Raw genomic sequence first — 71,799 nt, forward strand, 5'->3', positions numbered from 1 at the left:
CTAATCACACATGCTTACCACCTGGGATGGGGGCAGGGAGGCAAAGAGCGGCTCTGGGAACAAGCAGAAGCCGGCAGCCAGGAAGGCCCATGTGGGAGGCGCCTGGCTGGAGGAGCCATGGGCCACCTGTTAGCGGGGCACGGCCCACACTTGGCCTGACCCTGGAACTGTGGCCACACTGATTCAGACTAATCAGGAAAATCTGAAAAAGCTTGGGTAGAAAGGTCTAGAACTCCCCTTGGGTGCTTGGGAGCCCAGAGAAACAGCAAAGAGGCTCTGCTCAGTCTCCATGTCCCCAGAATGTCATCTGTCTCTGCCCCCCTGTCTCCAGGGACTGAAAATAACCCTGGCTTCTAGGTATCAGCAGGGCCGATATTCATACAACTAGTACAGAAAGGGCCCCCACCAAGCAGAGCACACACCAGCTGGGAACAGCTGGAACAGCTGGACGGGGACACGACAGCCCCAGCCTCTGGAAGGAAGGTGACCCCTAAAGGCAGGATGCTGTCTCCAGATGAACCTTGTGTTGTCAGTGAGGGATGCTAGCGGTGTCTCCTGCCCCAGCTGTTCAAGACAAACGCCATTCCAGATTGGCTTACTGTTGCTGAAACTGGGCTTTCTTGCATCCTAACCACAGATCAACTCAGAGATAAAGGAGCTTGTTTCTCAGGCAGCAGAACTGGGAGGAAGTGGCTCCCTGAGCTGTGTGGGAAACGAGAAGGTATCCTAGATAACGAGACTGTGGACCCGAGTGGACCACTGGAAGTCAGCCTTGCTTGCTGTGTACTGGATCACAGAGAAGAACTGTTGATCAGCCTGTGGGGTCCCAGCAGCAGAGGATGGTGAAACCCCTGGGAGGGCCCAGCCCAAAGAGAGTTCCTGAGAGGGGCTCAGAGGGTCCTATATGTGCCGTTAGCCAAGCTTGATGGCAGTGCTGTGACGTTGGCTAAGTGGAGGTCGGCCCACTCTGGGAAGGTGCCCAGCTGGAAGATGGTCTGTGCCCAAGTATTCATGGCCAAGCTGAGCAGCAGGACACCCATCAGGTTCATCAGGAGTCCCGTCCGCACCTGCAAGGGAGCCCAGAGTGAGGCAGGGTTCTACTCGAGGCCCATTATACAGATGGGGAAACTGAGAGTCATAAAGTCTTTCACCCCAGATGGCACACCTGGGGAGAGATGGAGGGAGAGCACAAACCCAGGACGGTTGATACCCAAGACCCTTCCATCTTTACACACCTAGGCTGACCCTCAAGGAGCTGAAAAGTCCCCTTCCGTCCAGTGGTTTCTAGGAGCCAGGCCTCGTGCCATGCTGTTGTCACAGAGCTATGTCATTTACCCCGAAAGCAACCCTTTTAGGGTTGTTCTTATTATTCCCATTTTATAGAAGGGGAAAATGAGGCTCAGAGCAGTTGGCTCACCCAGCATCACACAACTTGAAAACAACCTGCTTTGATCGTTAAACATCCCCCCTGCTTTGCATTTCCTGTCTCCTTGGAGGCAGGCGTGTGTCTCCCCTACCCGGCACCACCCCCGCGCCTGGAACACGGAACGTGCTCAGCGAACTTGTACAGTGAAGGAACCGGCGAAGGAATGGATGTCTGTCTCCCCGGGTCCCTGCTGCCTCTCTGCTCTGTCTTCCTGCCGCTCACTCTTGTTTTCTCTCCCTTTGTCCTGCTGGGGTCTCCGTGCCTGGAGACCCTACATGAGCTAAGAACTAGTCGGGCAGATCCCTCTTCTCTGTAGAACCAGTTTAGGGTCTGCAGCCCCTGAACTGCTCGGTGCGATCATCCGAGGCGGCCAGTGGAGGGGGAAGGGCAGTAGGAAGCAGGCCGAGGAAGAGGCTCAGCTTGGAGGAGAGCCTTGCTAAAAGCTGGGATCCCCCACCACCGTCCTCGGCTTCTGTCTCCTCTCCAGGTGACCGGGCACTGACGTGCACCCATATGTCCCTGGTGTGGTCCGCTGCTCCATCTCCCCTAGAAACGCTGCCCGGCCCAGAGCACTTGGCCAAACAAGTCAGAAGACAAGGTGGGGGGCAGAGAGAGTGGAAGGCCCTCATCTCCAAGGCAAACTTTGGAAAGCAGTGGCCAAGTCAGCGCTTCCTGAAATCACCTAAGCAATCATCCCAGAGTGTTTGCTAGAAGTATCAATTCTGGTCCCACTCAGAATGACCTGTTCAGGAATTGGGGCGAGGGGAGAGCGGGAGTCCTGCCCCGGTTCCTTGCCCGCCCCTGGTCCGCCCACTCCTTGGGGCCTCTGCTGGAATACGCCTGCACTCACCATGTCTTTGACCAGCAAGTGTCCAGAGGCGAAGGCGATTGAGTTGGGGGGCGTCGAGACTGGGAGCATGAAGGCGTAGGAGCAGCCGACGGTGCCAGGGATCATCAAGTACAGGGGGTGCACCCGCAGACGGATGGCCTGGGCCCAGCAGTCAGGGGCGAGACCGAAACAGAGAAAGAGAGAAACCACACGCGAGGTGGAGACAGGAGGAAAGTGAGGGACACGGCGACAGATGGAGAGACGGGACAGAGCCAGAGATGTCCGGAGAGAGATGTGCGGAGTGACAGAGAACAAGAGAAACAAGCGAGAAGATGAATTTAAAGACGCATGGACAGAAATGCAGCCAGAAATACAGACACACAGGCCGAAGGAGAGACACACAGCCAAGAAGAGAACCATAGAGAGGGAGACAAGAGAGCAGGTTCCCAGGTTAGCAACGTTCCAAGGTCACGTGTGGGTTTATCAGGGAGGGCGGGCAGGGAAAATTATTCTAGAACACTCCCTCTCCAACTTGAGTGCATATCAAAGTCACCTGGAGGTCTGGTGGCCCCATCTCTCTCAGAGTTGCTGAGTCAGCATGTGTGGGGTTTGTTGCGGAGGGGGGCGGGTGGGGGGGTGGTAGCAGCAAGAATTTGCATTTCTGACAAGATCCCAGATGATGCTGATGCTGCTGGTCCACATTTTGAGAATTTTGAAAATGTGCTGGGACCACATATTGAGAATCACAGTTCTAAAACCTCATGCCCTCTGCCTGGTCCTTCTCAAATGGTCCAAACAAGTAGGTAGAGAGCAGGGATGCTGCTAAACATCCTACAATGCAGAGCTTCACATAACAGGATTCTCCGGCCCCAAATGTCCGTAGTGCTGAGAAAGTCTGCTTTAAAGGGAAGCTAGAGCTTTGCCTACCGCTAGAATTCCTGGTATTGTTATCTGTCTATTCAGATTTTCTACTTCTTCTTAGTCCATATTTGGTCATTTCTGTTTTCCTAGAAAACTCTTTATGTCACCACGGGTTGCTTTTCCCAAAGGAGGCCCTCTGGTGTGCTTTGAAAATATTTACTGTTTATGCATTTCTTAGAGAAAAAAAAAAAAAGACAGTATTAAAAAAATCATGGTTCTGACACTTTTATGCATTTTGGACAAGAATGATGACAATTCTGGCCCCCGTGGAGCTCCCGGGATCAAGGAAGAGACTGGTGAACCTGTATTGGGGAGGGATGTTGCTCTCCCATCCCAGGACCGTGTAAGAACCCTCACCAGCTCCGCCAGGACGGGCAGAAAGATGATGATGGTGGCCGTGTTGCTGGCGAACTCGGTGAAGAAGGCGACCACCACGGTGATGAGCAGTACGGCCAGCACCGGGGGCACGCTCTCCAGGGGGTGCAGCTGCCCGCCGATCCATGCCGACAGCCCCGACTCCTGCAGAGGGAGGAAGCAAGAGCACCTCTTTACACCAGCCCACCGCCGCCTGCCACACCGAGCCTGGGCCGAGTGGGAGGGGTTAGGATTGGCTACGGCGATGACGACTACACTCTTTCACATACAGGTTGACTGAGGTTCAGAGAGGGTAGGTGAGCTGCCCAAGGTCACATATTCATTCAGCCTCTGCTTCCCGAGCTGCTGTCTACTCCATACTCCACAGGCCCAGGGCCCAAACCCCTGGATCCTTCAAATAATCCATATGGTTCTCCCAATAGTTCATTTAGTTTGGGTAGCCCTAATTTAAGTGGGAGAGGGGCAGTGGAACCTCCATGTTAAATCTTCTCATTCCTCCAATGATAGCGATCACTTCCAAAAATATTAACGTACTTATACAAAATATTCATTATTAATTTTTATAATTATGTATCAGTACATATTAAATATATAATATATATATCATATATAATAGAAAACATGCATCAGCTAGAGTTCAAATACAACACAATGAATGTGTGAGCGCTCAGTTGCTAAGTCATGTCTGACTCTTTGCAACCCCAGACTGTAGCCCACCAGGCTCCTCTGTCCATGGGATTCTCCAGGCAAGAAAACCGGAGTGGATTGCCATTTCCTTCTCCAGGGGATCTCCCCAACTCAGGGATTGAACCCATGTCTCCTGCATTGCACCACATTCTTTACCACCAAGCCACCAGGGAAGCCCAGCACAATGAATAGGATTACCACCAATAAAGATATTTATGATGATTATTACAATGATGTACACAAACACTGCCATTATTATTTGTATCATTTATTAGCATAAGAATCACCAACCTTTCGGCAAAGTAAACATTCCTTCGCGTGTTACAGAGAAGGAATCCTAACTTGGCGAAGTTTTTGTGACTTGCTCAGTGTCCCCCAAATACTGGCTAAGATGTGTTTTGCACTCAGGGCCACGGAGTCAGTATACTAACATTCTCCTGCAAAGCGCCCTGTCACCACGTACTCTCCAGTGGACACACCAGACTGTCACTGCACCTCTTAATGAAGGGCAGTGCCCAGAGCTGACCGCAGCTCTCCAGGGCAGTGAAGACAAGGTCGATGTCCTCTCTCTGACTCCAGACTCCACCTGCCATCAGTGCTGCAGAATTATCTCCAAGCTCTCTGCTGACTTCCCCAGGAATTACTCTACTTGCGGGTATTTCATAATGACACTCTCCCGCTTCTGCCCTCCAGGCTTCAAATGTATCCTTAATAACCCAGAATCCAATGCACCTTCGTTAAGGCCCCAAAGCGGGAAAACGGATGTAAAATTGTGCTCGATGCTGCCCCCTGGTGGTACCACGCGGCAATATAGCAATAAGGCTACAGGGGCGCCACCTGTAGGCCGTTTTGTTGACAAAGATAAAGCAGTTGTAGGCTTAGGAGCGGATCAAGGCCGGGGTTGGGTTAGACCCCGAACACTTAGCCAAGTGTACGTCTACCACAGCCCTTTTATCAGTGCAAAATCTTTTGGTACTAACACACTTTGGTTTATCAGAGAACAGGTATGCATTTCTTTTCTGTTGAATAGAAAATTTGCTGTTTATCCAAAACTAAGGTTTCATCGTGGATTCTAGAATATAGTATACTGTTTTGACACAAATAAAATAAATTATTTTATTTGTCCCTACAGCATGACTTAAAAGTTACCTTCAAGGAATGAATAATAAATGCTTAAAGATAATTCCCTAGAAGAGACCTTGTAAAAAGTAAGGTTCTTCTTTCACATCCGCACTGTTTGATAACCTAGAAATTATAGTGTATGGCAGAGTCCAGACCCCGGCCCCTTCTCTGGCGCAGGGAACCCTGCAGGGAAAAATGGGGCCACTAGTTTTTCTCAGAGGCCACGGCTCTGGCAAAGAGACCGACGGCAGTGTGTGTAATTAAATGGAGAAGGGCTGGAGAGAGGGAATATTAATGACTTGGATGAATGAGGAGCCAAGAGCTTCCCTGTAGCTGGGCCTCTGGGTGCCAGGCTTCCAGCCAACCTCCCCAAGGCCACTCAGGGCCTTGGCTCAGTTTCCGTAGCCGAAGGGAGGTCTGGCCGCTTCAAGAGAGAGGAGACTGCCCCCCCCCCCCCCGGCCAGGTGCTCTCGGGGGGACTCAAGGGGCTTCACCTGCTCTTTCCTGTTCCCTTAGGAATCAGAAGCTCTGTTTCCATGGAAACACACAGCCACAAGGTTTTCCCAGGGACTCCAGGACCAGCAACTTGCAAGGGCAGAGGCAGCATGCCCAGGAGGTGAGGAGAAAGGGCTCTGGAATCAGATTAGGCTTGTTCCCCCACCTTCATCCATTCTGCTGTGTCTTCCTTGGCAAGTAACTAAACCTTTCTGTGCCTCAGGTCCTTATCTGTAAACTGAGATGCGATAGCGCTTGTCCTCGGGGTTACAGACCCGCCCGGCTAGTTCAGCTGGTAGAGCGTGGGACTCCTGATCCCAGCATTGTGGGTTCGAGCCCCACACCGGGCAGCTGTTCTTCAACATTTGGGCTTCCCTTGTGGCTCAGTTGGTAAAGAATCCACCTGCAATAAATCCACCTCCCTCTCTCTGCGGGAGACCTGGGTTTGATTCCTGGGTTGGGAAAGATCCCCTGGAGAAGGGAAAGGCTACCCACTCCGGTATTCTGGCCTGGAGAATTCCATGAACTGTACAGTCCATGGGGTCACAAAGAGTCGGACACCACTGAACAACTTTCACTTTAGGGGGTTATGGTTGGGAGAAAAGGAACTAATCTCTAAAGCTCTTATAAAAATGCTTGGGTACCAGGTAAATGCCCCAAACCTGCCATTGCCTATTAGTGGCATCAAGTCACGAGATCCCAGCAGTGGTGGGACACTCAAGAAACTGCCTTGAGTAGTGGTCGTCAAACTGTTCCTTACAGCCCCCAGGGGTGCCAAGAGGTGCCTGAGGCCACTGACGCAGCATGAGAGGGGAAGACAGGGCTGGCAGGATGGTGACCCCTCTTTCTCCTCCTTTCTCACTTTTATGAGGTCCTTTCTTCCTGATTTCGCTGATATACAGAAAATGTTTCAGGTTGAAATCTCCATAGAAAACCCTTGAAAAATCTCTTTAAAGGCCTCATAAAGACAGTAGGCTCAGCCGTGTGTGCACAACGCGACGTAAGAATTCTTAGGTAGGGACTTCCCCGCTGGTCCTGCAGTTAAGACGCAACTAAAGACCCTGCATGCCACAACCAAAATCCAGTGCAGCCAAATTAAATAAATAAGTAAAGTAATAAAATAAATATTTTACAAAAGACTGATACTAAAAAAATAGAATTCTTAAGTGGAGAGAGCCAGTGAACTTGATTAGAGGAAAAGAAGAAAAGACTTCATGCACATGCGTGAGCATTCAAACCACTGTACTGCTTACAAGTTGTGCGGCACTGGGCAAGGTAATGGACATCTCTGCTCCTTGCTTTCTTCAAAGTACAGGTAAAAACAATTCCTATATATAATAAGTACCAAACAGGGCTTACTATTACTTATTTAATTTAACAAACACTTAACACATTGCTTATTCTATGCTGAGAACTCGCCTCAGTACTTTGCTAACATTAACTTATTAATCCTCAGGACAGTTCCACAAAGGAGTGGTGATGTGGGTGCATGTGCCCCCAGCCGTTCCAATTGTTTGTGACCCCATGGACTGTAGCCCACCAGCCTCTTCTGTCCATGGGATTCTCCAGGCAAGAATACTGGAGTGGGTTGCCATGCCCTTCTCCAGGAACAAACCTGTGTTTTCTGCATCTCCTACATTGGTAGGCAGATTCTTTACCACTGTGCCACGTGGCAGGGATGAAGTAGTACAGTTATCCATATTTTATGGTTGATGAAACCGAGGCACAAAGAGGTTGTAATATGCTCAAATAAGTGAAATGAGTTTGGAATTTTGCGCTCAGAATCTGGCTCTTACTTCATAATGCTACCTCTCCAATAAAATGATAAGAACAGTAAGAACAGCAATAATAACAACTCTCCAGCAGAAAATGAGGGATTCACGAGAATACACATGCTTCTACTTGCCTATAGGGTCTAACTCAGCAGTGGCCACAGGACTGGAAAAGGTCAGTTTTCATTCCAATCCCAAAGAAAGGCAATGCCAGAGAATGCTCAAACTACCACACAATTGCATTCATCTCACACGCTAGTAAAGCGATGGTTAAAATTCTCCAAGCCAGGCTTCAGCAATACATGAACCGTGAACTTCCAGATGTTCAAGCTGGTTTTAGAAAAGGCAGAGGAGGAACCAGAGATCAAATTGCCAACATCCACTGGATCATGGAAAAAGCAAGAGAATTCCAGAAAAACATCTATTTCTGCTTTACTGACTATACCAAAGCCTTTGACTGTGTGGATCACAATAAACTGTGGAAAATTCTGAAAGAGATGGGGATACCAGACCACCTGACCTGCCTCTTGAGAAACCTCTACGCAGGTCAGGAAGCAACAGTTAGAACTGGACATGGAACAACAGACTGGTTCCAAATAGGAAAAGGAGTACATCAAGGCTGTATATTGTCACCCTGCTTATTTAATTTATATGCAGAGTACATCATGAGAAACGCTGGGCTGGAGGAAGCACAAGCTGGAATCAAGATTGCCGGGAGAAATATCAATAACCTCAGATATGCAAATGACACCACCCTTATGGTAGAAAGTGAAGAAGAACTAAAGAGCCTCTTGATGAAAGTGAAAGAGGAGAGTGAAAAAGTTGGCTTAAAGCTCAACATTCAGAAAACGAAAATCATGGCATCCAGTCCCATCACTTCATGGCAAATAGATGGGGAAACAGTGGCTGACTTTATTTTTCTGGGCTCCAAAATCACTGCAGATGGTGATTGCAGCCATGAAATTAGAAGATGCTTACTCCTTGGAAGGAAAGTTATGACCAACCTAGACAGCATATTAAAAAGCAGAGACATTACTTTGTCAACAAAGGTCCATCTAGTCAAGGCTATGGTTTTTCCAGGGGTCATGTATGGATGTGAGAGTTGGACTGTGAAGAAAGCTGAGCACCGAAGAATTGATGCTTTTGAACTGTGGTGTTGGAGAAGACTCTTGAGAGTCCCTTGGACTTCAGGGAGATCCAACCAGTCCATCCTAAAGGAGATTATTCCTGCGTGTTCATTGGAAGAACTGATGTTGAAGCTGAAACTCCAATACTTTGGCCACCTAATGAGAAGAGCTGACTCATTTGAAAAGACCCTGATGCTGGGAAAGATTGAGGGCAGGAGGAGAAGGGGACGACAGAGTGAGATGGTTGGATGGCATCACCGACACAATGGACATGGATTTGGGTGGACTCCGGGAGTTGGTGATGGACAGGGAGGCCTGGCGTGTTGCGGTTCATGGGGTCTCAAAGAGTTGGACACGACTGAGCGACTGAACTGAACTGATAGGGTCTGTTCCACCCTGATTTAATATCAACTTGTATCACCTGAATATATTTGTAGATTGTTGTGGATAGAGATTAAATGAGATATGCATGAAGGTGCCAGAATTAGACCAGTTTTTAATTCATGAGACAGTAAAACTATAACAACAGTAAACATGGCGAGCCCTCTGCATTAGCCGCCATCCATCATGTCATCAGTCCTCAGAACATCCCATTTTACAGGTCCTGTCCAACAAATACTTACTGAGAGAGCATGTTAAGTACCAGGACTTTTCTAGATGCCTAGAAGAGCGATGAAGAAGACAGATATGGTCCTTGCCCTCATGGAGTGTACATTCTAGTAAGAGAGACACCAATAAACAAATGATCAGGGTGTCCCATGGGGGGTGGGCCTCATGGAGCATACATTGTAGTAAGAGAGACACCAATAAACAAATGATCAGGATGTCCCGCGAGGGGTGGGCCTCATGGAGCGTACATTCTAGTAAGAGAGACACCAATAAACAAATGAACAGGATGTCCCGTGGGGGGTGGGCGCGGGTGGTTGTTTGCTGTTTAGTTGCTAAGTTGTGTCTGACTCTTTTGTGACCCCTGTGAACTGTAGTTTGCCAGGCTCCACTGTCAGTGGGATTTCCCAGGCGAGAATCCTGGAGTAGGTTGCCACTTCTTTCTCCGGGGTGGGGGGTGGTCTTCCCAACCCAGGGATTCAACCTGCACCTCCTACATTGGCAGCCAGATCATTTACCACTGAGCCACCAGGGAAGCCCACAACCTGAGGGGTAGATATGGCTACAGGAAGTAATCAGGGTGATCAGAGAGAGAGATGGGGTCTGTGTGTGGGGGGGAGGCTACCTTAGATATGGTGCCAGAGAGGGTTTCTCTGAGGATGTGACCTTGAAGCCGAGACCTGAGGGTAAAGACTCAGAGATCTCAGGGAGGAGCATTCGGCAGAGAGGAAGCAGGTGCAAAGGTCCTGGGGGTGCAAATGAGTTTAGTGTGGCCGAGGAGCAGGCCAGTGGGGCTGGAGAGGAGCCCTGAGGGGACAGAGATAAGAGCTGATGTCGGGGTGATGGGTGGGGGCTGTTCTCTGGAGGTCCAGGCAAACCTTCAGACTAGAGTCTAACTACGTGGGGGAGGCATGGACAGCTTTGCAGCAGGAGGAGACTGCGGAGAGCATCAGGCAGGTTTAAGCAAGTTACTCAAGCTCAGCGCAAGCACTGGGGTCTGCTTCCAGCCCCTCAGAACCAGCAGGTGGGCATCTACACATCCAGGCTCCCTGTGGGCCCAGTCTGAGGGCCTCCAAGCCCCGGGAGGCCTGGCAGTGGCCTGGTGAGGGTATTGGGCTGGGGCTGGGAAATAGGACGTGCCATGAGCACTCTGGTCCCTCCTGGGACAGGCCGCCTGGGGAGGGGATGGTGTGAGCAGGGGTTGGGGGAGGGGGCCACTGTCACACAAAGTCTTTATTGCACAGAAACCCCGGCCGGCTGCCCAAGGCTGGGCCGGGAGCCAGACTGGCCTCCTCAGTATGCTCAGCGGTCCTGCAGCCCAGCCCCCACTGCGAGCTGGGCTTTGTCCACCACTCTGACCGCATAGAAGCCTCTGGGGTGCGGGTCAGGCTCAGGGTGAGGCAAGGGCCATGTCCTCTCATTAAATGGCACCATTTCCACCGAGTTGCTCAGGGCAAGAACCTCCAGTTTTCCAATCCACTTAGTAATTGTAACAACTCTATGCGATGGGCACCATTACTGTGCCATTTTACAGATTAGGAAATGGAGGCACACAGCTCAGAGGTGGAGGACTGACTCCAACCCAGATGGTCTGGGTCCACCGCCCATGCTTTCCACCTTTGCCCTGCACAGCCTCCTAATTTACCTGGCTAACATGCCACTTCCTACTGGAAGCCTTCCCCGATATGTCCCAAGCAAGAGGCAGTAGTGAGAGGAGTCCGACGAGTTCAAATCCCAGCTCTGCCTGCTGTGTTCCCTCATGCTCTGGAGCGTGTGTGCCACATTTAGAGAATTGGTGTGCTGCCATGGAAGATCCTGTGTGACACAGCTTAGACCGGTGGCTCAGATGGTAAAGCGTCTGCCTGCAATGCGGGAGACCTAAATTCGATCCCTGGGTTGGGAATATCCCCTGGAGAAGGAAATAGCAACCCACTCAAGTACCCTCGCCTGGAAAATCCAATGGACAGAGGAGCCTGGTAGGCTACAGTCCATGTGCTCGCAAAGAGTCGGACACGACTCAATGGCTTAAAAAAGACCCAACACAGCCAAATAAAAATAAATAAATAATATTTTTAAAATCCTGAATTTTAAAAAGTAAGCAATCTGAGAAGTAATTTCAGCTTTCTTTTACCTTAATTTCCAATTGACTCTTAACCGTCTGTGGTTTTGAAATCTGGGGGTAGGGTGGAGCCCAGCTTCATGAGCTGTGGGTTCAAATACCACTCTGCCGGCTTTTGGCTGCACAAACATCGCCAACTTATTAAGCCTTGAGTTGCCTCTATTTCATCTTTGAAAGGAGGATGACCACACATCTACTTCAGCGGTGCCTTTGAAGATTAGCGGAGTCAATATTTGCATAGCGCTTCCCATGATGCCTGGCACTTGGGAAGTTCTCAAGAGTGAGTGTTAGGAGGTTGGACTCTGAAATCAGATGGACTGGAGTTCAAACCTCAACGCCTAAGCAGAGGGCAACTGCATGACATTAAGAGAGCTGCTTAATTTTTCCAGGCCTCAGTTTTCCTACCTGTAAAATGGGGATAAAAATATTCCCTAGCCCTGAGGGTCAGTGTGGAGATTTCATGAGCTAATAGGTTACTACATGTGGGACACTGAGGCTGCACTTCCACTGAGCAGGTCTGGCTGTGCTGAGAACGTGTGCCTCCCAAAATTCTTCTCTGTCAGTGCCTCGCTCACCTCAGTCTAGTCCTGGCTCTGCCTCTGTGCTCACAGAGCCCTTTCAGTTCAGTTCAGTCGCTCAGTCGTGTCCAACTCTTTGCGGCCCCATGAACTGCAGCACACCAGGCCTCCCTGTCCATCACCAGCTCCCAGAATTTACCTAATCTCATGTCTATCGAGTCGGTGATGCCATCCAGCCATCACATCCTCTGTTGTCCCCTTCTCCTCCTGCCCCCAATCCCTCCCAGCATCAGGGTCTTTTCCAGTGAGTCAACTCTTCGCATGAGGGAGTCAAAGTATTGGAGTTTCACACAGCCCTTTAGAACCGCATTAATAGTAACACCAGGTAGTTAATATTCATAATATCTGGGCTCTAGAGCCAAACTACCTGGCCTCTAATCCTGAGGACATAGCTGTGTGGCCTTAGGCAAGTTACTTTACCTCTCTGTGCCTCAGTTTCCTAATCTACAGAATGGGGATGATGGTGGCATCTACCTCATAGGCTTGCTGGGAGGTTTAAACACACTAATATGCGTACAGCACGTTGAACAGTGCCTGTGGCAGGGTCAGCCTGCTAGGGTGAGTCCTCTGTTCGCACAGGCCCCTCAGGTCATGATATTAGTATTAGCAGTTCTGGCACAATGCTCACCGCCAGCTCCTCGAGGTCCCACACTGTACCATTTTCCTCTCTCTCTGGGCAGCACCAGGCACGGCACGGAGCTGTGATGACCCCCACATGGGAGATGGGGCGTCTGTGTGGCTGGTGGGGCTCACTCAGCCCCACGCTTGCAGCTGCCCCAGGATGGGCGCTCACCTCCCCGAGCTGCCTGCTGCCTGCCCCTCTTACCTCGCAGCCTTTGGCCATGGCAAAGCCCCCTCCCAGGAGAAGGATGATGTTCCAGGGCACCGTGTCCTGAGCCCTCTTCCACGTCAGCAAGGGCACTGTCTCTGTGTTGGGAGCTGGGCGGAGAGAAGACACTCAGCTTGGGAGGGGATACCCAGCTCCTCCCACTACCCCCTACCCCAGGCAGGGAAGGGACCCAACACATTCTCAGGACCCTCAACCGGAGGAGGGAACATCAGCCCCTGGAGCTCCATCTCCGTGGGGACACGCAGGGGTCTCCGGGAAGCCACAATCTGGCTTCAGCATCCCATTTAGGAGTTTCAGGGAAAAAAGACACAAGCATCATGACAGAGCATTTGCTGTACTCAGAATCTTCTGAAATTGCACAATTCACATGCAGAGCATCCTTTCAGTTCCTAAAATCCCTTCTGGGTAAGTGTTACTTTCACCCTTGTTTACACGAGAAAAGTTCCTCTTTTGTAACTGAACGTGTACAGAAAAAAAGAGGAAGAAAATTCAGGGCAGTAGAAACCAAGGGAATGTCTGGTCCGTGGAATCATGAGGCAAATTGTATTTCTTCAAAAGCAGGGATGTCTGCAGTGGATAGAACAAGGGGCTGGCGAACGTCTGCTGTAAAGGGCTGGAGAGGCACTAATTCAGGCTCTGCAGGTCTCTGTTGTGGTCAGGCTGCCATGGAAGCATGGAAGCAGCCACAGAGACAGCAGACACACGTGGACGGGGCAGCGTTTCCACGAAATTCTGTTTTCAAAACAGGGGGCAGCCGGATTTGGCCCACGGGTGCTAGTTTGTCATCCCTGCACTGAGAGCATCCTCCTGGACCTTGGTTCGCTGTGGGTCCCTGGAACATGACCTTGCCTCTCAGAGCCCCCATGTCCTCAGCTGACCCCTGACACAATAATGGAAGCTGGTAGGTCCTTGTGGGCACTGAAGGGGCAGTGATGGAGCTGTGGGCGGAGGGACATTTCGGTTCAGTTCACAGCTGCCTGGCACCTGGAAGTCACTCCATAAACACTTGTCAGATGATATATACAACACATGGAGCCCAGCGCCTGGCACCGAGTAAGCTCCCTGGAACCGGGCCTTCTCACTGCAGGCTGCCAGCAGCCTCCCTGGAGGAGGATGGGTCTGACCCATTCAAGGTTCCCCCGCTGCCAGGACAGTCCCTGGTTAAACACTCTTTGATATTTTTGTTTCCCCTTTTTGGTGTTTTTCAAAATTTTATAGCATGGTTATCTAAAACAAAAGTTTATAACTGGATAATAAAGACAATCCAATGCTACTTAATAAAGCCCCTCTACTAAACAGTCCATGGGGTCATAAAGAGTTGGACATGACTGAAGCGACTTAGCACACACGAGATGCACACAGCCCATGGGTGTATACATGTGGTTCTGATGTCACACACCGCCAGCGGATTCGTGGGCCAAACCCAAGTATGAGGAAGACATCAGGTGGCCCAACCCTTGGCCTTTAAGTGATAAAACAGTATTTCACTAAAGAGGCACCCAAGGTCTGAAAAAGTGACCCACCAGAGAAGTCAATTAATGTTAGCTGTTAATGCCTTTATTATCTTTCCACTCTTGGCACTATTTCTTATAAACACAGCCTCTGACTAAATTTCTCACTTCTGGCTCTACATTATATTCTGCCATCTAGAGCAGGAGCTGAAGGCATAGACTTTGAGGTTGAACTAGAATTCAGTCCTGGCTCTGCCATTCAGCTGTGTGACTTGAGCCAAGTGCCCCTACCTCTCTGAGCTTCAAAGTTCTCATCTGCCCAAGGAAGCAATAGCACCTCCCTGGAGACCAATTCTGACGATGACCTGGGCGGTGTGTGCAATGGGCTCAGCACGGGGTGTGGCCCGGAGCGAGTCCTTGGTCATTTCATTAGCGAGTGTATACTGGGGACCTACCCTAGGCCCTGAGGATATGGAAGTGGCCAAAACAGGAAAGGAAAAAAAACAAAACCCTCCTGGTGGAAAGCTTACATCCCAGTAAGTAAGGCAGGTGATAAATCAGTAAATGTGTCATGTTGGGAAATTTTATGTGCTATGGAAAAAAAAAAAAAAAAGAAAATAAAGGAAAGAGACTGAGAGTGCAAGGGAGGAGCGCTTTTCTAGATGGTGTAGTCAGAGAAGGCTTCTCTGGAGAGGTGACCTCAGGACAGTCTGAAGAGAGTGATGGGGTGAGCCATTCGGATGTCTGGGAGAAGAGCCTGCTGGGCAGAGAGGAAGTGGAAGTGATCTTCATCACCCACATCACGGGCATCCTCTTTCTCCACTTCAACAACGTCATCCACAGCAGCCTCCTCCTCGCCTTCCTCCCCCTCTTCATCATCACCCACGTCGCCATCACCAACCTCAAGCACAGTGCACAGCACCCAGGAGGCGGAGCCTCAGTGCTTGGGCAGCGATCATAAAGGGAGCTGCAAGTACCGCTCAGACCCGCAGAGGAATGGGAGACAGTGGGTAAGATGAAGAAAATCAAGTTTGGCTTGGATGTCTGGGGTCTACCTCCTGTCTCTTTTTAACTGGCAGTGTGACCTTGATCAAGTCACTTTCTCTCCATGAGCACTGATGGACCACTCTCTAAGCCTGCGTGGAAGGCATGGGTGTTGAGTACTGGAGTCAACGCTTTAGGAGAGTAGCAGAAAGTGTGTGGAACTCGATGCTTTGAGGGACAGAAACCGGGGGCAGGAAGTAGGAGGAGCAGTGGGAGTAGGTACTGTGCGGGAATGGGTGTTCTGAGGGGGACCACTCTACCGGGGAACAGAAACTAGAATTTGGCAGGAACGCTAATGAAGTAGAAGATACACAGATGCCAAGCTCAGAAACAGGAGAAACTCTGGAAAAAAAAAGTTTAAAAAAGTGAAAGTGTTAGACAATCAGTCGTGTCCAACTCTTTGGGACCCCATAGGCTGTAGCCTACCAGGCTCCTCTGTCCATGGAATTCTCCAGGCAAGAATACTGGAGTGGGTTGCCATCCCCCTTTCCAGGGGATCTTCCCAACCCAGGGATCGAACCTGGGTCTCCTGAACTGTAAGCGGATTCTTTACCATCTGAGCTACCAAGAAACTCTGAACAGATCAACAAATGATAAAGGGAGTGGATGGTGAGGAAAGCCATTTGGAAGCAAGATAGAGAAGCAGGGAAGAAGAGAACAACTGAATCCTGTTGAGTGGCAGAGCCTCAAAGCCCACAGTCTAAGCCACCTGACCCCAGGCTTGGGGTCCACCTCTGCCAGAATATACTCCACACGTGCAAACCTTCACTCCTCCTGGAAACGGGAGCTGCCGCTGGAACACGCTTTTCTTCCTCCAGCAATAGAAGACAGTTAGATCACAACCCCTATGTCCTGACCTCTGGCCCAGAGCTCATCCCACAGCCTCAGAGGGTGACGGGCCAGCCGTGGCCTCTGACACCGGGAGCAGATGTTGGCACCTTCTTCTGCAGACACCAGCTGAAATCCCAGTGGGGTCATAATCTGCAGATCTGAAGGCCAGCCTACAGACACTTTGGTTTGGGTGCTCAGTGATTTCCTGAGGCTGAAATTGAACGCCTGGGTCTAGGTTTGCCGCAGTCCCCCTGCTTCCTATCCTTTTAGAACCCAGCAGGAGATTTCCATCTCTGGCTCCTTAGGCTCTTGCTTTGGGCCCAGAGTTTTTCTGGGCAGAGCCGAGGCTATTGTAGAGGCACTCACACAACTAAAGAAAATAAATGTCCACGAATTTCTTCTTCAAGAAATAAAGATTTTATTTGTGGACACTGAAATTTGAATTTCATGTCATGTTCACGAGTCAGAAATATATATATATATTTTTTTTATTCTTTTCAACCATTTAAAAAATGTGAAAGCCATTATTCTGAGTTCAGGGACTGTACAGAAATAGCCAGCCCGCTGGGTTTGACCCAGAGACTCTAATTGCTAACCTTTGCCCTGGACTGCCACTTCTGGCACCTCTGTACCCAGACATGGTAAAAGCTCAGACAGGGAGAGGGAAACAGCAGGATCGCGTGGTTTGTACACTGGGGCTGTCAGTCTCAGGAGGGCCCCGCCTTCAGGCCACTGATCACCGTGCTCTAGACCGCCGATGCCCCGGCCTTGCCCGCCTTACCTTTAAAGTCCAACCACCACTTGAGGGACGGCTTTTGTGACGGGAAGAAGAACAAGATGGTGACAACTGACACGCCGGTGACAGCATCAGAAATGAACCTACAAGGACAAGGCCCCAGAGCGCGAGGCCCCGCATGTCAGCGGGCCAGGCTTGGCAGCTTTGCAAATGAGGATTTGTGGAAGGGAATTAGGCCCTCTGCGAAGGGGACGTTGTTGGAGGCCAATGATTGTGTTCTGCACTGTGCTTGGCAGGGACGCGAACCGCCCGTGGATGCAAAAGCTCTTTATCCACAGCTCCCTGGGGTGTTTAGACTTTGCTGGAGCCAAACAATGTTTATCCTCCCACTTCAAGGACCCTAGGCAGAGGGATTTGACCAAGGAGGGGAGAATCTGAGAGCCGCAGAAGGCTGGAGTCTGTGGAACCCCTATGCATCACTATAACCGGGGCTCCTGTGAAGCCCTGAGTGTATTTGTTCAGCTCCTGTTTGCACTCCTCCTGGGGTGGGCAGCTTAGCACACAAAGATGCAACCCAGAGATGCAGCTCACACCAGCAGAGCCCAGATGGAGCCCACCTCACAGCCCCTTGAGACCTCCCTGCCACCTTCCAAGAATCCACAACGTGTCCGGTGGGGATGTCAAGCCCACCAAAGTCTCAGAGACAGTCCTCAGGGGCAGGTATCTTCCCTTTTAAATAAGGAATCTGAGTCTTAGAGAACAGCAGCAACTTGCTCAGGGCCAGACCATGGTCTGTAGAAGAGATGACTTTGAACTCAGATATTTCTGGCTCTGAGTTCAATAAAGCACAGAGCCAAATGCCAACAAAGGCGCTTTCAGCCCACACATTTGGGAAGAAGAGTATTCAAATGGCCAAGAAACTGGGAAAGATGGTCAGTATCAATGTAATAGAGAAACACAGATGAAAACACGTGCTAATAGACAAGTAAAACGTGCAAAGGGTGACAATATCTAATGGGGATGTTGAGAAACACAGGCTGTTGGTGGGAAAATAAACTTTCTGAAGGGGGAGCTGGCAGTACGTTTCAAAACTTTATGTGTGAATACCCCTTGATCCAGTTGTTGTACGTCTAGGAATTTATCTTCAGGGAATAACTAGGTTCTTGTACACAGATTATGTACTGGGATGTTCATTACTGATAAGAACAAAAAAAAGAATGGGGGATTTTTAGTAGGGACATGTTTAAATAAATTGTGTATTATCATATGTATAATGAAGTACCCCTTGCTTGTTTAAAAAAAAAGATAAAAAATAACATCAACTGTTATGTTTGATATGGAAATACAACTGAGATACCTTGTAAACTAAAAAAAAAAAAAAAGCAAGTTTTTGAGACTTTGCTGGTGGTCCAGTGGTTAAGAATCACCTGCAGGGGACACGTGTTCCATCCCAGTCCAGGAATATCCCACATGCGTGAGGCAACTGAGTGTCCAATAGGTGCTCAATAAAAGTTGATTGATTGACTGAATAATAGAATGAATGAATGAATCACGTGCTCAGGGTTGCACACTTTGTAGTGGGGGAACTGGCATTCAAACCCAGTTTTGTCTGATTCCAAAGGCAGAGCTCTTATCACACAAGAACCCAGATATTTTATCACCCAAACCTAAGCTCTTTTGAGAGCAAAAGAAGGAACTGGTAACAACCACACGGGACGAGAGGCGGAAACCTAGCCCAGCTCTCCCCAGCGGAACTGCCTCCTTAGCTCTGGGCGGCCCAGCCCCGAGACTCCCCTGTTGGACTCCATCCCACGGGTCCCCAGAGTCTCACCCAGGGGTGAAGAGGCTGGCCCAGCCAGGGATGAACTTCGGGTCCCGGGAGAAGAGGAGGATGGCAAACACGCAGAAAAGGATGAACACAGCCTGTTCGGCAAACCTGCGACACAGAGATGAGAACACCAAGGTGACCCTGGGCTTTGGCCTGACAGCAGCAAGGGAAGGCCTGGGGCGGGGGCCCACTGGGTGTGGGTGTGCCTGGGCCCAGGCCCTGCCTCTGAGAGCCAGAAGTAGTAGTTTGGTGCCTTGGCGGTCCCAAGAGTGAGGGCGGGGAGTGCCGGGTGTCACCGGTTCCTTTCCTGGGGCTTCCATGTTCCCCCAGCATCCTTCCTGAGCATCAGGCCCACCTCCCTGCAAACACTTCATATCATTCCCAGGGTCCTAGGGACAATCCAGAGGGAGAAAGAAAGCAAGACACAGACAGAGTCAGAAAAACAGAAAGGCAACTGACGGGAACAGAGAGGTAGGCGAAAGAGAGGAACAGTCAGATATCCAGAATGGGGCAGCTACGCAGAGCGACAAACATGGAGAGAGGGGCAGACAGAGGCAAAAGAGAGACCCTCCACATGTTGGGGTAAATATCTACCCAATGTGCCCATTTCACAGATCAGGAAGCAGGGCCCAGAGAGGGTTAGTGCTTTGCCCAAGGCCACACAGGAAGTTAGTAGCAGAGTCAGACCTTGTGTGTGGGCCTGCTGACTCTTGGTAATTTTCACTTTAACATGCACTGAACGAGGTCCTGGGAGCCACCGAGGCAGGGCCAGGTATCCCATGAACAAGGAGGGAAAGTGGGCACTAGGCAGGAAGGTGACACGTCCCCACTCCAAGTGCAGCCTGAGAGGTTTGCTGGTCCTCAGGGTATGGACCCCAGTGCCAGGGCAAGAAGCTGACTGTGTTAGTCATCTCCCTACCCTCCGTCTCTAGGCTCCCAGGCTTTTGGTCCTGAAATTCCCTCTGGACTCAGTCCCCGAGAGGTAGCTCTCCTGAAAGTCTAGTGCCCAGTTCTCTTCCCACCCCCAAGCAAGGATCCCTGCGCCACGTACTTGATGGGCCCCAGGCTCTGGAATTCCTCCCGAATCGTGTCTCGAGCCCTATTTTCTGCATCGGTTCTGAGCTCAGATTTCTTCTTCCTCCAGCCCCTGAAAGAGAAAACAGGGAAGTTAGGAGTGGCCATTGCAGTCTAAAACACTTCAGCGACCCACCTCCATCCAGTCAGGCCCCTTTGCCTCTGTTTTGGAGACTCTGTGACAGCCTGCTGGGTGGTCACCCTGCCTCCCTGTTCCCTTTCTAAAATCTGTTCTGCCCACCTATAGCCTGGATGGTCTTTAAAAAATGTGAATCTGATCATTTGGCTCCCAGGCTTAAAATCTTTTTGGGGGTCAAACAGACTCAGGAATAAACCATACACACCAAGGAAATAAAATACAAAGTCCAGAAATAGACCCCACCATAAATGGGGATTTAGTCTATGATAAAGTTGATGCCCCAGCTTGTTGTAGGAAAGATGACCTATTCAGTCAATGATGTGAGACATACAGATCAATGGAACCTAATAGAGTGTCCAGAAATAAACCCACACTTCTATGGTCAATTGATTTTTGATAAAGATACCAACATCATTCAACGGGGAAAGAACAGTCTTTCATCAAAAGGTGTTAAGACGACTGGATGCATGTGTGCTTGCTCAGTTGCTCGGTCATGTCTGACTCTTTTGAGACCCCATGGACTGTAGCCCACCAGGCTCCTCTGTCCAGGGGATTCACCAGGCAAGAATACTGGAGTGGGTTGCCATTTCCTCCTCCAGGGGATCTTCCTGACCCAGGGATCGAACCTTCATCTCCTGCCTTGGCAGGCAGATTCTTTACCACTGAGCCACCTGGGAAGCCCCAAGACAACTGGACAGCCACATGCAAAAGGATGAACGTGGAACCCCCTACCTCTTGGTACATACAAAATTTAACTCAAAATGGTTCAAAGACCTAAACATAAGAAGAGCTAGACCTATACAAATTTTAGAAGAAAACATAGAGATAAATTCTCATGGCCTCAGATTAGGCACATATGTCTTAGATATGACACAAAAAGCACAAGCAAACAAAAATAAATTGACTTCATTAAAATTAAAAACGTTTGTGTGTCAGGAAAATGTATCGCGATAACTCGATGGTTATCTGGAATGAAAAAAAAGCTGACTCCAAACCTGTACCCCAAAGTTGCATCCTTACACTGCACCCTAAAAGGCAAGCTCCAAATAGATGAAAAGATTTAAACATACAAAATACAAAAATACTAGAAGAAAACATGGGACTGTTCTTTCATAACTCTATAATGGGATGGAAGACCTTTCTAACTGCAATTGAAAATTTAGAAGCCACATGAGAAAAAATTGATAATTTCACCTCATAAAATGTTTCTAAGAATTTCTGCACAGAAGAAAGCATGATTAGCAAAGTGAAAAATCAGGAAAACAAGTTGTAATTCATCCTCAAAATAAGCACTAATCTTTCAATATACAGAAAATACTAGAAATCAATAAAACCAAGACCAGCAATCAAGTTTTTAAATGTACAAAGTGTATAAACACACAGTTAAACAATTCACAGGAGAGGAAATACCAGGGTCTCATACGAATATATGAGGGTTTCATATGAATATATGAAAAGTTTTCATCTTACCCCTTAGTATGAAAAGTTCTTCAAAATTACTCCGAAAGTAAATGCAAATTATTTTTCTCTTATCAGATTAGCAAAAATCTACCTTTCTGCATGGGAACAGATGCTCTCATATATTGTATTTATTTTTTATTTTTTTGGCCGGACCATAGAGCATGCAGGATCATAGTTCCCTGATCTGGGATTGAACCCAGGCCTCCTGTATTGGGAGCACAGAGTATCTTAACCACTGAACCACCAGAGAAGTCCCTTATATATTGTAAGTGGGGGAATATGTGTGCTTAGTCGCTCAGTCATGTCTGACTCTTTGCGACCCCATGGACTGCAGCCCACCAGGCTCCTCTGTCCATGGGGATTTCCCAGACGAGAATACTGGAGTGGGTTGCCTCCAGTTGGTTGGTTCCTCCTCCAGACAATCTTCCCAACCCAGGGATCAAACCCGTGTCTCCTACTTGGCAGGCAGATTCTTTTCCACTGAAAGTGAAAGTTTCTCAATTGTGTCCGATTCTTGCGACCCCATGGACTATACAGTCCATGGAATTCTCCAGGCCAGAACACTGGAGTGGGTAGCCTTTCCCTTCTCCAGGGGATCTTCCCAACCCTGGGATCAAACCCATGTCTCCTGCATTGCAGGCAGATTCTTTACCAGCTGAGCCACAAGGGAAGTCCAAGAATACTGGAGTGGGTAGCCTACCCTTCTCTAGCAGATCTTTCCGACCCTGGAATCAAACTGGGGTTTCCTGCATTGCAAGTGGATTCTTTACCAACTGAGTTATCAGGGAAGCTGTATTCCACTGAACCACTCAGGAAACCCAGACTTCATTTTTAACCCTTATCTAGAAGTGAAAATTGTAGAAATTAAAGGGGTAAAGCCTCAGGGAGGGGACAGAGTTGCTCATAGTCACCCAGAACCATGATGTGAAATCTGGTTTATCTGAGTCCAATGTCTAGGCTCCTTGGAAGGAAAGTTATGATCAACCTAGATAGCATATTAAAAAGCAGAGACGTTACTTTGCCAACAAAGGTCCGTCTAGTCAAGGCTATGGTTTTTCCAGTGGTCATGTATGGATGTGAGAGTTGGACTGTGAAGAAAGCTGAGCACCGAAGAATTGATGCTTTTGAACTGTGGTGTTGGAGAAGACTCTTGAGAGTCCCTTGGACTGCAAGGAGATCCAACCAGTCCATTCTAAAGCAGATCAGTCCTGGGTGTTCTTTGAAAGGACTGAGGCTAAAGCTGAAACTCCAGTACTTTGGCCACCTCATGCGAAGAGTTGACTCATTGGAAAAGACTCTGATGTTGGGAGGGATTAGGGGCAGGAGGAGAAGGGAATGGCAGAGGATGAGATGGCTGGATGGCATCACCAACTCGATGGACGTGAGTTTGAGTAAACTCCGGGAGTTGGTGATGGACAAGGAGGCCTGGTGTGCTGCAGTTCATGGGGTTGCAGAGAGTCAGACATGACTGAGTTGAACTGAACTGAACTGAACTGAATGTCTGGGCATGCTTCTCTGGACTAAGTTAGGCTTTGAACCCCAAGTTTCTGCTCTGACACGTCAAGAAACACCACAGACAGAGCTTTTCTATTCTCAAGGGGTTTTCACATCTCTTTGATCTAGAATAGCTCTTACTGGTTCCATTTTACTGATGAGAAAAATTAAGGCCCAGAGAGGTGAGGAAACTGAGTCAGAGAATGACTTTATGACGTGCCTGCTACTCCAGCCCTGAGCTGCAGCTCCTATGTTAGTATTTTCCCAAACCTACACATTCTTAAAGAAAATCAGTCCTGAACATTCATTGGAAGGACTGATGCTCAAGTTGAAACTCCAATACTTTGGCCACCTGATGCGAAGAACTGACTCCTTGGGAAAGACCGTGATGCTGGGAAAGATTGAAGGCAGGAGGAGAAGGGGACGTCAGAGGATGAGATGGTTAGATGGCATCACCAACTCAATGCACATGAGTTTGAGTAAACTCCGGGAGTTGGTGATGGACAGGGAGGCTTGAGGTGCTGCAGTCCTTGGGGTCACAAAGAGTCGGACATGACTGATCAACTGAACTGAAGTGAACTGACACATTCATAACTCCCTTTACAAATGTTCCTATGTCCACGTGCCACGGGCTCCAACTAGATTTAGCATTTTAACTAAAAGCCGATCTTTAAATAGAAAGCTTTCTATCACTCCCATAAATAGCAAACAAGAATCACTTGTCAAACATAGAAAGTACCCATAAAAATAAAGACGTGAAAGCAAAGCAACATTATTATGTCTGGCTGGATACCCCTGCTGGCTTGTCTCTGGGCCTGAGGCTTGCTCTTCCTTTTTTAAAAGGATGATTTGCAAATGTTAGAGAGGTGTTAAAGTTTTTCCCCACCTTACTGAGACTTTCTCCCCAGCATAAGCAGCGTTGATAAAGGAATATTTTTCTCACTATCGGAGTCAGTGTTGTTTGATACCTTGTCCTCAGGCTGCCCCAAATTACCTCCTGTACTGAGGTCCCATGAAATAAGAAACACTGCACGTCATTTCCTGTGGGGCGAGTGTGGACCTGACTTAGGGAACAATACGATTAGTGATTATTGACGGTGGGTGGCATTCACCCAGGGCCTGGGCTCAGCAGGCAAGAACCCACACCACCTGTAATCCCCACTCCCTGGGAGGCCAGGATGACTATGGGCACTACATCCAACTGGAAGCTGGAAGGACTTAGGAGGGTCACTCGCTAGGGAGCGGGAAGCTGGGACTCCATCCCGGTTCCATCTGCCACAAAGCTCAAGTTAAGTGCCCGGGTACCTCAGGGTTATCCCTCCATAGAGGAAGGAGATCCAGAGCCAGCCCACCAACAGGAACAGCAGCATGAGAGGAAAGGCGAAGATGAACCAGGAGCCGAAGTTCACCACGTCGCACTGCGGGAAGAAACTGGAGAAAAGAGGGAGGTGAGAGCCCGCCAGCGTCAGCCAGACGGATGGGTGCACACATCCCTACAGAGGAAAACCAAAGGAAGTGTGCTCGGCATTCAGTGGCGCTGAAGGTCTTCACATTTTCCCCCCTGTATTTTCTGAGTAATATATTGGGTTGCCCAAAAAGTTCATTCCATTTTTTCATGGTCTGGAAAAAACAACCCCAAATGAACTTTATGGCCAACCCAATATATAGTTCCTATATCGGGTGTGATCAGAATAAACCAATACAATGTACTTGGGGAGTGAAGACCAAGGTGAACACTCAGGGCAGCCATTTCCCTGTCTCCCCAGGTGCCCTGCTGGAAAATCAGAACCTCATATAAACCCCATATTCCTTTCAAATACCTTCCTTCCCGATGAGAAGTTCCAGGCTTATGCAATTAAATGTTGTATACGTTTTGCATGTAATTTGCATGACCTTTACTCAAAATCCTTCATGTTGGATACTTTTATTTAAAGTTCTAGCATTTTCCCCCTAATATCTTTTCAAGGCTTGCTCATATCAGAGCAAATAAGCACCCTGAAAACCCTCTGACAGCAAATGCCCTCCCCTGTCCCCCATCCCCCAACTCAGGACCAGCCCCTGAGGGCCTCAGAACCCCCATCTTTCCTGTCCATCCCTGTGGACAGCCTCCAGCAAGAACTAACACTGAACACCCTGCTTTGTCCTCCCAGCCGACTGCCCCTTTGTTGGCACTTCCTGCTAACCGAGGAGACAAACGGGTCATCCCAGATGGTCCCCATATCTGAAGCAGAACCATCTTGGCTTCTGGTTCTCAGTCTCACAGCCGGGCCTTGCTCAAAGAATGGAGATGAAAAGACAGCAAAGGTTTGCAGTGGGGGCTGAAATCAACTGGGAAAAGACCAATGCCTGGCCCCCATGCCCAACCTCTGAAATCAGCACCTCTGCAGCTGAGATCCAAGCATATTTTTTTTCACCTTCCCTGGAGACTCTAAATGCACCCATGGCTGAGAATCACTGTTTTTTACAGATCTGCCTCTTGAGAAACCTATATGCAGGTCAGGAAGCAACAGTTAGAACTGGACATGGAACAACAAACTGGTTCCAAATAGGAAAAGGAGTATGTCAAGGCTGTATGTTGTCACCCTGCTTATTTAACTTATATGCAGAGTAATCATGAGAAACACTGGGCTGGGAAAAGCACAAGTTGGAATCAAGATTGCCGGGAGAAATATCAATAACCTCAGATATGCAGATGACACCACCCTTATGGCAGAGAGTGAAGAGGAACTAAAAAGCCTCTTGATGAAAGTGAAAGAGGAGAGTGAAAAAGTTGGCTTAAAGCTCAACATTCAGAAAACTAAGATCATGGCATCTGGTCCCATCACTTCATGGGAAATAGATGGGGAAATAGTGGAAACAGTGTCAGACTTTATTTTTGGGGGCTCCAAAATCACTGCAGATGGTGTTTGCAGCCATGAAATTAAAATACACTTACTCCTTGGAAGGAAAGTTATGATCAACCTAGATAGCATATTAAAAAGCAGAGATATTACTTTGCCAACAAAGGTCCGTCTAATCAAGGCTATGGTTTTTCCAGTAGTCATGTATGGATGTGAGAGTTGGACTGTGAAGAAAGCTGAGCGCTGAAGTGTTGATGCTTTTGAACTGTGGTGTTGGAGAAGACTCTTGAGAGTCCCTTGGACTGCAAGGAGATCCAACCAGTCCATTCTAAAGATCAGTCCTGGGTGTTCATTGGAAGGACTGATGCTGAGGCTGAAACTCCAGTACTTTGGCCACCTCATGTGAAGAGTTGACTCATTGGAAAAGACCCTGATGCTGGGAGGGATTGGGGGGCAGGAGGAGAAGGGGACGACAGAGGATGAAATGGCTGGATGGCATCACCGACTCGATGCACATGAGTTTGGGTGAACTCTGTGAGTTGGTGATGGTCAGGGAGGCCTGGTGTGCTGTGATTCATGGGATCGCAAATAGTTGGACACGACTGAGCGACTGAACTGAACTAAAAATCAAAGGATTTGAGAACCTTAGAATATGGTAGAGAGTTAAGGTTTTAAAATCAGCTTGTGAGGTAAGACACAGGTGTACTTAAGTTTTCTTATGAAAATAACTTTGACTACCCACAAGTATGGAACTGACTTACAAACACCAAACCCACTCTCAGGAAGACCAATGCAGTTAGCTTTTCTTCCATCATCCCTATAAATCCTTGATTCTTTGGCTGAATACCCGATAAAGACGTCAGCCAGCACATGGAGCCATGTTGAATATCAGAAAATTTTGTTGCTGTTTGTTTGTTAAATGCTTACATTTGGATTCATGTGGATTAATTTAATATATGGCACATCTCCACGGGAACAAAATCTTAGAAACCCCACCTCTCAGAATCTTGGAATCTGAAAATAATTAGAATCTTGGAATCTGAAAATACTTAGAATCTTGAAATACAAGGATTTTAACATCTTCAGCTAAGAGGTTTTGAAAAATGGAATTGATGTCAAACCATCAGAGAATCCATCTCTTTGATTCTCATGCCCTGACAAATGGCCACTCAACCTCTGTTTGAACAGTTTCGGCGATGGGGAGATTTTACTTGGCAGAGTCCCCTCCACTGCTGGTCCATGTGCCTGGCTGTAAGGCTTCTCACGGGACATCACAGCCACACAGCAGTACCTCCCACTGGGGTTGGTTTTAGAAGATGTCAGGTCATGTCATCCCTCTGCTCTCAGCTCTCCTCTGACTCTCCTGACAATGACTGCCCTGGTCTTCATACCTTACCCCCTTCTGCACCCCAGCCTGGCCAGTCTTTGTGCTGCTTCCCACCTTTGTACAGGCTATCCCTTGTGTCTGGGGTGCTCTTCCCTCCTGCGTCCACACAGTTCACCCCCTCGCTTCTAGGTCTCTGCTCAAGCGTCACCATATTAGAGGGATGGCACAATACTGACCAACCTAGATAAAACAGCACCCATTCCTGTTACCTCTGCCCCCTTCTTCTGCTCCATCTTATTTCATAACATATCACACCAACATACTATATATTCTCTTGCTTTTTCTTTTATTGTTTGTCTCTCCCACCAGAATGCAAGTTCCCCAGAGCAGGGATTTTGCTGGGCTTTGTGCATCGCTGGGTCCCCAGAGCCTGGACAATGGTAGACACCCAAGACACATCCCTGGATGTTGGGTGAAGGAGGAGGAGAGGAGTAGAAGAGGCAGAAGCCCCAGCGCCAGGGACAGGGAGCACTCGCTCTTACCTCTTGAGCTGGCCGAGCAGGATGAGGTTGGGGGCTGTGCCCGTGAGGGTGGCGGTGCCCCCGATGCTGGCCGAGTAGGGGATGGAGATGAGGAAGCCCTTCCAGATGTTCCTGCGATATTCCTCCTCCTTCTTGGAAGTAGGGTGGAGATCCGTTGGAGCCTCTGCCTCCTCAGGGCAGTCTTTGCTTTAAACAAACCCAAAGAGAAGCCATTCAGAATTCCTGGCCTTATGGAGAAACACACTGCCTGGGATGGGAGAGCTAAGTGAACTTTCTAGAAGGCAATTGGCATAGGAATCAAACACTTCTTAAAATGTGCAACCCTTCAGCTTAAGTGTTCTACTCTAACAAGTTGTCCTAAACTAATACTTGGTGTTAAATATAACTTAAATGGAAAACTTCATTTAAATATCCATCAAAAAAGGATTGGCTAGATTAAGACGATCCTGTTTCTGGATGGAATACCAAAGCAGTTATTAAAAATGGTGATTTAGATGGGTATTTATTCAGTTGAAAGATGCCCATTATATAAAGTGAAAAGGTAGGTAACAGCACTACTTACTTCTTTTATTTTAAAAATATGCATATATTTCATGAATATATGAGTATTAAGAAAAGTCTAGAATGATATACACAAAGTTGCTTTGGGGATTTTCGTGGGGATGGAATTATAGATTTTTTCTCCTCTTTAACTTTTTATTTGTATTTTCTGGGTTATTTTTCTGGTACCTTTGGGGAGTTTGGGAAATAATAAAGTCAAAAATTGTTAATTATTTGATCATATAATTATAATTATATGATTATATAAAAGATAATGATGCTGACACAAATTTACAAATTTATACAAATTTACAAATTTGGGAAATAATAAAGTCAAAAATTGTTAATTATATAATTATAATTATATAATTATATAAAAGATAATGATGCTGACACAAATTTATTGAGGTGAAAAGACATCCACTACACTCAATTAGCTGAGATGATAGGTTATAAAATGGCATATGTAGCATGGTTAGTTATTTTGTTAAAAATACACATACACACACATATATATATAGATAAATGGTCTAGAATAGTATTCACTTAACTCTTCTAATCTATCTTTGGGAGTGAGGTGCTGAGTACATTTTTCTTTTTGTTTAAGAGTTCTTTTTTTTTTTTACTTGTGAAATTATAAAATGTTTATTAGTGGATCAAATTAAGAATTGTCTTTGTGTAACAAATCAAATTTTTTTTAAAGAATGTAGGACACTTCAACTACCCTGGGGCTTTGATTACTAACATGAGGGGCCGCTTCTCCAGTGGGTGGTGGGGATGTGATCTGGGGTCTAAAAAGAAGACAGGGGCTGGAAGAAGCTGGAGACAGATGCCATGCTTGATTATCCAGTGTGAGAGGCCCAGTCAGGGACCTGTGGGCTCCCTTGGACCTGGGGCTCCAACCAGACTGAGCCTCAGAGGAGAATAAGAGCAGAAAGTGTTCTTCTTGTGTACCCCCTTCCTTGTTTGGATGGAAAACTGAGGCCCAGAGTGGGGCTTGAAGAAAGTAGGGAAAACCACTAGACCATTCAGGTATGACCTAAATCAAATCACTTCTGATTATACAGTGGAAGTGACAAATAGATTCAAGGGATTAGATCTGATAGAGTGCCCAATGAACTATGGATGGAGATTCATGACATTGTACAGGAGGCAGTAATCAAGACCATCCCCAAGAAAAAGAAATTCAAAAGGCAAAATCATTGTCTGAGGAGGCCTTACAAATAGCTGTGAAAAGAAGACAGTTCAGTTCAGTCGCTCAGTCGTGTCCAACTCTTTGAGACCCCATGAATTGCAGCATGCCAGGCCTCCCTGTCCATCACCAACTCCCAGAGTTCACTCAAACTCATGCCCATCGAGTCAGTGATGCCCTCCAACCATCTCATCCTCTGTCGTCCCCTTCTCCTCCTGCCCCCAATCCCTCCCAGCGTCAGAGTCTTTTCCAATGAGTCAACTCTTCGCATAAGGTGGCCAAAGTACTGGAGTTTCAGCTTTAGCATCAGTCCTTCCAAAGAACACCCAGGACTGATCTCCTTTAGAATGGACTGGTTGGATCTCCTTGCAGTCCAAGGGACTCTCAAGAGTCTTCTCCAACACCACAGTTCGGTTTGATCCCTGGTAGGGGCGGTGGCTGAGAGGAGAAACCCCACATCCATGGAGCAGTGGCTGCATGGGTACAGGAGGGCCTAGAGGAGCTACTCCATGTTCAAGGTCAGGAGGGGCAGCCATGAGGAGATACCCCTCATCCAAGGTAAGGAGCAGCGGCTGTGCTTTGCTGGAGCAGCCATGAAGAGATACCCCACGTCCAAGGGAAGAGAAACCCAAGTAAGACGGTATGTGTTGCAAGACGGCATCAGAGGGCAGACACTGAAACCATAATCACAGCTAAAGGCAAATGAGAAAAGGAAAGATATACCCATTTGAATGCAGAGTTCCAAAGAACAGCAAGGAGAGACAAGAAAACCTTCCTCAGTGATCAATGCAAAGAAATAGAGGAAAACAATAGAATGGGAAAGACTAGAGATCTCTCCAGGAAAATTAGAGATACCAAGGAAACATTTCATGCAAAGATGGGCACAATAAAGGACAGAAACATTATGGACCTAACAGAAGCAGAAGATATTAAGAAGAGGTGGCAATAATACACATAAGAACTAAACAGAAAAGATCTTCATGACCCAGATAACCATGATGGTGTGATCACTCACCTAGAGTCAGACATCCTAGAGTCCAAAGTCAAGTGGACCTTAGGAAGTATCACTACAAACCAAGCTAGTAGAGGTGATGGAACTCCAGCTGAGATATTTCAAATTCTAAAAGATAATTCTGTGAAAGTGCTGTACTCAGTATGCCAGCAAATTTGGAAAACTCAGCAGTGGCCATAGGACTGGAAAAGGTCAGTTTTCATTCCAATCCCGAAGAAAGGCAATGCCAAAGAATGTTCAAACTACTGCACAATTGCACTCATCTCACATGCTAGTAAAGTAATGCTCAAAATTCTCCAAGACAGGCTTCAACAATACATGAACCAAGAACTTCCAGATATTCAAGCTGGATTTAGAAAAGGCAGGGGTACCAGAGATAAAATTGCCAACATCCACTGGATCATAGAAAAAGCAAGAGAGTTCCAGAAAAATATCTACGTCTGCTTTATTGACTATGCCAAAGCCTTTGATTGTGTGGATCACAACAAACTGAGGAAAATTCTTCAACAGATGGGAATACCAGACCACCTTACCTGCCTCCTGAGAAATCTGTATGCGGGTCAAGAAGCAACAGTTAAACTGCAACAACGGACTGGTTCCAAATTGGGAAAGGAGTACATCAAGGCTGTATGTTGTCACCCTGTTTATTTAACATCTATGCAGAGTACATCATGCAAAATGCAGGGCTGGGTGAAGCACAAGCTGGAATCAAGATTGCTGGGAGAAATATCAATAACCTCAGATATGCAGATGATACCACCCTTATGGCAGAAAGTGAAGAAGAACTAAAGAGCCTCTTGACAAAAGTGAAAGAGAAGAGTGAAAAAGTTGGCTTAAAGCTCAACATTCAGAAAACTAAGATCATGGCACCTGGTCCCATCACTTCATGGCAAATAGATGGGGAAGCAATGGAAACAGTGTCAGACTTTATTTTTTTTAGGCTCCAAAATCACTGCAGATGGTGATTGCAGCCATGAAATTAAAAGACGCTTACTCCTTGGAAGGAAAGCTATGACCAACCTAGACAGCATATTAAAAGGCAGAGACATTACTTTGCTAACAAAGGTCCATCTGGTCAAGGCTATGGTTTTTCCAGTAGTCATGTATGAATGTGAGAGTTGGACTATAAAGAAAGCTGAGCACTGAAGGATTGATGCTTTTGAACTGTGGAGTTGGAGAAGACTCTTGAGAGTCCCTTGGACTGCAGGGAGATCCAACCATTCCATCCTAAAGGAAATCAGTCCTGAATATTCTTTGGAAGGACTGATACTAAAGCTGAAAGTCCAGTACTTTGGCCACTTGATGCAAAAAACTAACCCATTTGAAAAGACCCTGATGCTGGGAAAGATTGAAGGCAGGAGGAGAAGGGGATGACAGAGGATGAGATGGTTGGATGGCATCACCGACTCGATGGACATGACTTTTAGCAAGCTTTGAGAGTTGGTGATAGACATGGAAGCCTGGTATGCTGCAGTCCATGGGGTCTCAAAGAGTCAGACACGATTGAGCAACTGAACTGAACTGAACTGAACTGCGAGTGGGGCTGGGGTCTGCAACCAGTGGACATGGAGTTCCTGAGGGTAGGGATCAGTTCTTTTTCAACAGACTCAGCACAAGCTCTGCCTGGGTAGATGGTTAAAACAGATTCCCAGGTTGCAAGGTGGTGAGTGGCAGGGCCAACTACAGAACCCGTATCTCAAAGGTGGACTCAAAGCCCCCAAACACGGTGCCAGGGAGGAGCACAGGCCTCAGGATAAGACGAACTAATGTAAAATCATGTCCCTATCTACTAGACCCTCCATCCATTCCCATCTCATTCAAAGTCAAAACTACATCAGTGGCCTGTGGGGTCCCACATGCTCTGTCCCCAACCAGTGCCCTCCTGCCACACAAACAATCTCTGTGACCCCACCTCCAGCTACACTATTGTCCTGGCTTCCTTGAACTCTCAGGGCTTTGTACCTGCTGTCCCCTCTGCTAAGAATACTCTTCCCACAGATTCCCTAGGACCCTTCACCTCCCCCAGGTGTTTGTCCAAGAATGACCTTCTTAGTGAGGTCTCCCCTGACACACATTTAAATACTGCCCTTTTCCTCTCCCAACCCCCTCCCTAGCCTGTTTTCCAATGCTTTGTTCTCCTGTTCGTTGCCATGTGCCTGACAGTACCTGGCTCATAGTAAGTTCTCTATAAATTTGCTGAATGAAGGAAACAGACTTGATTGATGCCCAGCAATGATGCCTTGAGCAAGTCACTTTACTCCCTGCTGTTTGCTTCATCATCATGAAATTGAGATAATGATACCATTAATAACAAGCGTTACCATCTGTGCATGGAAGGCCTAACAACCAGCTTTATCTACATGATCTCATTTAATCTCAAAAACAACCCTCAGAAAGAACCCACATGGGTTTTGACCTCATGTCCAGTTGGTAGGTGAAACTGAGTTTCAGAGAGGGGGAGTGGCGTGTGCAAATCAACAGAGCCGGTAAGTGGCAAAGCCAGGTTCCAAGTCAAGTCTGCTTGATCCCAAGCACCCAGGTCTTATATCCTTGCTGCTGTGTACAAAAGACACCAAAGACTAACTGTGCCATCAATGTCCAGGTGCTTCCTGAGTCACACAGGTGTGAAGGGCTGCTACTGTCTCAGGATATTTTGTCTGCAGACAAAGCTTTAGCTTGGCCCGGTACACCCTCTCCTCCTTGACGATCGTGTGGTTTGTGCCTCCTGCTCTCTGGCCCCTCCTTCCAGACCCTTCACCTCAGCAGACCTTTAGGGGTTTACTGTACTCCCCTGCCCATCCCACATATTCTTTTTTCAAGGAGGCTGGAGCTCAGGGAGAAGTGGTGGAAATTTGGGCATTGGGTCATCGGGAGAAGAATGGGGGGTGGGGATTGCCTGCAGCATGGAATTCTTGTTCATCCTCTCCTTGGATCAAGCACGGGCTCCTCTATGAATTCCACCAGGAGAACTCACTCTTCTGTGCCGGCAATGAATTGCATCTCCGTGGGCACAGTGTGCAGGCCGTTTTTCCGCACAGCAGCTAGGAGGAAAGAGCACGAGGTCTTTAGTGGGATGTAGCAGGTGGGACAGAAGCGTCCCCTTCTTGTGCAGTCAATCAAGAGTACTTCCTCTGGTCCCAGCCTATACTAGTCATTGGATTAAAAAAAAAAAAAAAAAAAAAGACACTCAAAATTCCATCCTTCTACCCAACCTGTTCCTATTAGGAGAGGGCTTCAGGCCTGGGGGCAGGAAGTTAGCTGCAAGGCAGCTGGACAAGCCATAACTCAAGCCTAGGCTAACCTCAACTGTTATTGTCAAGGGGATGTTTGGGAAAGACCAGCTACGAGTGGTAATGGATCAGCAATGGGATGGGTGACTCCAATCTACCACTCATTCAAAACGCATTTATTGAGCACCTACTGTGTACTATTGACCATCAGCTTGGGGTACACACTGAATAATATAGGACAATGTCCTTGCTCCCATGAAAGCACTGTTCTAGAGACGATGACTGACAATAATCAAGAAAGAAAACTTCGGGTGTCAGAGAACGTTTAATGTTAAGGAATCCTATATGTTGTTTTCTGTTTCTCAAGGGCCTTTTGTTCCTTATCAGTTCCTGGAAAACAGGAACCAGCAGAGCTGCACTCAGTTCTCAGGACTGAGGTCATGAGATGGAACGCTTATGTGGATTCCTTTCAGTAACCTTTTGCTTTTCTATAGAACTACTTAGTCATGTTCCTATTTCCAATACATGGGTTGTCTTCTGGCCCTGTGACGATTGTTATTCCCCTAGTTACTGTTGTTATGGCCCCATGACAATTATTATTCCCTTAGTTACTGTTGTTATGCTTTTGCTTTCAGTGTTTTTGCTCAACTTTATTTTTCTGCCTAAAGCTTCCGTGTATGCCATGATTAAAGCACCCTTGTTCCACTAGAGACTTGGGTCCCCCGCGTTCTTCTTTTCTTCATCTTCTTTTCGTTGACTCCTTTCCCCAGGTTCCCATCTGTCAAGACCAAAACAAGTGGCACCCGAACAGGGACCTGGAGTACACCCTTGGCAAGCTGATGGAGTGACTCTGGACCTACTGAGGTCAGTAAGTGCGGGGTAATGGGACAAACGGCTGGAAAGCCCCACCACTTTTCTACTTTGCTTCATCATTTAATTGAAGTTCAAGGACTCTCGGTTTCATGTCAGTGAATAGAGGCTTGTCTCCAAACGGTAATTGAACATAATCCTTGGTTCCCTGATGAAGGTACTTTTGATTTAGAGATTTGGAATCAGGTTAAAGAGAATGTTGAACGAGCCACAAGATGGGGAAAAAATATTCCAATGGATTTCTGGCCCTTATGGGCCCTCATTAAAGCTGTAATTTTGCCATTTCAAGGAAATTCTAGCCCCCCTGATATTTGACAACAGGCAGAACACTTGTTACGTGAATATGAATTAGATAATGAAACTTTACAAAAGGCCCAATTAGAACAACATAAAATATTTCAGAATTTTCCCACCAGCACTGCTCTGGTTGCCCCAAGTGCTCCTCCTCCTCTTGCAATGGGCACCAAACCAAAAGTCCTCTCAACTCAAGGACAAGATGACTCTGATAATGACTCTTCTGAGGCTGACAATACTTGCCTTGATGATAATGATAAGCCTTTAGCTTATACTCGTATTTATGAGAAAACACTATCTACTCATTCTCCTTCACGATGAAGGTTTTCTGGATTGCTGGCTTTACAATCTTGAATCTCTGAGGCTGATGACTTTTCCGCATTTCCTGTTTTCAAAAATCCTAATGCTCAAGGGCAAATTATACCTCAATACAAAAACATTGATTTTTCTCACATGCAACAAATGAAAAAAGCTGTAACTATGTATGGCCCTCATTCTCCCTTTACTAAGGAACTTTTAAACTCTATGGCATCTTCTATTGGAAATTTTTTGTTGTTGTTGTTCCTTATGATTGGCGACTTTTGATAAAGGCTCTTCTTAAGCCAGGAGAATATCTTCAATGGACAATGTGGTTTCAGGATGTAGCCCGAGATCGTGCCAATTCTAGTGCTCGGGCTGGCGCTCCCCAAAACCAAATTACTTTTGAAATGTTAACCAGTACAGGGCAGTTTGATGCAGTGAAAGCCCAAATACAATGCCCTCCCTTATTACATGAGCAACTGAAAAAAGTTACCCTTGAAGCTTGGGATCGAATTACTCCTCAGGGGGAACCTAAGGGCAGCTACACAAAAGTATTTCAAGGACCTAATGAAGCCTATGCTGATTTTTTAGCTAGATTGGAAGTTTCTATTTCCCATAGTGTTATTGGAGAAGAAGCCAAAAGGCAACTAGGAAAACTGCTTGCTTATGAGAATGCAAATCAGAAATGTCAAAGAGCTATCGCTCCAATCCGTGAGACTGGGGCTATTATCGACTATTTGAAGGCTTGTCGCAATTTAGGATCATAAACTCAAAAAATGCAAATGCTAGTTGAAACAATTGCTGCTGCTTTTAAAAAGGGGAATGAAAGATGTTTTGCATGTGGAGATAAAACACATTGGGCCAGGGAATGTCGGTCTAAATATGATGTTGAAGGAAAGCCTATTTCAGGAAACTCCAAGCTGGGGACTCCCCAGGTCCCCATCCACAAAAACCAGGGGCAAGCTTCATCTTTTCCCTCAAACCCTCAACATCCGTCAGTGCTGCCATTGATATACCAGCCCTAAATGATTTTCTCCTTTTTCCTCAAGCAGTCCCTTTTAGAATACCTACCAGACTTTTGGACCCCTACCCCCACAAACCTTCAGTCTTTTACTTGGCCAATCTAGTCTGACTTCTAAAGGATATACTGTTCACCCTGGAGTAACTGATTCAGATTATAAGGGAGAAATTCAAATTATGTTATCTCAGATATTATGGCAATTTAAAAAGGGAGATAAAATTGCTCAATTACTTCTTTTACCTTACATTTCTATTAACTCCTCTGATGGTATGTGGACAGATGGATTTGGCAGTACAGATCAAAAACAATCCTTATGGACATCAATTATATCTGAATATACCTGACCAAATATAAATATCAAAATTAATGGCAAAAAATTTTCTGGTCTTCTTGATACTGGATCTGATATTACTATTATCTCCAAACATTTATGGCCCAAATCGTGGCCTATCCAGAGAATTTCTTGCCAGATTGCAGGAGTTTCTCAAACCAAAGTACAAGAGGTTTATCAAAGTGTCCAAATATATCCATGTGAGGGACCAGAAGGCCAGCCCACATCATTATGACCTTATGTTATAGATGCACCCCTTAATTTAATAGGAAGATTATTTACTTATGCAATGACAAGCTCAAATATGTATTCTACGTTTTTCCTAGGGGCCACTGCTCACTTAACAAAAGATGCAATTATTAACATAACTTGGAAAGTGACGAGCCTGTTTGGACAGAGCAGTGGCCCCTTACAAAAGAGAAACTAGAGGCTGCTAAGGAACTTTATCTATACACAATTGAAATTGAAACATTCTGAGGAATCTTGTTCTTGGAATTCTCACATTTTTGTAATAAAAAAGAAATCTAACAAATGGCGCCTCTTAACAGACCTTAGACGGAGAAGGCAATGGCACCCCACTCCAGTACTCTTGCCTGGAAAATCCCATGGATGGAGGAGCCTGGTGGGCTGCAGTCCATGGGGTCACGAAGAGTCGGACATGACTGAGCGACTTCACTTTCACTTTTCACTTTCATGCATTGGACAAGGAAATGGCACCCCACTCCAGTGTTGTTGCCTGGAGAATCCCAGGGACGGGGGAGCCTGGTTGGCTGCCTTCTATGGGGTTGCCCAGAGTTGGACACGACTGAAGTGACTTAGCAGCAGCAGCAGCAGCAGCAGCAGCAACAACAGACCTTAGAAAAGCTAATGCATCTATGAAAGCTGTGGGTGCATTACAACCAGGAATTCCATCACCTACCACTATTCCTCAAAACTGGCATATTATTATTATAGATTTACAGGATTGCTTTTTTACTATATCTTTACATCCTCTAGACTGAGAAAGATTTGCCTTCTCTCTTCCTTTTCCTAATCATATCAGGCCTCATAAATGATATCAATGGTCTGTATTAACTCAAGAAATGATGAATTCTCCCACCATGTGTCAATATTATGTAGCCAAAGCCCTTGAACCTGTGAGAAAACAAGTTCCTGACTTTCTTGTTATTCATTATATGGACAATATATTGTTTTTGGCCCCATCTGTTTTAGAGACTCAACATATGTTTGATATAGCTCAACAATGCTTAAAAGACTCTGAATTAATTATTGCCCCTGAAAAAACTCAAACCTCTACACCTTACCATTACTTAGGATCTATTGTTAATAGACAAAATGTCACTCCCCAACTAACACAAATTCGTATTGATAAGTTATCAACCTTGAATGATTTTCAAAAACTTTTAGGTGATATAAACTGGATTAGACCCTCTTTGGGCATTGCAAATTATCAACTGACTAATTTATTTAATACTTTGAAAGGAGACCCTGATTTAAATAGCCCTCGTTCACTTTCACAAGATACACGAGAGGAACTCTGTTTAGTACAAAATAAATTACAAAAACAATTTCTTACTCATTTTAGAGAGTTGTTTATACTCCCTTCTCTCCATTCTCCCACCGGACTTCTTGCCCAACAAGAACACCCAGTAGAATGGATCTATACACATTTTAGAGGGACAAAGTCACTTACGCCCTATCTTGATTTAATCGCTCTAATAATTATCAATGGGAGAAATAGAACTAAGACTTTGATTGGCTCCAATCCCCATAAAATTGTATTACCTATTAATGAAACTCAATTTGAAAATGCATTACAAACTTCTACCAATTTTCAAATAGCCTTCTTAGACTATTTTGGAAAAATTTCATTTCATTATCCTTCTAATAAACTTTGAAATTTCTTCAAAAATACTGAATTTATGATCTCTCACATTGTTACATCACAACCTATACCTCAAGCTGATGTTTTCTATATAGATGGGACTAAAAACTCTAAAGCCTCATTTTGGTTTCTCAAAAAATATAAAGTCTTTTATACTAAATTTCATTCTGCTCAACAAAATGAATTATATGCTCTTATTCAGGTTATTCACCTACATCCTTACCCTATTAATATAGTTTCTGACTCCTCATATTCAGTTTTTGTATTAAAAAATATAGAAACTTCTACTATAAATTCTAATCAATCTATTATTCAACAACTTTTTCTTGAATTACAATCCATTATTATATATTACTCATATTTGAGCACATTCCGGCCTTCCCGGTCCAATGACTTATGGTAATGAACAAACTGATAAGCTTGTTTTTTTTGCTACTCCCAAAGAACAACATGCTCTATTACATAATAATGCTGGCTCCTTATACCAGATTTGGAAAATTCTATACCACCATGCTAAAGAAATTATTAATAATTGCTCTACTTGTAGACCCCTACATCTTCGACCCATTTCACAAGGTATCAGTCCTCGAGGATTACAACCCAAAGAGGATTACAACCCAAAGAAATATGGCAAATGGATGTGAGTCACTGCCCTGAGCTTTCTCCATCTCTTTTTTACATGTCTATATTGATACAAATTCTTCTTTTATATGGGCCACACCTCTTTTAGGTGAAGCTACACAACACATTATAACCCACCTGTTAGCTTGCTTTGCAGTAATGGGAACACCTAGTTCCATAAAAACAGACAATGGCCCTGCTTATATCTCTAAGCAATTCAAACAATTTTTACAATCTTTTTCTATTGAACATATTACAGGCATTCCTTATAATCCACAAGCATAAGACATAGTTTAACGAGCACATCACACACTGAAACTACAAATAAAAAAATAAAAAAGGGGGAATACACAGGAACAATTCTATCTTTCCTATCCAGAGCAGACTTTACTAGATTCCAATGCAAGATATTCTTTAATCCTATAACTATTGTTAATACAGCTTTATTTGTTTTAAATTTTTTAAACTTACCACAAGGAGATATCTTGACAAGAGCAGAAAAACATTTTGAGGAATTGAAGGACACTTCTCTTCCTCTGCTCATTTGGTATCAAGATGGGCTAACTAAACAATGGAAATCTGGGAAATTAATCTTACAGGGAAAGGGGTATGCTTGTATTTCTCCAGATGGATCTAACGAACTCACCTGGCTCCCTCTTCAGAAGATCTGCCCCAAGGGAGCCTCCGGCATTCAAAATAAAGATGAAACCAAAAAACCCCTGGGAGGAAGAAATTCCAATACAGGTCATGGCAGCTCTGAAAATCTCCAAGAAGACCAAAACATTCAGGTTGTGATGAAAGTGGTGGAAGAAGTAAAACTGGACGAAGCAATGGAAAGTGACTGCAGAGTGGGGAGGAGGAGCAGGTAGACTCGTGATCAGGTCAACAGAGGAGACATATGAGCTGATGGCATTTGAGCTGAGACCTCCAGGATTAAAAGGAGTCAATCATTTAAAGAGTTGTGGGAAGAGGGACTGGGGCAACAGGAACAGCAAGTGCAAAGGCCCTGAGGTGAGAGTGTGTCTGGTATGTTGGGAAGCAGACAGAAGACCAGTGGGGCTGGAGGGGCCTGATGGAGAGGGAGACTAGGAGGAGGTGGGAGACGGGGCAGGGGCTGGGTAGCAGAAAGTGGTCTGGATCACACAGAGGTCTTGGGGCTCGCCATAAGAATTTTAGCTTCTCCTCTGAGCCAGCTGGGAGTGGAGCCAGGGGAGAGTTTGAGCAGAGGAGAGTCAGAAAAGGATATGATTTCGTTTCTAAAGAATCCCTTGCTTGACAGGTCAGCCTCCCCACAGGAGAAAGCTGAAGAGATTAAAATTTCCTGCAGCTGAAACCATCACCAAGAGCAAAAGAATCCATCCCTGGGCATTGGAAGTGTGATTAATAACTGAACACATGGGTTCAGGGGTCAAGTCTCCATCAGTTACTTTGTGACCTTAGATCAGTGTGGTTCTCAGCTAGGGTGGATTCTGCCTCCAAGGGACATTGGACAATATCTGGAGAAATTTTTGGTTGTAGCAACTGAGATGAAGGTACTGGGGGTGTTACTGGTACCTAATGGTCAGAGGTCAGGGATGCTGCTAAACATCTTGTAGCACATGAGTCAGCCCCCACAAGAAAGAATTTTCCCATCTAAGATGTCAAATAGTGCCAAAGTTAAGAAACTGGTTTAGATAAATCCCTTAATCTCCTTGAACTTCTTTAATCCATAAAATGGAAGTAATAATTCCCCTGGGGTTATCAAGAGAATTAAAGAGTTCATTTATTTGCTATAGACAGAATATTTCCATTTAAAGCAAGGACCGGCAAACTTCTTCTGCAGAAGGCCAGACAGTAAATATTTTCGGCTTTGGAGGCCATATGATGTCTGTTGTAACTACTCAAATCTGCCATGGTATCATGAAAGTAGCCCTAGATAATACAGAAATGAGTAAGTGTGACTAAACTTTTATTTTTGGACACTGAAGATTTCATATAATCTTCACATGTCATAAAATCTTCTGCTTGATTTATACAACTATTTAAAAACATAAGAGCTATGCTTAGCTCACAGGCTAGATGAAAAACAGGTGGCAGGCTAGATTTGGTGCACCCAAGTTTGCCAGCCCCTGAGTTTAAAAAATTAACAGGAATCTGAGCACTAGTGAGGATTCAGGAAATGTGGGTTACTATTAAGAAAGTACAAGAAAATGGCCCCTGGAGTCTGGAACTGGTCTGATCCAGCTACGACACATCATTGTCTTGTTGGACCTAGATACTCTTACACATCACTGATTCCAGTCACTCTGAGACTGATAAAAAGAGCCAGAGTGAGGACACTGTGACCTTGTTTAAGCGCAAAGCCACTTGCCACCCACAAAATACCAAGCATCCCCTTCTCTTGCTAAAGAAATGGCTACTTCTTACCTAATCACAGAATTATCCCCAGGTTTTTTTTTCTATTCACTTTATTTTTGGCTGAGCTGGGTCATCCTTGCAGTGCATGGGCTTAGTTGCCCTGCAGCACGGGGGATCTTAGTTCCCGACCAGGGATCGAACCCATATCTCCAGTATTGCAAGGTGGATTCTTAGCCACTGGACCGCCAGTTTCTGACAGCACCCAACCTAAAGCAAACCCTGCTTCCTTAGGTCTCCACCCCCACCCCAAATGCCCCAACCAAAGTCCATATAGTGAGAGTTTCTTTCTAATATCCCTGAGTTCTTTGTCATTGCCCACCGTGTGTGTTTTTCCTCGCTGCAGCAGTGATAACAAACTCAGCCTGTTTAACTACAAATGCACTTTGGCCACTTTGGACAAAGGAGGAAGGGTCTAGGCTCCAGCTCTGGCCTTTTCCCTGTCTCACCCCAGGGGCTTGGGGAAGTCTCTTCCCTTCTCCACTCTGGGCTGTTCTTTTCCTCCTGGTACCACAAGGGAGCAGGGTTCCACCGTGGCTGACTGTCATTTTTACTGTGCCTAAGGCTGGGGTCTGAAGGCTAAATTCAGATCGTCTCACCCTGGGCCATGGGGACAAGGGCCTCAGGGCTCCCGTGGTGGGAGCTCGCATTCAAATGCAATGCCTGAGGCTGGAGGCCAGGGCACTAAAGCAGGAAGTGAAGGGTTGTTCATAGGACACTGATGCTGGGGTGGGGGGTGATGCAGAGTCACTCCCTGGGGGCTGATCAGACAGGGAGAACTCTGACCCAGTGACTCCCAGCTGCCACCCAGCTCTCACTCACTCTGTACTCTTCTTACTTGGTCAGGAAAGGCTGTCCCGCAGCATCAGATACTTGCAAAGCTCACCAGCATCTCAGGTATAACCACAGCCTGCTCTCCTCAGCCCAGGATGAACATTAGAATGTCCTGAGAAAGCCCAGGTCCCACTCCGGAGGTTCTGGTTTAGAGGCTCTGAGGCCTCAGTATTTTTCGAAAGCTCTACAGGTGGTTCTATTGTGCAGCCAGGATTGAGAAAGCGTCCCTGAAGTTAGAGATGTGGAACTGATGTCTCCAGTGGCTGTCCATGACCGTACAGGGTGGGGGGTTGTGTGTGCTGGCCAGTTTGCCACAGTCCCCACCTGGCCCCTTTCTCATCCCTGGAACCTGGTCGCTGCCAGCATCAGATCTGGAGAACCGGATATAAAACCCTAGGGCTGCAAACAAGGCATGCATGCATGCTAAGTCGCTTCAGTCGTGCAAAGTCGACTCTGCAACGCCATGGACTGTAGCCCACCAGGTTCCTCTGTCCATGGGATTCTCCAGGCAAGAACACTGGAGCAGGTTACCATTCCCTCCTCCAGAGGATCTTCCTGACCCAGGGATCGAAACTGGGTCTCCTGCATTGTGGGCAGATTCTTTACCACCTGTGCCACCAGGGAAGCCCACAGACAAAGCAGAGGAGGATATTCACACACACACACGACTGTAAACAGTAGTTATTCACACACACACACGACTGTAAACAGTAGTTATTGGTAGCAATTAAGATTAGAAAGGAGAGACTTTACTTTTTATTTATGCAAATTAGTTCCATTCCATTAGTAATGTGAAACAGTTTGATACCAAGTATTATTTCCCTCTAATAATGATGCCTTTAACACAGCCTTTGACTGTGTGGATCACAATAAACTGTGGAAAATTCTGAAAGAGATGGGAATACCAGACCACCTGACCTGCCTCTTGAGAAACCTGTATGCAGGTCAGGAAGCAACAGTTAAAACTGGACATGGAACAACAGACTGGCTTCAAATAGGAAAATGAGTACGTCAAGGCTGCATATTGTCACCCTGCTTATTTAACTTATATGCAGAGTACATCATGAGAAATGCTGGGCTGGAAGAAGCACAAGCTGGAATCAAGATGGCAGGGAGAAATATCAATAACCTCAGATATGCAGATGACACCACCCTTATGGCAGAAAGTGAAGAGGAACTAAAGAGCCTTTTGATGAAAGTGAAAGTGGAGAGTGAAAAATTTGGCTTAAAGCTCAACATTCAGAAAACTAAGATCATGGCACCTGGTCCCATCATTTCATGGGAAATAGATGGGGAAACAGTGGGAACAGTGGCTGACTTTATTTTGGGGGGCTCCAAAATCACCGCAGATGGTGATTGCAGCCATGAAATTAAAAGACACTCCTTGGAAGGAAAGTTATGACCAACCTAGACAGCATATTAAAAAGCAGAGACATTACTTTGCCAACAAAGGTCCATCTTGTCAAGGCTATGGTTTTTCTAGTGGTCATGTATGGATGTGAGAGTTGGACTGTGAAGAAAGCTGAGTGCCAAAGAATTGATGCTTTTGAACTATGGTGTTGGAGAAGACTCTTGAGAGTCCCTTGGACTGCAAGGAGATCCAACCAGTCCATCCTAAAGGAGATCAGTCCTGGGTGTTCCTTGGAAGGACTGATGTTGAAGCTGAAACTCCAATACTTTGGCCACCTGATGCGAAGAGCTGACTCATTTGAAAAGACCCTGATGCTGGGAAAAATTGAGGGCAGGAGAAGGGGACAACAGAGGATGAGATGGCTGGATGGCATGACTGACTCAATGGACATGGGTTTGGGTGGACTCCGGGAGTTGGTGATGGACAGGGAGGCCTGGCGTGCTGCAGTTCATGGGGTTGCAAAGAGTTGGACACGACTGAGTGACTGAACTGAACTGAATAATGATGATAAAGTCAATGAAGATGAAGTAGAAAAAAACATTGGAAAACCAAGGTGCTACTCAGCCCCTCATCCCTTTGCTTCCTGTGACCAAGGTGACCCATGTGACCACATGAAAACAGGCCAAAGTCTCCAAAGATTGTAACTTTCCTGGGTCCAGAAATCACTGGCTGGTTAGGAGCTTGGTGCTTATGTAAGGTCTTATTCAAATAATATCAATCCTGGAGCTGGTATCAGGCAGGGGGAGCTGAACGTTCACATTTGTAATCTTACAGCAGTCTGGGAACAACCTGGGAGAGCTGAGCAGGGTTATTACCTTCCTCTTTACACCTGGGGAAACAGGCCTGGACAGATAGGGTAAGGTTGGGATTGAGATGACCCATTGGGTCATCATAGTGACCCAATTGAATTTTGGGGGCAGAGTTTTTAATGGCAGAGTTGGGCTTGTTCCCAGGACTGCTGATTTGCCACCACTGAGTCTCGCCCCATCTCCAAAGGTGCCTACCTGGCTCAAACCTAGAACAGCTAACTATAATGTAACCTCCCCAGCATGACTGAAATATTCTTGAAGTTTGGCACATGGAAGGCCCTTAGGAAAGAGTTCTTGTGTCAAATTTGGAAAAGAGCACCCCAGGGAGAACAAAGACCCCAGGTTAGGTAGCTTTATACCTGTTCATTTATTTAACACTCACAACCTCTTGGGCAGTAAGGATTTCTCTCTCCATTTTATATATTAGGAAACTGAGGCTTAGAGCAATTCAGTAACTGGTTTGTTTATTAATTGATAGATTCCACACATTTATTGATCACCTACTACATGCCAAACAGTGTTCTAGATGAACAATACTATAGTTCACAGCAAGGAAAAGGATGGACATAAGCTCCCTTGGAACTTGGAGTCCATGGAGATGGGTAATCAACAAATAAATCCTTCTCAACTAAGAGTCATGGGAAACTTCAATATGAATCGAGATGTAGGGACCTATTACCCACTCTTTCTGATTCTTGGAACCCTTATACTGGTTTTTATATAATGGCAACTGTATGCTGCTAAGTTGCTTCATTCGTGTCCAACTCTGTGCTACCCCATAGACAGCAGCCCACCAGGCTCCCCCTTCCCTGGGATTCTCCGGGCAAGAACACTGGGCGACTGTATAACTGCCACGTATTACCCACACCTGTGTGCCAGGATCTCATTTCTCCTGTACGCTTCACAGTGATGTACACAAAATGGGAGATTTTGTCCTCATTTTATAGATGAGAAAAGAGCCTTGGGAAGAGGTCCCTCTCCCAGCCTCATGAATGAAAAGGGAAGGAGAGGGCAGTGCTTAGCTGAGCCGACAAGACTGCTTTTGGAATGGTGGCATCTTTGGCATTCCTAAAGGAAAGACATGAGTGGCAGCCAGCTTTTTTTCCTTTCTTTTTAGTTAATTTATTTGGCTGTGCTGGGTCTTAGTTGTGGCTAGAGGGATCTTTAATTGCAGCATGTGGGATCTAGTTCCCTGACCAAGAATCAAATCCAGGATCATACTGCATTGGGAGCATGGTCTTAGCTACTGAACTACCAGGGAGGTCCCAAGCCAGCCTTCTTTGGGCAGAAAAAGTGAGGGGAAAGCGTTGTAGAGTTTAGGTTCAAAAGCCTGGTGGTCCCCTTACTGGCTGAGGGGCTTTGGGCAAATACTTCACCATTCTGTGCACCAGTTTCACACTCTGAAATGGACCACCCCTTCAGGGATGAAGTGCAGGATCTAATCAGAGCATGCGTTGTAGAAGGATGCTGGAGAAGCCACCACCCATGCAGCCCTGGTCCCCCAGGCAGTGCAAAGAGCCAAGTGTGTAACAGAACTGCAGAGAAGCAGCAGGGCTGCCCTCCAAGACTGAGGACCCCCAGGGTCTTGTCCAGCGAGCCCTGCCCTGCCCGAGGCTCTATCTCGTCCTGGCACGTGCCTATAAGCACAGATTCCAGATTCAGACAAAACTCGGCAACTAACGCACCATGTTGCTTTGGGCAAATCATTTTGCCTCTCTGACCCTCAGTCTCTTCATCTTTAAAATGGGGATGATCTTCTTCATAGTATGGTTATGAAGATTAAATGAGGGAATGGGTCTGAAAAATTTAGCACAGGCACAGGGCGTCTTTAGACAATGGCAGCTCACATCACCCTCACTGTTGTTCCTCTGGGTTCCCCTCAGGGACCTCGAGCCTCCAGGAGCCTCCCTGCCCCTGTCCTGGCCCCTGACCAGAGTCTCCACTCCGTCTACCCCTGCCCTCACCTCCTGCCACCGGGACAGAACACAGAAACTGGATGAAAGGCAACGTCTCTTTGCCCTGGAATTACCTGGTTTAGGTCTGAGGGCTGATCATTAACCAGTCCCTGCTCTCTGATCCCACCGCCTATGAAAGTAGGTGTCTGCCCCCACCGCCCCGCCCCAACAGGGTCTCCTGCCTTCTGACATCCTGCAGAGCAAGGGGAGAGACTCTGGATCTCACTTTTGTGCTGACGCTGTGTGTGACCTTGAGCAAGCCCCTTCCCCTTCCTGAGTCTCAGGTTTTACTTCTTCTTTCACATAATCAGCTTTCACACTTTCCCCCCCGCCTTTGCCACTAAACTCTTGGTGGGGGGGAAACTTCTGTGGGAGGTAGATCAACAGAAGAGCACTGGCTGTAAAGTCAGCCAGACTGGATTCAAAATACCAGAGCTGCTGTTTTGAAACTACGTGACCTTGGGGACTACAATCAACCATTTCTTCAGTTTCTCCCTCCTTTTCTATTCCGCTAAATGAGGTCAATACTACTTCCGTGTCAGTCAGAGGTAAGGTTTTAAGATGAGACCGACTTAGCACAAAGTAAGTGCTCAACAAACATCAGAGACAGTTACTTGGAAGCTCAGGGTTATAAAGTATTATAAAAAGGGAGCAGCTGGGTTGCAATGAGAGAAGGAGCAGAGTTAACGACTTGCTGCCACCTCACAGTGACTATGAGGCAGTCTCTTGGAGCCCCAAGACTCAGGGGAAACAGTTTGAAAACTGACAAAGCCAACACTGAAAAGTGAAAGTGTTAGTTGCTCAGTTGTGTCCGACTCTTTATGACCCCACGGACTGTAACCTGTCAAGCTCCTCTGTCCATGGGATTCTCTGGGCAATAATACTGGAGAGGGTAGCCATGCCCTTCTCCAGAGGATCTTCCCAACCCAGGGATCGAACCTGGTCTCCTGCATTGCAGGCAGATTCTTTACTGTCTGAGCCAATACTAGGCATCTGCTAGGGAATACTCGAGATCTGCATACTATGGTCCACAGGCTGAATCCTGCCTGCTGCCTGCCAGCTATGGTTTTAAGTGAATGGAAAAAAATCGGTAGAAGAATAATATTTTGTGATGTAAAAATTATACAAGGTTTTAATTTCAGCACCTACAAGCAAAATTTCACTGGATCACAGCCACACCCACTCATTTACATATCATCTATGGAAGGTTTCTCCGTGCAAGGGCAGAGTTGAGTGGTTGTGACAGAGTGGCCAGCAAAGGGTTAAATATGTTACTGTCTTGTCATTTACAGAAAGAGTTTGCTGACCCCTGCTATAGAACAGCTCTTCCTGCCCACATGGAAGACTTTGACCTTGTATAGATCATGGCATTGCTACTTTATCAACAATGTGATTGATTCTGGACACAGCATGTCACCTCTCTGAACCTCACCTGTAAAGGACTTATAACTATTTCTAGCTTTCAGGGCTGTCATGAAAATAAAATAAGCAAGACCCTTGACTGCATGATGGAGAAATACCCGTATCACAGTAAATGAGATTAACTTAGATGGTGTGTGCTTGTGTGCACAGTCATTCAGTCCTGTTCAACTCTGCAACCACAGGGACTGCAGCCCCCAGTCTCCTGGAATTTTCCAGGCAAGAATATTGGTGTGGGTTGCCATGCCCTCCAGGGATTGAATCTATGTCTCCTGCGGCTTCTGCACTGGCAGGCAGATTCTTTACCACTGAGCCTCCTGGGAAGCCAACTTAGATGGTACATGAATCAGAGTTTAGATTTTTAACAGATAGGTAATTATTTTCACGTATATTCGAAAAAATAGCACACACAATGCTCGTGGTTTCATAGATAAGGCTTGTTGTGTTTGTTGGGGTAAATGATCGAAAGGTACTGGGGCAGACCTACCATCTCAGCTCTCAACACACACCTTCCATCTTTGGGTCCCAGGTAGCATCTCTCATCTGCAGCACCTATTCACATCTCAGCCAGAGGGAGTAGGAAGCAGGCGGGGAAGGACCAGAAGCTGCACACACCATTCCTAATCATACCCCATTGGCTAATCGTGATCACATGACCATATCTAATTGCGAAGGAAGCGGAGACATTCAGCCTTTTCTCTGCACAGTCATGTGCCAAGGTGGGGGTTCTATTATTAAAACTGCAAAGGAAGAATTAAGATTGCAATCTCTGCCCTCTTATATACCAATTTAAAGACCTCCTTTTGAAACACATCGGTGTAAACATCTGAGTTAAATCTGAGTTAAATTCGCCCATTCCAGTCCATCTTAGTTCGCTGATTCCTAGGGTGTCGATGTTCACTCTTGTCATCTCCTGATAGATGGGGAAACAGTGAAAACAGTGGCTGACTTTATTTTTCTGGGCTCCAAAATTACTGCAGATGGTGACTGCAGCCATGAAATTAAAAGATGCTTACTCCTTGGAAGGAAAGTTATGACCAACCTAGACAGCATATTAAAAAGCAGAGACATTACTTTGTCAACAAAGGTCCATCTAGTCAAGGCTATGGTTTTTCCAGTGGTCATGTATGGATGTGAGAGTTGGACTATAAAGAAAGCTGAGTGCCAAAGAATTGATGCTTTTGAACTGTGGTGTTGGAGAAGACTCTTGAGAGCCCCTTGGACTGCAAGGAGATCCAACCAGTCCATCCTAAAGGAGATCAGTCCTGGGTGTTCCTTGGAAGGACTGATGTTGAAGCTAAAACTCCAATACTTTGGCCACCTGATGCAAAGAGCTGACTCATTTGAAAAGACCCTGATGCTGGGAAAGATTGAGGGCAGGAGGGGAAGGGGACGACAGAGGATAAGATGGTTGGATGGCATCACTGACTTAGTGGGCATGGGTTTGGGTGAACTCCGGGAGTTGGTGATGGACAGGGAGGCCTGGCGTGCTGCAGTTCATGGGGTTGCAAAGAGTTGGACATGACTGAGCGACTGAACTGAACTGTGTAAACAAAAAGAAAGACATTTTAAAGCAGACAGGATATGGCAGCCATTTTGAAATTAGGAAGGGAAGACCAAGGGAATCACAGAGAAGCCAGTGAAGAGTCTTGACATCCCTGTGTCTGTGAAATGACCTGGCACTGCCCTTCTCTGACAAGGAAGATAACCCTTTGTTCTTTAAGTCACTTGCAGACAGACATCCTCTTATCTGCAGCCAAAAGAATTCTCACTGATGATGCTGATTCCACGGGGAAGGGAGTGGGCTCTGTAGCCAGGCTGCCTGGGTGCAAAGCTGGGCTCTGCCATTTGCATGCTGTGTGACTCGGGGAAGTCAGTTCTCCTCTCTGAGCCCTCATTTAGTCATTTAAAGATACAGCAGCCACTTGTGTTTTGTCGCCTTTAGAACACAATTTCTGAGATTTAACTGAATCTAATTCCTCAGCTCACAGTAGGTTCTCATTCTGTATTGCACGAGGCCACTCTTTTTATTTATTAATTTGGTCCCTTTTATCTCCATTTCCCAGTTCCATCCTTTTCAGAGCAACCCCTCTGATGCATCGAATGTGTAGCTTTTCCTTTGTTTGTGTTCTTGCAAAATGTTCTGTCTTTTGTAAGTATTTTTAATTTACATAATGGTATTGTGTTCTCGGGTCGGCCCAAACATTTGTTTGGGTTTTTCCATGAGGTGTTACAGGCTTCCCTGATAGTTCAGTTAGTAAAGAATCTGCCTGCAATGCAGGAGACCCCGATTCAATTCCTGTGTCAGGAAGATACCCTAGAGAAGGGATAGGCTACCCACTCCAGTATCCTTGAGTTTTGCTGTGGCTCAGCTGGTAAAGAATCCGCCTGCAATGTGGGAGACATGGGTTCGATCCCTGGGTTGGAAAGATCCCCTGGAGAAGGGAAAGGCTACACACTCCAGTATACTGGTATGGAGAATTCCATGGACTGTATAGTCATGGGGTCGCAAACAGTAGGACATGACTGAGAGACTTTCACTTTCATAAGGTGTTACAGAAAGCCCAATGAACTTTTGGGCCAAACCAATATAACTCATTCTGGCTTTCCCAATAACAACTAGGTTTTACGAGATTTATATAAATATGCATGAACGCTAAGTTGCTTCTGTCGTGTCTGACTCTTTGTGACTCTATGGACTGTAGCCCACCAGGCTCCTCTGCCCATGGGGTACTCTAGGCAAGAGTACTGGAGTGGGCTGCCATGCCCTCTTCCGGGGGATCTTCTCGACCCAGAGATCAAACCCACATTCCCTGCGGCTCCTGCATTGCAAGCATATTCTTGACTGTTGAGCCAATAGGGAAGCCTTATATAACTTTATGTCCCTCTGAATCTTTCCTCCAGAAAGCAGTTCAATGCTCAGTGAGGGTGCCCTCCACAATCTACCTCCTCCATTGCTGGCAGTGGTGGCCATATCTGAACCCTGGCCCTGACCCAGCATACCACAGGGACTGCTGCGCTAAAGACGGTCACATGACATGTGTCTCCTTCTGGACTTTTGGTACTTGCATTCAGGGCTAAATTTCTGCATTCCAGGGTATATGAACCCTTAATTTGATTAAATATTTGCAGAATGCCCTTAAGAAAGGGTGATGGTTCACACTCTGCAGCAGCAAAGAGAGTTCCAGTGGCCCCCATTCCTGCCAACATTGGGCACTCTCCAGCCTTCTTATTTTTGCCAATCTCACTGAAGTACATTTCATTGTTGTTTCAATTTACATAGTACCTACTTCATAAGGTTGTTTTGAGAGGCCAAGGAGGTAATGTACGTAAAGTGTTTAACTCATTGCTTAGTACATAGTAAATGCTCAATAAATGCACTTTAAAAAAAAGGTACTGTGGTTTGACTTACAAATCCTCAGTTACTCTCATTATTGAACTTGGCACATAGTAGGTGCTCAATAAGTGCATCCCCTCTGCCTTCCCCAACACCACTTGATCATCCCCACTCCCACTCTCCCACCCTGGTGGAGTTGCTCCCAGTCCCTTCCCACAGACTCACCTGCAGTCTCTTCACTCTCCCAGCTGAGGTCCTTATGAGACTCCCTGTGTCCAAAGAGACTCTTCAAGATGGCATTGGCGATGGGCAGCATCATGGCGGTAGAGGCAGTGTTGCTCAGCCACATGGACAGAAACGAGGTGGTCGCCATCATCCCCAGGATGAGCCTGGGGACAGAGGGAGTTAGGGGCAGATATAGAACCAGGGCCCCTGGTCCCAGTTTGCATCCCACTTGTCTACAGATGGAGAGTCAAGGCCCAGAGAGGACGAGCCAGTGACCAATGGAAACCAAATCCACTCACCATGCTTATTCTAGCTCTTAAGGAAATTGACTAGCTGTATGTAAGTGAACTGACCTCAGGTACCCAAGGTAAAATAGTTCCGGAGGGGCACCAACCCTAAATTTTCTCTCCTTTGCCCTCAAATCCTTAATGGCTCCCATCGCAGAAAAAAAGATGCCTTGACACCAAGATTTTTCACTATTTTACCCTAAACAGTCTTTCCACCCTCCTCGCCCTCATCCCTTCTTCCCAGGCACCCTTCTCAGGCTCTGCTGAATTTCTCATCAGCCCCCAAACATGCCCTGATGCCCGGACTGCCTGCCATCACTTGGTCCTTCCCACCAATAGGAATCTAAATTTAGTGGGGTTTTTTTCCCTTTACATTGAACTCTTAATCCACCCTAAATTTATTTAGATGTATAGACTGCATATTAAAAAGCAGAGACATTACTTTGTCAACAAAGGTCCATCTAGTCAAGGCTATGGTTTTTCCAGTAGTTATGTATGGATGTGAGAGTTGGACTATAATGAAAGCTGAGCGCCAAAGAATTGATGCTTTTAAACTGTGGTGTTGGAGAAGACTCTTGGGAGTCCCTTGGACTGCAAGGAGATCCAACCAGTCCATCCTAAAGGAGATCAGTCCTGGGTGTTCATTGGTGGACTGATGTTGAAGCTGAAACTCCAATACTTTGGCCACCTGATGTGAAGAGATGGATGGCATCACCGACTCAATGGACATGAGTTTGGGTAAACTCTGGGGGTTGGTGATGGACAGGGAGGCCTGGCGTGCTTTGGTTCATGGGGTCGAAAAGAGTCGGACACGACTGAGTGACTAAACTGAACTGATAAAGCAGAGTCAGATCTAAGAAGTTTTTTTTTAATGAATCAATTATACCAACATCTACCATTTATTGAATCCTTCTCTTCCCCACAGATCTAGATTTCTTCCAGATAATTTATTATTTGTTTTAAAAATCTGTTTCTGAACTAGTGTCATACTGTTTTCATTGTTATAACTTTAAAACCCTGAATATTCATTGGAAGGACTGTAACTGAAGCTCCAATACTTTGGCCACCTGATATGAGGAGCCGACTCATTGGAAAAGACCCTGATGCTGGGAAAGATTGAGGGCAGGAGGAGGAGGAGACGATGGAGCTTGAGATGGTTGGATGGCATCATCAATTCAATGAACATGAGTTTGCGCAAACTGTAGGAGGTAGTAAAGGACAGGAGAGCCTGGCGTGCAGCAGTCCATGGGGTCGCAAACAGTTGGGCAAAACTTAGTGACTGAACAACAACAACAAACTTTAAAACGTGTTTGATAGTAGCCTCATCCTTTCTTCAGTGTCAAATACAACCTCCTCCAGGAGGAAGTCACCTGGGCAGCATCTAGGTTCTCATCCTCATCTGCTCCCCATGTGGCAGCCAAGAGGAATTTTTCTAAAATGCCAATCTAGTCATGTCACTCCCCAGCTTAGAATTCTTTAAAGCAGAGATTCACAGACAGAGGGGCCATGGATATAATTCAGGACAGAAATGATGGGAGTAAATGAAGCTCTACTTTACTAACATCTAATATTCCCTCATAGGTTAGTTGATAAAGAGTTCGCCTGCAATGCAGGAGACCCTGGTTTGATTCCTGGGTCAGGAAGATCCACTGGAGAAGGGATAGGCTACCTACTCCAGTATTCTTGGGCTTCCCTTGTGGCTCAGCTGGTAAAGAATCTGCCTGCAATGCAGGAGACCTGGGTTCAATCCCTGGGTTGGGAAGATCCCCTGGAGAAGGGAAAGGCTACCCACTCCAGTATTCTGGCCTGGAGAATTCCATGGGCTGTATAGTCCATGGGGTCGCAAAAAGTCAGACACGACTGAGTGACTTTCACTTTCACTTCAATAGAAATTGAGTATTTCCTTCAGTGATTAATGAAAACAATAAAGTTAGTATTATTAGAAGGGACTTGGTTACAGCCTCAAAACTACAGTTACTAGGCTGTTGCTAGATCTCATCATTTATTGTGTTAATAAAGAAGTTCATATGGTATTCTACCAGAAATTTTTTTCTATCACAGATTCGTGTGGTTTTAAAACATTATTTGGATAAGTTTATTTTGCTGTGATTGTTGTTGTTTTAACTCCTACATGTGCTTTATGCGTTTAAATAACATTACTGGGAAGGACGCCTTAAGGTGCAGCAAACTGCAAAAAAAGAGCAACAACAACTTCATTTTAAAGGACACTCAATTCTCTTAAAATGAAAGTCTGAGTCCTATCCAGGAGGCCCGAGGCCCCGTAGGAATGGACCCTATCTCCTGTCTCTCCAAGGCCATCTTTCCATCCACTCCCCACCCAGTGGGTCACCTTGGCTGGTAAATAGAAAACCAGGACGACAGAGCCAGCACTTACTGTGCAGACTCTCATATCGTCATTTTATAAGCAGAGAGAGGGTAGGTCACTCCCAGAGCAGGAAAGGTAGGATTCAGCCCCAAGTCACCTGAGGCGAACTACTAACACAGCCCCCGTCTAAAACTACTGGACACGAATCCCTGGGGTGAGGTCTGGGAACCAGCATTTCAACTGACTCCCAAGTGATTCTTACGTAATTTTGAGAACCACCCAAGAGCCTAGCACTGTGTCTGGCACACAGAGGGGGGCTCACTAAATATTTGGGAAATGAATGAACAAGTGGATGGTGGGATATGATGAGTTTGTTGCACCAGATGACCAGAGCAGGAAGGGTGGGTTTGGGCTCCGAGAATGGGGCCCCTCTGCCTCTCCACCCCTGGGCTGGACCCCATTACCTGGCCTTACCTGGCTGGCTGGACCCCGGTGAGCATCAGGACCTTGAGGGCAATTCTCCTGTGCAGGTTCCACTCCTCGATGGCGCTGGCCATGATCAGACCGCTGAGGAAGAGGAAGTTGGTGTCCAGGAAGTACTGGGCGCAGACCTTGTTGGAGGGCAGGATGCCCAAGAAGGGGAAGAGGACGATGGGCAGCAGGGCCGTCACCGAGAGGGGCAGGGCCTCGGTGCACCAGTACACCGCCATGAGCAGGATGACGAACAGGCAGCGACCTTCCTGCAGTGGGGAGATGCCGGCTTAGGAGGGTCAGCAGAGCTTGGGGTGGCAGGGACAGAAGAGGTCCTGGAGCAGGGCCCATCCCCGAGGCACGTTCCTTGGGGAGGCAGTGGAGAGGGTACGTGCCCAAGGCTCAGACCTTGAGCAGGTGGTGTCACTGATCTGAGCCTCATTTTACTCAACTATAAAGTGGGGGAGCCATACCTGTCATTTTATAGGACTGTGTGAAGGTCACGTGAAATACCCCCATTGTCTTTGAAGTAGTCCCTGAGATGAGCACGAGAGTGAAAGTGGTTTGAGGGACTTCCCTGGCGGTCCAGTGGTTAAGACTCAGTGCTTCCACCACAGGGGGCACAGGTTCGATCCCTGGTGGGGGAGCTAAGGTCTTTCATGCCACATGGCACAGCCAAAAAAAGAGAGAGTGTGTGAAAGTGAAAGTAGTTTGCTTGACGGGCAATCCTGGAAAGCTCTGAAAGGGCACTGAGTACGTGAAATAGAGAAGGAAGCCAAGATGATGCATTAACGAGATGGTTACCGCTGTGGACAGCTGGGGTGCGATTTTGATCAGGACCCCTGAAGAAAGGGTAGATCAGACCTCAGAGTAGTCCCCCTGGGAGGCAAGGATGCTGCCAACTCTTAGTCATCATTGGTTGAGGGTTGCTCGTGGGAGCGTTAACTCCCCAGCACTTGGGCCTGCCCTGTGCAGCAGCCGGAGAACATGCTCCTGCCGAGCATCCTGGGTTCAGGAAGAAGCTACCGGCCTGTGCAGAATGGTGAGTGCCAAAGGGGATGCAGAAAGAGCACCAGTAGCTACCGCTGCACCCATACATGGCATTTAGCACAATGTCCAATACCCGGTGCACACTCTATAAAGAGTGACAATAGTTACTGATATTTGTTGAGTTATTGGTCTTCCTAGGCGGCTCAGTGGTAAAGAATCCACCTGCCAATGTAGGAGATGCAGGTTCGATCCCTGGGTGGGGAAGATCCGCTGGAGGAGGAAACAGCAACCCACTCCAGTATTCTTGCCTGGAGAATCCCATGGACAGAGGAGCCTGGTGAACTATAGTCCATGGTATTGCAAAGCAGTCATACACGATTTAGTGACTAAACAATAGTGACAACCTTCGGTTATTAAGTACCAGGTGTTGTTTATTCCTCACAAAATCCCAGTGAAGTAGGTGCGATTAATATGACCGTTTGATGGATTGACAATTTAAGATGCAAGGAGGTCACTAGCGAGGCAATGACTGTGAGCCAAAACAGTCTGCCTCCGGAGCCAACTCTCTTAACCAATTGGCAGCTGATTACTAGAATCTAGGACAGCTTGACAATGCAATTTCAAAGATCCAAAACAAAACAGATTGAGGCTGATTCAAGTGCAATTTATTCCAGAGACATCCTCACAGACACTTGGAAATAATGTTTCACCAACGAGTTAGGCATCTCTTAGCATGGTCAAGTTGACTACTGAAATTAACCTGAAAGCAGATTTTTATACCTTACTGGTTTTCTCCTCCACTAGAATGTAAACTCTAGGAGGGCTGGGATTGTGTCCCTGAAGCCAAGAGCAGTGCCTGGAACTTTTAGTAGGAACCCAAAGTATTTATTGACGTGACTAATACTTGTAACTCAGAGACCGTGCTTACAACATGCTCCCTGTCTTTCATTCCGCAAACATTACTCCTGACCAGACTGGGAGTTGAGACTAGGAAAATGACTGGGACATTGTCATGCACTTTTACCAGCAAATCTGTGCCAATCACAGGACCATTTTCAATAGTTAGTTCTTCTCAAACTCAAGTGACCTTATCAGACTCTACCTACCTAGTATTCCTCAAGTGGTGTGCTGGGAAATGTTTAACAACTGATTCTCTGAAAAACTGCAGGTATGTGTGTGTAAAAGTTCTTAATTACTACTAAATTCAGCTAAGAAGTCACTCAAGTCATCAATCAATGAGTTTAGTTCCACTATGAATGTGTGTGTGCTAAGTTGTGTCCGACTGTTTGTGACCCCATGGATTGTAGCCTGCCAGGCTCCTCTGTCCAGGAATTTTCCAGGCAAGAAGACTGGAGAGGGCTGCCATTTCCTACCAGCACATCTTCCAGACCCAGGGATTGAACCCGTATCTCCTGCATTGGCAGGTGAATTCTTTACCACTAGTGCCACCTGGAATGCTAGTTATATTTTCCTTTACATTAATTATTAAGACAAATGGACTCAGTGAATAGTCCATTTATCAATGGTGTGTCTTCTTTACTGAATCAAATGATGGTTTTCAAATACTGGAGGAGGGGACTTTCCTGACGGTTCAGTGGTTACAACTTTGCCTTCCAATGCAGAGGGCTGCGGGTTTGTTCCCTGGTTGGAGAGCCAAGATCCCTCGTGCTTCATGGTCAAAAAACCAAATCATAAGGCAGAAGCAATATTGTAATAAACTCAATAAAGACTTAAAAAATGATCCGCGTGAAAAGACGTTGGACGAAAAGTTCCTCATTTTTTGTGCTATTCACAATGTCCCAGCTATAGACAACACATTTGAAGTGTGATCTGCATGACTAAATTTTCCCATCACCTTAAGACTAGACAAGCGCCCAAACAATAAGCCAAGCCCTGGTTTGTAGTGTTTACTGATTTCTATGGTGTGAATACCTCCGCATGGCTGATATGAAGCCACCAAGTTACATCACTGGGCACAGAATGCTGGGAGATGGACAGTATCACAACACTCTACAGTATTTCCACTGTACATTTAGAGGTAAATAATAGTAGAGGTAGATAACCGTAGATGTAAATAACATCAAGACCTTACAAAATAGTAACACAATTAGGAAGTGATGAGCTTTGACTATCTATTACCTTTGTTTTGATATATTTTATTTAACACCAGTTCATAAAATTTCACCTTAAATAGTGTCTATGTTCAACAACTAGCTAGCAAAGTTCATGAAAATTTAACCATCGGGTCTCGTGAGCCAGAAGTACACAGGCTCCAGTCACTGTTGTGGGCCTCCAGGCAGAAGAACAACAATATGGGAAGCCCCCAAGGAGTCAAGGTCATTCTGGTGCAAACTTGACATTCTTCAACGCATGTGTGGTATCATGCTCCGTCATGCATCCATCGTTTAAAAATAATACAACTGTTTGCTGTCAAAGCTTGCTGCTGGCTTTGGAAGACATGCCGCATCTATCCTGTTTTATATACCACCTGACAGGCCAATGGGTATTTCAGTTTGAAAAAGATATGTGTGTCTAATCAAGCAAATACCATAGGCTGGGTGGCTTAAACAGCAGACAAGTATTTTTCTCAGTTCTGGAGACCAGAAGCTCTGAGGTCCAGGTGTCAGCAGATTTGGGTCATGGGGAGAACTCTGTTTGTGACTCATAGATGGCTGTCTTCTCCTTACATCCTTACTTGGTCCTTCTTTGGTGCCAGGCATAGAGAAACATGCTTTCTTCTAAGAGCTATAATTTCATTCCCAGGCTTCCCAGGTGGCGCTAGTGGATAAAGAACCCACTTGCCATGGCAGGAGACGTAAGAGTTTTGGGTTCGATCCCTGGGTCAGGAAGAGCCCCTGGAGGAGGAAATGGCAACCCACTCCAGTATTCTTGCCTGGGAAATCTCATGGACAGTGGAGCCTGGCAGGCTATGGCCCATAAGGTCGCAAAGAGTCGGACATGACTGAAGTGACTTAGCACATAGCACAATTCCATCCCCACCCTCATGAACTGATCTAATCTTACAGCTTCAAAAGGATACTAAATAGATAGTATGAACCACTTGATACCAATAAATTTGATAACTTGGAGGAAATAGAAAAACTTCTTGAAAAACATAACTTACTCAATTATTAGAGAAAGAAATAGAAAAACTATTTCATTGACTTTGAAAGAAATGGAATTAATCATTAAAAATCTCCCTGCAAAAAAAACAAAAACAAAAAATACTTCTAAGCCCTTCTGGCTTCAATGGTAATTCTACCAAATGTTTAAGGACTAAATAATATCTATCTTACACAAGTCCTTCCAGAGAATAGAAGGAAAAAAGGAGCACCTCTCAATCCATTTTGTGAGGCCAGCGTAACCCTCTTACCTGGGTTATCCTGACAAAGGTATGAAGCGAAAAGAAAAGAATATTATAATAGTTGAGGTCACTTGGAAAATTCAAGCTCTGAGAAGCTCTATTTAGAACTGCTTTCTCAATCCTGCCTCCCATCACTATGCAGCAGAATAATTATGGTAATAATGACAACCACCAACATGTTTTGAGTATTTATTAAATTCCAGGCATTTGACATGTATTAATTCATTTAACGAGAGGCCCTATTATTTTTCAGAGGGGATTACAGAAGACATGGGTTTAGTCATGCGTGTGAAGCTGTGACCCAGATAATTTGGTCCCATGGTCGTGTTGCAATTCATGAACTGCACATCTAAACAGAAATTCTAATTTTTAAACTCTTTTCCCTTAAACATTTAAAGGATTCCGAGTGTAACGAGAGCTAACAAGTGCTTACAACTGGCCAGGTACTTTTCCTAGTAATTTACATGCATTAATGCATTCTGTTCCATAGCTCCTCTTGGAGGCAGGTATTATTAATATCCATTTTACTGATGGGACAACTGAGGCAAAGGGGGTAAGCCAGGTGTCTTGCCCAAAGTTACTGAGGCAGAGCCAGGATTTGAACTCAAGGTGGCCTGACTCCAGTTTGCGCTCTGTACCACTCCACATCTCTGCATGATCCACGGCTGCCCTTGCCAAATTCCTGCATCCTCTAGATCTCTAGCATCCCTGGAATCTCTCAAACTCCTAGATCAAAAGAATCCCTGAAGCCCCCTGGCCTGGCCTTGCCCTCTGTGTCCCTCCATCACTTCTCATCTGTGCCCCCACTGTCCCCAAAGAACACGCTCTTAATGACCTTCATGTCCCCTCCCAGAAGCCTCACCCTTCCATTTTGTCTTCTCTTTTCCAGAGAATGATCCAGCTGGAAGCTATCATCCTTGCTCTCATTCATATGACAGCGACCACCACCAGCACCAGAGTAAGACTACTAAGAACCAACCTTCACTGAGAACGTGCTACGGGCCAGACACCATTCCAACTACTGTCCCTGCATGATTTCAGTTTAGCTGTGACTGTCACCAACCGCCTTAGGAAGTAGGTCCCATGCTTGCCTCCCTTGTACAGATAAGGAAACTGAAGCACAGGGTGGTTAAGTAACCTGACCAACATTACAAAGGCTCCCAGGTGGCATTAGCGGTAAAGAACCTGCCTGCCAATGTAGGAGACATAAGAGACGCAGGTTCGATCCCTGGGTTGGGAAGATCCCCTGGAGAAGGGCATGGCAAAAACTGACCATTCTACTTTCTATGCAGAGATCATGTGTGTGCACTCAAGTAACTGGAGGATTTTAATTATTAATACTTCTCAAGAGTGATGGGGAAAGTCGTGGTCTTCAGGACTACGTGGGTAATAGGGGAAGAACGTCCCCTCTACATTTTTAGAGCAACAACTGGAGAGAAAAACAAACATGATTTTTAAAATATTAGCTTTATGAGCTGTAGTTTACACACAATAAAATGCATCTATTGTAAGTGTACAGTCTGTGTTTTGACAAATGTATGAACCCACACAATCACCATCCCAATCAAGATGCAGAACATTTCCAGTAAAGAAATGTGGTAAATGTGTACAATCGAATACTACTCAGCAGCAATATGCATGGACCTAGAAATGACCATACTAAGTGAAATAAGTCAGAAAGGCAAATATCATATGATACAACGTATATGCGGAATCTAAAAATACGATACAAATGAACTTACGAAACAGAACCAGACTCACAGACATGGAGAACAAACTACTTATATATGAAAATAGAGGACCTACTATACAGCACAGGGAACTATAGTCAGTATTTTATAATAAATTATAATGGAAAAGAACCTGAAAAAATATATATATAATTGAATCACTTTGATGTACACCAGAAACTTGCAAAACATTGTAAATCAACTATAGCTCAAAAAAAAGAGACACAGAGCATTTCCATCCCCCCAGAGAGTACCCCTCAGCCCCTTTCAGGTCAGTCCTCAGGACCCCTTCAAAACATGGCCATGATTTCCATCACTATAGCTTTTTTTCTCCTCTTCTGGGAATTTACCTAATGGAATGATACAGAATGGACCTTTGTATTTTCTACTCAGAGTAGTGCCCGTGGTTCATCCTGGAGGTTGTGTGTGTGTGCAGCTTTCTCTTGTTCATAGCTGCATAGCATTCAATTCTGTAAATATACCACTCTTTCTCTGTACATCTTCTTGTTTATGGAAACTGGAGTGCTTCCAGTTTGGCGTTATTGTAAATAAACCTGTGGTAAATATTCGAGCACTTCTGCTTCAGGGGTGACATCTTGCCAGTCCTTTAGTGCAACGCTATAAATTCTGCGCATTATATGATGGGAGGGGCTGTTGGTAAATTCTGGGCTGCCTGGGTGGCCTTTCAAAGGCCTTTGAGTCCCAGGCCTGGATTCTCTCTCCCTTTCCCCTCTTTTCTCCCTCCCTCTGTTTGTCTCACTCTGTCCCACTTTCTCTTCCCTCTCTGGGTGCTCTTGCCAGGAGGTCAACATTCATCTTTTGTGGAGAAATGACTCCAGATCCAGCACATGTCAGCCAGTGGGGGTGACCCAAGGGAAATGGCAGGAACCGGGAAGTCGATCGTTGGCCCTCACGGGGCTTGGGCAGTAAGTGGGTCAACAGTGTTTCGTTGCCTCGCTGGTTAGGAATTGGAGCAGGGCCGGGGTGACCCAAAGTAGCTCCCCTGCCTGGGTTGAGCTTCCTGTGGGCAAACTGGGTTCAGAATTGCCAGCTGAGTGCCAGGCATCTGGTGAGGAATTAATAAGTACTGCTGCCCCTCACCCCCACCCCTCCACCCCTGCAGTCCTCTAGGCCAGAGCTGAGTTCCAGAGAGCAAAAGTCTCCCAGGAGGCCTGGAGGCAGGACCAGAGAGCTGGCCTGCAGACGCTAAGTGGTGGGCTCTCAGTGATTCAACCGGCCAAGCTGGTTCCCACCTCCAGGGCTTTGCACCTGCTGCCTCCTCTGCCTGGCCTTCAGCCTTGATCTCTGCCTACCTCACTCCTCCTTGTTCAGCCTCATCTCAAAGGTCGCCTCTTCATGGACCACTCTACTGTCTGCGATCTGATCCCCACGACCCAGCCTCGTTCTTGTCAAGCACTTTCCAATGACTGAAGAATTTATTCATTCACTTATCATTAGCTCTCTTCCCACCAGACCTCAAGCTCCACGCAAACAGCATTCTTGTCTGTTTTGCTCACCTCTCTCTTTAGGGCCTCAGTGGACATTTGTTAAATGAATGATTGTGTGTGTGTGTGTGTGTTTAGTCAATCAGTTGTGTCCGACTCTTTGGACTATAGCCCGCCAGGCCCCTCTGTCCATGGGATTTCCCAGGCAAGGATACTGGTGTGCATTGCCATTTCCTCCTTCAGGGGATCTTCCTGACCCAGGGATCAAACCCATGTCTCCTGGTCTCCTGCACTGCAGGCAGATTTTTTACCCACTGAGCCATTGGGGAAGCCCAAATGAATGACTAAATGCTCTAAATCAGGCATCACAACCTCAAGTGCAAGGAACAATTTAATGAGTGAAGTGGGCTAGCCTAAGGAAAATCACTTCATTTTTCTGGAGTCTGATTTGCACTTCTGACAGTGCTGTGGGTACAGGGAACTGATCTTCCAACACAGGAAAAAAATGACCAAGTTTGATGATAAATTACAGCTGGCACTGGGCTTTCGTGTCATGGGGGCAACAGGAAGAAGTGGGGACTCTGGTGAAGTGGGGAGTATAGGCCCCTTGAAAACAGCAACTGCTGCTCTCAGCTCCGGACTATTGCCATGGGGCCCAGGATGCCAGCTCTGGTTTTTCAAGAAAGGCTTGAAATTGTGCTTTTATGTGACATTTCACAGTTTTAAATTATTTGCTCATTAAAATGAAAGTATGGGCCAAAAAAAAAACAACAACCCATGTCTGCAAAAGGCATCAGACCCATGGTCACCAATGTATGACCTCTCATCTAAATGGTCTTAATGGGTGGAAAGTCCCAGAAAAGAGCTCACACATACACAATTCTGATCTAATGTCAAGTTGTTCATGGATTACTAGGAATCACAGGATGCTCTGTGAGAAGTCCCTGTTCTGTTTAAAAACCCTCATTTTACAGGGACAGAAACTGAGGTCACAGGAGAAGCCACACGGAGCACAAGAGCAGATCTTATGGTTCCTGGTCCAAATAGTGGATCAGGGAGCGGAGTCCAGTGGGGTCGGTTTTACTCGGGCACACAGCACGTCCGAGCCACCTCTACCTCTGGGTCCCCTGTTCAGTGAACTCAGACCAGCCACCTGGCCACAGGGAGAGTCAGTCTGCGTGTCTGCCGGATGGAATCTTCCTTTGGTTCCCTCAAGGGCAAGTTTGGGTAAAGGCTAGTGTCACATGAGCCCAAGGCCCTGTTCCTTTGAATTTTAACCTCTGGAGTCCAGAGGCAGGGGGAGGTGTCTGCTCTTGCAGGCTCACTTTCTGGGTCATCTCAAGAGTCATCAGTACGCCCCTTGGCCACTCCGTTCGGTCTAGATGTTCTGCTTCAGGAAGGGGAATTTGCTGAGATGGCACAGGATAGACGGAGTTGTGGCTCAAGGTGAAACATTGCTCACGGCCCCAGCCTATGCCCTCTGCCAGCAGAAGCTGCCGTGACTCAGCTAAAACCCTCAGGGGGGACTACCCGAAGGAGACTGCAGTCCGAGAAGACTGGGGTGAGAAGCCAGAAGGCTGGTCCTAACTGTGAAAGCTGATTGACCCCAGAGGCCAGAATCTGGAAGGACTTGATGCGGATGTGGTTGGGGGATGGATGAAATGGAAAGTGGTCAGATTTCTTTTTCAGAAGGGAAAAGAATGCCAAGGAAATTTCTAGAACTAGGCTGTCCAAATATACCAAGTCTGGGCCACTGGTGGCTGTGTAAGTTTGAATTCATTAAAATTAAATGAAATTTAGAATTCCAGGTTCTCGGTCACATGAGCCACATGTCAAGTGCTCCACAGTTACATAAGATGAGTGTCTGTCATTCTGGACAGAGCAGATCTAGAACGTCCCCATCACTGCAGAAAGTTCTCTTGGACAGAGTCATTCTAGAGGATTCAGGTCCAAGGGCCAGGAAGCCTGGGTATAGTGCTTTTGCCACTGATTCTTGTGTCAAGTCACTGAGTTCATCCATCTGCAGCTTGGGAATAATAATGGTGCGATACCTACATCCTAGAGGATCCCACGAGAAAGGATGCACGTAAACGCATTCTGAAATACGTACTTAACAGGTAGAGTAGGAGTGAGATTACAAATGAATTTCTTCATTTTTACAAATTTCAACTATATATGTACATTTTTTTTAAAATAGACATTCCCTGAATACATATGTAATGTATCTATAAAATTCTGAGGTTGCATTCTCTTTTCTGAGAATTAGGAAATACTTCCTTGTGCAGAAATTTGAGGCCAGCCTAATTTCTTCCCCCTTAGAGCTCATCAAATTTTTTGCCTGGATATCCATAACATTATTTGGTTTAATCCTCAATTCATTCATGTTACCATGACATAGCTCAGAGTTGATGAGTCTCTCTATACATTATTTTTCCTTGGAGACAGAAAATTTGTATATGTTTTAAATTAATTTGACTTCAGAGTCATTTAATTAATTAATCCTCTAGAATTAGAGGTAAATTAATTTTCTGCTATTAAAGATTCCAATATTGTTTTCTGTTTTATTTGTTTGATTTCTTTTTCTTTCTTCTTCAGCAACACCAATTACGCAGAAGTTGGATTTCCTTTGTCTTCCATATTGACCACTTTTCTTTCATCCTTTCTTACTCTTTCTTACTTAATTTTGTTACATCTTCTTTAGCCTGTGTAACAAGTTCTTGATTATGTTTTTAATAGTTTACATTTTGCTATTTCCAGTAGAGCTTTATAATAGTGTGGCTTCACTTTTCTCTGTCACCCACTTTCATTTCTCTTCTGACACTGCTTTTCTCAACTCCATCTACTTTTTATTCTCTTCTTTGAACCTTTATTTCTTACCTTGAGATTTATTTTAGGAAGGTCATCATTTATTTTTTTGTGTATATTTTACAGAGAAATGTCAGTTCAGTAGTTTCTCCTACTTCATAACACAACTCTTCCAGTATTTTTCTTTGTTTATTTTTCATCTGATGTTCTCTTTCCTCTTATTTCTCACACAACCTTTTTGTAGGTCCCGTCCTGGCTACTTGTCACAGATATTTGTTAAAGGAAAGTGTGTGGACAGGAGCTGGAAGGAAGCTGAGGCGGGCAGGTAACCCTGTGGATTATCTTAGATCCTTTGTCACCAGCGCTGCCCTGAAATATATTAATATCTCTACTCTAAGCAATAGGCTTAGAGTGGAGATTAAGTATAAAGACCTAAGAAAATCACAGTTCTTCAATGTCTCCTTGAGTAAGTCTCTGACTCACTGAGAGAGAAAATTAGAACCCTTAGAACCAAACGGCTGATTGTTATCTATCCTTTCTCTCACCTGCCACTTTAACATCCTACTTCTTGCCAAGGGTCTTCAAGTCTCTTCATCCAGTTCATCTGAACTCTGAACTGTCACATACATCTCAGTGACTCTCCCTTCCCCTGTGCAGGCTTCAGGCTTTGCCAGGATTAGGAAGGGTTCATAGAGTTGAAAAATCCTTCTGGAGACTTCTACCTCCTGCTCAGGAGCTGCAGAAGCACATGCCACTCTTGGTTCCCTTCTGCACTTTGGTCCAAATCCCACAGTCATTGTCAGCTCGTCTTCACAAACAGGGTGGGATTGTGGTCTGCCCTTCTTTTATCAGATATGGCAATTTCTTCTCTTTTGTTGCTTTTTGTTACTTTTCCCAGACTGCTTCAGAAAGGTGAATGGAATAGAAAAGTCTGGACTCCACCAATGTAGCAATTTTGTCATCAAAAAGTACTAACTTCTCCTTTTGCTTATCTGTCTTTTCTAATCTTCCTATAATAAACATGCAGTAGAAATAGTGTTGGGCTTCTCGGGTGGTACTAGTGGTAAAGAAGCTGCCTGCCAATGCAGGAGACGTAGGAGACACGGGTTCAACCCCTGGGTTGGGAAGATCCCCTGGAGGAGGGCATGGCAACCCACTCTGGTATTCTTGCCTGGAGAATCCCCTGGGCAGGGGAGCCTGGGGTCACAAAGAGTCGGACATGACTGAAGTGAGTTAGCATGCACACACAGAAATAGTATTGGCTTTGGAATCAGACAAGCCTGAACACTAAATGCAATCCTTCCACACTCTAGCTGTGTGATCTAGTTATTTAACTGCCCTCACCATCAGTTTCCTTGTGTGCTATAGGCACGTAATAATAGTCTCTACCTTGGAGAGTGATTTATTTCATATGAAATGACCACGGACATGGGAATGCTCAATAAATTTGAGCTAGTGTTACATTGCAATAACAATACAAGGGTAGGGGTTTCCCTGGTGGCTCAGTGGTAAAGAATCCATCTACCAATACAGGAGACTCAGGTTCGATCCCTGATCTGGAAGATCCCACATGCCGTGGAGCAAGTAAGCCTGTGCACCACAACCATTGAGCCTGTGCTCTAGAGCCTGGGAGCCGCAGCTATGGAGCCCACGTGCCGCACCTACTTAAGCCTAGGTGTCCTGCAGCCCCTGTTCCATAACAAGAGAAGCCACCACAATGAGAAGCCCATGCACTGCCGCTAGAGAGTAGCCCCCACTTGCTGCAACTAGATAAAAGCCCTCGCGGCAACGAAGACCCAGCAGAGCCAAAAATAAATAAAATTATTTAAAAAAATCATAATACAAGTTTAATTTCTTAAAGTGAAAGTGAAAAATCGCTCAATTGTGTCCGACTCTTTGCAACCCCATGGACTAACAGTCCATGGAATTCTCCAGGCCAGAATACTGGAGTGGTTAGCCATTCCCTTCTCCTGGGGATCTTCCCAACACAGGGATCGAACCCAGGTCTCCCACACTGCAAGCAGATTCTTTACCTTTACACAAGGGAAGCCCAAATTTCTTAAAGCTGAGCTTCAAATAAACTATTCTTAAATCTTTAAATAAATCCTAAAATATCTGAGCTAGAATTAACCTGAGATTACTTAATCCAGCGGTTCTCAATAGGGGATGACTCTGACCTCCAGGGGACAAAGGGAACATTTTTGGGTGATTGGAGGGGGTGATGCCAGTGGCATCTAGTGGGCAGAGGCTGTTAAACATCCTGCAGTGCAAGGGCAGCCCCCCACAACAGAAAATGACTTGTTTCCAATAGGAGCAAAGTCACCGTTGCTGAGGCTGAGAAACCCTGGCGTAATTTAACCCCTAGTACCATGACTGCCCAGAGAAGGACAGTGTCTCGCCTGAGGTCACACAGCGAGGCAGATGTAAGGACTTGTTTTACCCCATTTCGTGGAAAGATCATTGCACTCTGAGGTCTATCAGGCAGCAGAAGTTGGGAGCTGGGCTGGGATGAGGGTGAAGCGGGTACATGACCCTGACAGTGAGTCCGTCCTGAAACTTTGTTCCTGGGGTCCTTCACCTGGCTGTCCCTAGTCCTGGCCCTGGCTGGGAGCAACAGTTGGGCCGGGATGGCGGGGGTGGGGGGGGGTCCTCATAGTCCCTCACCAGCCCAATTCATGCCAGCCTGACCCAGACATTTCTGACAGAAAGCCTTATAATCCGCCCACTGAAGAAATCCCAGCTTCTCAGGCTCAGCTGATCCGTAAGTACGGGGATTAAAGTCTGCAGGCGAAACACGCAGAGGTGACAACGAGAAGGAAGAAAGTGCCAGGTCAGGCAGTTAATTTTTGAGCTGGGGGAATGATTTCCAGACAGACACAAGGCAACTTGTCCCCCATTGCCCCCAAGCCTGCCCCCCTCACTCAGGAAAAGAAAGAAAGAGCACTGGGGTGTTCTCTGAGTCTGGGGCGGGAGCTGTTCGGAAACCGTGTCCACCCACCACCCCCTCCCCCGCCCCACATCCATCTTCCTGCTGGGTTGCGTTTTTGTCAAGGCGCTGGGCTGTGAGCGAGGCGCCATGCCAGGCCCTTCGGGAAGCAGGATCACGGCCAGGTGCTCACAGTGGTGCCCTCCTGCTGCCTACTAGAGGCCCATTCCCCAGGAACGTCCAGGGCCAGGGCTGTGGGGAGCCCTGAACTCTGAACTCTAGAATGGCCAGAGCCAGGCCTTCAATCTGTCAGTATCCCCTCCATCCCAAGGCTGGGCCTCCACAGTGGTCAAAACCCCTGAGGCCACTAGGGGCTGGAAATAGCGGCTCAGGCACCCACGGCTGGTGTGAGGGACCTTGGGCAGGTTCGGACCTCAGCTTGCTCATAGATAACACAGGAACTACAGCATCACGCTGCACCTGATGCACGTGCAGAAACGACCAGCCCCTGAGAAGCAGGAGCCGTCGGGATCAACAGAAAGAACAGTGGACAGGGAATTAGTTAGGAGATGGGGGGCTGAAATCCGAGCCCGACGTCAAGAAGCAGAGGCGTTTGAGTTGCGAGGTTGGCATCTAGCGGTAGAGGGCCTGGGTTCGAATCCTGCCTCTACTGCTTCCTAGAACAAGTGACTCGTTGTGCCTCAGTTTCCTCATCTGTAAAATGGGGATGATGACAATGATGCTAAGAATTTCAGCCTCACAAAGTTACTGTTACAAGGATTAAATGCAGGGAATGTGGGTTGAGTGCTGGGAGCAGTGCGTGGCAGATTAAGTTATAAAATGTTAGCTCCTACTGACAGGATCTGTTACTTCTGCCCATTTCCTGCCTTCCTTACACTAGTGCCTTCATCTCGATGATCCCTAAGGCACTTCCAGTCTGCGCTTCATGAGCGGATGAAGGCAAAGGACGCTGGGTAGATATTAACCCCAAAAGGAAGGGAGTTTGGAGCACACACAGCAGACCCAGGCAGAGGACCCAGCAAGACGAGAGGCAATACAAGAGAAACTCTCTCTGCTGAGGCCAAGAGGCACAAGCCTCTGCTTGAAAAGAGGGAGTTACGTAAGGCAGCTGGGGCTCAGGGTGACAAGGCCCAAAGGGGTCCCAGACTCCCAGGTGCAAATCCTGGCTCACCACCTCCAAGCTTTGACCTTTGGGCTGATTGGTGGCCTTTCTGAGCCTCCATATCCCCACCCACAAATCAGGGTGCTTGTTCGCCATCCTGACAGAGCTGGGCAGGAAGTCAAAGGGAACATGGGTGGACGTGGCGTCTTTGGAAGCCCTGCCAGGCTGGCAGCATCTCTCCCCGCGGTCTCCTGAGCAGCTGCCCCTGTGACCTCAGAGCACCAGCACTCTTATTTGAGACGGCTGCACGCACTGGGCACTTGAGACGTGCCAGGCATGGTGCCCATGGACTCCCTCATTCAGCCTACCCACAGCCCTAAGAGGCAGTAGTGACCGCTGTCCCCGGGTTATGTGTGGCTCAGAGATCTTGAGCTCCCGGCCCGAGTTCACACTGCCTCCCTTGTGAGTGGCAGTTGACAGCAATGAAGCTGCCGCTCACTGAGGGGTTGCCGTGACCTGGCCCGAGCCTCGCCCTGGACACGCTGAGCTCCCCTGCTCGTCTCACGGCCCTGCTTAGAAAGCAGAAGTCGGAGGCTCAGGGAGGTTCGCCCACCTCTTCACCCACGTCTCTAGCAAGGGGCGGAGCGTGATTTCAGCGTGGTGGTCTGAGCCCAGGGCTCTTCCCAGCCCAGGGCCCTGGGCTCAGGGAAGAGAATTACTGTAGTGATGATAACAGTCAGCATTTACTGACTCACTTCGTGCAGGTGCTGGGTTAAGCCCTTGAAACTTAGCGTGAATGTTGCTCCTCCCACATTCGGGTAGGTTCTATGAAGGAAAACGGAAGGACAGATATTCAATAGAAAAGCACTTCAGAGGTCCTTTCACATCCTTTCTGGGTTTGTTCAGTCCTGGGGATAAGCCCGGCTGATCTTAGAGTTATCTACCTTCTGGAGGAGGAGACTGAGGCCTGGAGGGTGAAGCCTGAAACTGGCTCAGGGTAACTCAGCGGGAAATACATAAGACAGCCCAGAGGTCTTGATCTCTGATTTCCAGCCAAGGCTCCTTCCTAACCTCTCCTCAGCCCCCAAACAATCCGAGACAGCAGTTAGAAGCCCCCTGTGTCCATTTGGGCCTAAGACTCAACGGGGGAAAGAGGAGAAATGGGAGGGAGAGACTTGCCCAGGAAGACCTTCAAGGCTACCCACCCCGTCCTTCCACTCCTTCCACTTGAACGGACTGTGTTAGACCCCTGGACTTATTAGCAGATGTCACATGTTCAGGTTCTTCAAACCATTCATGAAAAGTGTTCAAGGGGCAGCTCACACCCTACTAACCCCCAAGCTTCACTAATCATTCATGAGCCAGGCAGGCGGGTGGGGGCGGGGTGGGGGGCAGCTGCCCAGTGACCCTCTGCTGCCCATGGTCCCTCACTTCTTAGGGCTCAGGGGCTATGGGCTTCGGAGTTAGAAGAAGAATGGCAAGGGGACTTTCACTGGGATTTTTCTTTGAATAAGCACTATCTCATTTAAAATCCCAGCAACTCCTAGGAGATCAGTTTTTCCCCATTTTATAGGTAGGAGCCCCCCAAAAAAACTCCCCCAGTGGCCTGACTCAGCCAGAGGACTGAGAACTTTTGGAACAAGTTCTTCCCAAAAAGAGGCCAAGTGATCGTGTGACCTCAGGCAGCGCCTTCCTCTCTGTGGGCCTCAGTCTCCCATGTGTCCCAAGGGCCTTTCAGTCCCCAACACAGGTGGTGGGTGTGCCAAAGGCCCCCTCAGGGCTTCTCCACCTCCCCCTGCTCCTGGCAGCTGTCCCACACCTTTGGAGGCCTGTACTAACAGGAGGCCTCTCTTGGGCTGAAATGAAATCCAGCCTGAAGGCATTATGGTGGGGTCTGCCTTTAAATGCCACCTATGCTCTTCACCTGAGTTTCTCTGTGATCAAGGGGTCTGTGGTCAGGCTCCTGGAAGGGCTGTCATGAGGACCCAGGAAGACCATTTTTTATTTCTTGAACATCCCCCATGCCCCCACCTCAGGATCTTTGCACTTACTGTCTCCTCACCTGGAATGCTCTTCCTGTATACGCACTCAGGGCTTGTTCCTTCACCTCCGTCGACTTTTTGCTCCAATGTTTTCTCCTTCAGGTATTTGTTCAAATGTTCCCTTTTCTGAATCTTTCTGACTCTAAAATTACACTTACCCCATTCCTGGATCCCTGCCTTCTGTGATTTTATTCTCCAAAGTACTGATCATCATTTGACATACTATAGATCTTACCTTGGAGAAGGGAATGGCAACCCATTCCAGTATTCTTGCCTGTAGAATCCCATGGACAGAGGAGCCTGGCGGGCCCCTTTGAACTCCATGGGATTGCAAAGAGTCAGATAAGACCGAGGGACTAACACACACACACAAACACACATAGATCTTATCTATTTACATGTTTGCTTTAAAAAAAAAAAAAAGTCTGCCCCTCTAGAATGTCAGCTCCACAAGTAAAAGGATTTGTGACTATTTGGTCCATCACCGTGTTCTCCTAGACTAGTAGCTGGTATACAGTAGGTGCTCAATTAATACTTTTAAATGTAAGGATCACTCGTGGACAGTGCCTGGCACACAGGAAACACTAAAGAAATATTTGCATTGATTCCATATTCATTCTACACGTATTTATTAAGCACCTTGTTTGCCAAGCGCTGGGGATACACTGGTTAACCAGATGGGAAGGACCCTTATTTGTACCTTACTATTTGCAGGTACTTTTTTCACTCTTTACAAAGTGCTTAGTTTCCCTGGCTCCTCACCATGGCCCCATGAGGCGAGTGGATGTGCGAGACAGATGGGGAGACCCAGGATGGCAGGGGAAGTGCCTTGTTCCGCCCACCCCCCACCCCTACCTCCACCCCCAGAGCAAGTCCTTGGCAGGGATCCATCCTGGATCAGCTGTGGGCCCACCACTTAGCCTAACTTCTCTTGGG

General features: G+C 46.6%; 1 protein-coding gene and 1 non-coding gene across 4 annotated transcripts; one reads left to right on the forward strand and one right to left on the reverse strand.

Moving 5' to 3' along the window:
• Nucleotides 1-206: 206 nt before the first annotated feature.
• On the reverse strand, nucleotides 207-54,704 carry SLC13A3 (solute carrier family 13 member 3). 3 transcript variants are annotated; one of them, XM_055543275.1, is made up of 12 exons: nucleotides 54,442-54,704; nucleotides 51,355-51,518; nucleotides 33,393-33,459; nucleotides 27,675-27,860; nucleotides 24,271-24,396; nucleotides 19,849-19,944; nucleotides 18,801-18,905; nucleotides 17,015-17,112; nucleotides 12,884-12,996; nucleotides 3,534-3,695; nucleotides 2,277-2,414; nucleotides 207-1,067 (listed from the first exon to the last, which is right to left on the reverse strand). In XM_055543275.1, exons 1-12 carry the CDS (start codon nucleotides 54,675-54,677, stop codon nucleotides 891-893), a joined length of 1,668 nt encoding a protein of 555 aa, XP_055399250.1. In that variant the 5' UTR covers nucleotides 54,678-54,704; the 3' UTR covers nucleotides 207-890. The 3 variants fall into 3 exon arrangements, with proteins under 3 accessions (XP_055399250.1, XP_055399249.1, XP_055399248.1); XM_055543274.1 differs by lacking the exon at nucleotides 33,393-33,459 and having other exon boundaries at nucleotides 24,271-24,315; nucleotides 27,677-27,860; XM_055543273.1 differs by lacking the exon at nucleotides 18,801-18,905 and having other exon boundaries at nucleotides 54,442-54,677.
• TRNAR-CCU (transfer RNA arginine (anticodon CCU)) lies at nucleotides 6,133-6,205 on the forward strand. The gene has a single exon. It is a non-coding gene; the product is annotated as a tRNA-Arg (tRNA).
• Nucleotides 54,705-71,799: the final 17,095 nt, after the last annotated feature.

This window comes from Bubalus kerabau, chromosome 13 (genome assembly GCF_029407905.1).
Source record: "Bubalus kerabau isolate K-KA32 ecotype Philippines breed swamp buffalo chromosome 13, PCC_UOA_SB_1v2, whole genome shotgun sequence".
NCBI classification, from domain to species: Eukaryota; Metazoa; Chordata; class Mammalia; order Artiodactyla; family Bovidae; genus Bubalus; species Bubalus kerabau.

Coding starts and splice junctions, on each gene's coding strand:
- SLC13A3 (XM_055543275.1), bottom strand. CDS start 54,677: ATGGCGGTGTACTGGTGCACCGAGGCCCTGCCCCTCTCGGTGACGGCC. Junction 12,997..17,014: donor GTGGTGGTTGGACTTTAAAG/GTAAGGCGGGCA, acceptor CTCTCCGCCCAG/CTCCCAACACAGAGACAGTG. Junction 3,696..12,883: donor CCATGGCCAAAGGCTGCGAG/GTAAGAGGGGCA, acceptor CTCCCTCTGCAG/GAGTCGGGGCTGTCGGCATG.